Below are 72,089 nucleotides of genomic sequence, written 5' to 3'. Positions count from 1 at the left end.
CATTTTTATCCATAAAACGACACAGGATATGATAGATAACTACTTTCACATCAATATGGTCCATATGATCACAGATTGTTGAGAATCTGTGATATGATCCGGGGATATGATGAAGATTTTGATTCTATAGATCTGTTATCAACATGATATCACACTGTTCAGTGGTCAAGGAGTAAGGACCCCCGGTCAAGGACACTGATATGACATCATAGGTGATGTCAGATTTTCTTCTGCTGACCATATGATGCTATATATATTAACTATTATTGTTACATTTAGGCCTTTAAACTTTTAAAGTCATAATTAATTAGTTCAAACATAACTTTGGTAATACTCACTCGTTTTCGTTCGTTGAAACGGCAAAACATACTTACTTTTCCTAACAAATCGAATTAAAATATTTTTAAAAAATTTAACCACAAAAGTATTTAAAAAAAATCATTCCAATACCACTAAAATATAATCTCTTGAGTAAACTGACCCCAAACCTGAAACAGGTACCAGCCCCGAATGGGCTGGCGAAAACACAGATATATGCCCCGATATATGCACATTACTTGTTGTCTCGTTATCTAAGTCTATTAAGTTTCCATGGCCATGAACCTCCTTTCTTGTGCTCATGATTGTTTTATTTTATTGTTTGTTTGTGTACAGAAGATCATGATTTGCAAACGCAACAAATCTAAGCCTTTTAACCGGGTAGATTTTTTCTTTGTCATAATGTGTGTCCTCTCATCATAGAACCATTTTGTAGAGAACAATTTTTAAGAACCATTTGTGCAAGGGAATCCTGATTTTTTTTTTATAGGAGTGCGCCACTAAACGACAAGTTCTTGAAAAATTTAAAAATTGCAGAATTGTCAATATTCGTGACCATATTTGGAATCAGCACGAAGAATGATATAAAATTGGATCAGTTGAGCCCATATTTATTGGTCGAGCTATGAGTACGTCTCGTCCAATATTTTAAAACTCATAGCGAGACCAATAAATATTGGGCATAAAGCATCCAATTTTATCATTATTATGTGTTGGATCCAATATTTTCACACACTTGGATCCATTAAAATGAGTACAAAGAAGCATAGTATTGGTTCAGTGGTTCTTGAGATAGCTCTTGATATATAAATATAAACTTGGGACTTTTTATGTTGAAGCATATTGCTAGCATGCGGAGCACTAAGATATGTCCTTAGTAATTTGCCTGAGAGCAAATGTCTGTGTTTATTTAGAAATGAACGTAGTGTTTGTTTGTGTGGGCTTCATCCAGGCGTGTTTATCTTGCTCTCGGTTTTCTTAAATCGCTCCATTCGAATGTAACAGAAGCAAAGGGTCTATAGGTGTCCAGGCTATAATGTAATTCAATACGGGACATGGTCTACTATGTCAGCAACTGAGCCTCAGACATATCACACTTGTGTTTTAAAGTTTTTAGTTTGTCGTAACGAATCGGTTTTATTTTGAAGACAATAAACTCATGTCTAATTGAAAAGATTTTAAACATCATTAGGTTTGAACTTGTATTGGGATAGGTCCTGGACTCTTTTCGTGTAGTTTTCATGAATATGCACTAGTCAATGGGGTCTCGGTCCGAAACACCGCCAATCCGAACCCGCGTCAGTCCGAAATTCTAATTGAAGTTAGGGTTATAGTTAGGGTTATATTAGGGTTTAAGGTTAGGGTTAGGGCTAGGGTTAGGGTTAGGGTTGACGTCTTTTTCAATTAGATTTTCGGAATGACGGGGGTTCGGATTAACGGTGTTTCGGACTGACGGGTATCCCCATCAAATCAATGGGGTCGCCCCGTGAGTCCGAAACACCGTCAATCCGAACCCCCGTCAGTCCGAAAATCTAATTGAAGTTGGGGTCAGGGTTATAGGGTTTCGGGTTAGGGTTAGGATTAGGGCTAGGGTTGACGTCTTTTTCAATTAGATTTTCGGACTGACGGGAGTTGGGATTGACGGTGTTTCGGACTGACGGGGTGTCCCCGAAATCAATAAGGCAAACATGGCTAAGTGAAAATTTTCAATTTGCAGAATTAAGGCATAATGCTCCAAGTATACGTCGTATACTATTTAGTAATGGTAACTGTGGTAACAACCATTTTCATTAAATATACCATCGCAAAAACGAAGAAAATATAATTATACCGGTTTTCATTTTAAAATCTTCATTTTGTGTGTATATATTTTTTTCAAAAACAGCTGATGTTTGGTTTACGATCTTCAGCTTCACAACATCCCCTTCATCGATAGTCTCTCCTCATCTCATTTCTGCCTCATTAGCTCACCATTTTAAGAAACTGTTTTTATTCCTCGTCACCTTCCGTTCATATCAGCTCTCCAAACACCATGGGTTTCCTGCTTAATTTGTTGCCACCGTACCCCTTCAATTATTGATTTTCCCCGGACGCAGATGAAATCCGGGGGATGGTTACTCGTTTGATGCGGGGTAAGCCCTGGGGTGTAAGCCTGAGACCTTTTTTTAGCAAGTGGACATTCAGTGACAATAGCAAGTGAATACTTTGCGCTAGTAGATGTGGCAGGGTAAAAACCACCACAAACAGGGGAGCTATACAAGTATCTCTAATGTCAATATAAACGACATTTTCTGAAAATGTTGGGCTTCATCGAAATTGTGATTTTTTTTGTGAGTTTATCGAATGTGAAAACAGAATGATGTATTATTATCGAATATAGTTTGACCAGTTACGGTTTTGATATCAATTTGAGGCGATATTTTCTGACAGTATTTGTTGTATCGTACAATGGCAAATGCTATATTGCAGAAGGGATTCAGTGGTGTCTTTACCCAGCAAACACAAAACGTTTTCGACATCATTCGCAAAAGGTTATAAAAGGTTGTCAGAAAATGTTTAAATGTCGGGTTATATAAAGGGTATATTAAGAGTATAAAACGTTTTCATAACCTTAAAAACATTTTTGATAATCTACTGCTCAGCAAACAAAAATGTTTTACAGAAAACGTTTAAATGTCGGGTTATATAAAGGGTATAAAAACGTTTTAATAACATTCCAAAAACATTCTTGAACACTTGATACAATACATTCTAAACAGAATGTTATTTTGGGGTTGAAAAAATATTTTGCGAAAAATGTTTGCCCAAAATATTTGCAATAACGTTTTAAAAACGTTTTTATGACCTTTATATAACCCGACATTTAAATGTTATAAAAAGGTTTTGAAAAAAACATTTTAAGAACATTTCTGTGTTTGCTGGGATCAAATATTTTAACATAATGTTATTTAAGTATTGACAAATTATTTGGCAAAAAAGTTTGCAAAAATAGTTTACAATAACATTTTTTGAAAACATTTAAAAATATTGTTGTAGTGTGTTTTCATACAAAACGTTTTAAAACGTTATCATGACCTTTATATAACCCGACATTTTAATGTTATTAAAACGTTTTTACCTAAACCAAAAGCCAAAATATAACTTATTTAAAACGTTTTAAAAACGTTTTTGTGTTTGCTGGGTAGTTAGGTACCAGTTGGTGTAATTGGTGTGTTACACAACCCTACAATATATGAGTGTCTTCCCCTTAAAAACCCGAATCAGAGATATTTTCATGATCACATGTGTGTTTCCCACGCAAAAGGACTGTAAACATTTGACAGTCGAGTCAACCAGAGGCTATTTTGCGGCAGACTCCGTACGTGTTGCGGTCCTTGGACGCTGCACTTGTAACTGGGAGTTTATCTCGGGGCCCGGAAAAAGACACTGCACTGTAACAGACTGCGGACGTGATATTAGCCTCATATTTTGAGCTCTTTTGCATGCTTTTATCTCAGGGTTTTCTCTATTTTGTCAATCAAAAAGTAACGTTTTGCTCCTGTGTCATGATCCCGGCATGTAACTGACGACAGTCACTGTGGGCCACAATGGCCTCATCCCAATGGCATAGTTCAATAACCTCAATGAAACAATCATAGTGCAAAATTTGACCTCAAGTTTCAGAATATGAGTTTCTGTACCCAAATTTTCAAAGGTCATTCAATGAATGTGCAAATGTATTGAGGTTAAAGAACTGTGCCTTGATAGATGAGCATGTTGTGGATCCTAGTGAGTGCCGCGTCCCGGTAAGATATGCGTTGCCATTTTTCGGCACAGAAGGTAACAGCTATTATTTGTTTAAACTTGAAGTGGGGCTTATGAACGGTTACACAACGAAATACCTCTATCATGTCTATAGAAGTTGTCTGAAGTGACTGAATTATATATCATTTAAAAGAAAATATCGAAATAGCAGGACAAACACCTCTTTAATACGTTACTATAGGCCTACTTTGTCCAGGTGAGGTCTACAAAATGTTCTATACGTCACGTGCACGTTCTGTCAAAATACGTACATTATGCTCCACTAAATATAAGCTTTGTCGAACCAAAACAAAGCGTGGTGCCGATTTCGGCATTTTCGGCATAATTTCGTTTTGCACGGACGCATTTGCATGATTCGGCATCAGCTTCGTCATATATCCAGCCCAGTCGTGTTTATTTACTTTTTGGTTTGTTCTAACAGAGCACAAACTTCATTTGGTTAAGAACAAGACAAAAACAAAAGAATGATGATTTTATGTAATGGCTGCAAAAAAACCCAAAAAAGCCAATTTTCGGCACACATCACTGGTCCAGTTTCAAAAGACGCTATGATGTTCATAATTCTCCTCAGAATAATATAAGACTTGCGTTTTACATTTCTGGTAACATTAGCATTTATGACTATCTTCTATGGTGCAAGGTACCATGGTTTTCAAAATATTTTCTCTTCGACAGCCAAAATGCCGAATTTAGGCATGAATTATTTTTGTGTGTCATTATCCCTCACCTACACAATACATTTCAATATGCGTGTTGTTGACGTTTGCTTTTAAGCTTCCTTCGATTTTTTTTTATATTAACACAACACCTTCCAAGCTGAAGAAACACAAATTGTCTTCTTTTTCTTTCTTACATGCTTAATTCAAGATCGTTTTGACGCCATTAGCTGCCCATGACACGAGGCAACAAGGTAACACAGGCTCTACGCTCGCCCCAGGCTCTGAAAAATAACACGTCGCAAATGAGCAAATGGCCGTGCCTTATTACTGCTAATCGTCGCCCATTACTAATTGCTGGGCTGGACGTGATGTTTTAGGCTTTACCACAATCTGGAAAAACGATCTGGAATAAACGATATTGAAATTAAGTCTGTGATCAAAACTAGCGACAATTTAGAAGAAGAAAAAAGTTTAAAGAAGGGCGCAATCCCCGTGAACTTAAAGTTGATATTTATATCACCATTTTCAAAATATAAAATATGTAGTTTAAGCGTGTCGAGAGTTACTGAACCGATACTGGGCAAGTTTGTACTCAAATACACTTTTCATGGATATTTAAATGTTGAAATACACCTGGAAAATTTAAATTCATCAATTTGTTTTTGTTGCATTTTGTCATCATCCGTATAGTGTGGGTTAAACCTAATTACGATCTGCACTTTTGAAATATTTTGGTACTTAGAAGTGTAAATCCTCACGTCACGCCGCGGCCATCACGCGCGTGCTCAATAAAGAAAACATATCAAAGCAAATTTCGACGCTAGTGTCAACAACGATAGAATTTGTTTCTAGTTTATGTTTAGGTTGAAAAATAAACTTCTAAATATAGTTGAAAAATAACTTCTATAAAGTATTGTCACAAAACACAGACTTCGGAAATATGTCTCATATTTTGGACAATTAGACGCTATTTTGGCGCGAACGCGACGAACTATTTGTGTCGTCTGCCTGAGATAAAGACAAACGACAATAATTGTCATAACTGAGCAGTCACCAGTTATGTCATTTTTCTGTTTACCGGATATTTGGTGCTAAATTACTAATTTGGAGTTAGCAGCAATTTATGAAACAATCTTTCAAAGTTGTTGTCTTTATTTTGGCTTTCTTCTCCACAACGCCAAATATGAGCAATTTGAGTTCAAACAAAGTTCAAGTGCTGTAAAATTTACTTTTAATATCAAATTGTATAACTTTTTGTTCAAAATGATCAAATCAGGCATATCTAAGTCAAAAGGCGGGTGGGTACTTACCCCTTAAGTTTGCAATTGACTTGTTATTTCAAGAAATTAAACACACTTTAAAAGCTTGTTTAAACCTTGCTTAGTGCCTGGGTTCGATAGTGATCTCAGTAGGGACTGGCAACGGCCACGGGTGTTAGCCTGATTGTAATCAAACCAATAAGTAAAGGGACCGCAGTAAACACTCAACTTATTCCGTTACTTCTAGAAGGTGATATCTCAAGGCCCGTTTTGGTTTGAAGACGCGCGAGCGTGCGGCTTTTATTTTATACCAAAAGGTTATCTAATGTTGCCCGCCTATTTCTTATTGCTCAGATTGGACATGAAATTTGACTGACGTGAAAAGACATGATTTGACTGACCATATTGCATTACTTTGACCTCGCGCACAAAACACTATCCTTATCATGAGTGTCAACGTTGAATGATTAAGTTTCGAAACAGTTGTATGTTAAAATGTTCATGTATTTACGCGGTACATGTACGTGTGGCGTATGTTTTGACGTCATCGTGTAGTGCATGATGGTCGGTCGAATTCAAAGTGTTAATCTTCTTTTTCTTGGCGTTTGAACCAGCGGCGGACCAAAGATGGCACCCCCCTGTTTACCTTCCCATCACAGACTATTTATGGCGGTATCCATTTATACACCTGGGTGGAGAGAGACAGTAGAGGTGAAGGTATTGTCTAGGCAACACGCTGGTACTGCCGGGGCTCGAACCCGCAATCTTGCGATCATGAGTTGGAAGCCCGTACCGCCGCGCCACCGTGCCCGCACCACAAAACATGATACATCAAATGGACAACATGCGTAAAGGTTCCTCGCAAACGCATGTCAATCGTCTTCATCAACCCTGGGACCCTGAAAACCGGTTAAAGCTTCAGATTTCCGCATTTGTTTTATTCTGCCAGTTATGAATGGAAAATATTTTTTTTAATAATGAAAATGGAAAACAAGAGTTTTTTCATTCAACAACAGACCTTCAACGAACAATTATTGTCAAGTGAAGTCAAACGTGAAATAGGCATTTCAATAATTGGTAAAACTACTTAGTTCATGTCGTTATTGACTGAATGGCAAAACTTTGACATTGTTATCACAAAACTGTAATTTCTCTAACAACAAATAGTCTCACATTTTAACAAAATGTTTTATTAGGGTGATCTTATCAGGCTTTTGAGTTGTTTCATACACATAATCATCCTTTTCTTGTCTTTGCAAGAATGTAAAGTTGACTAGACTATAAAGGCGTTGCAAGAATCGGTAAAACTACATTGTGCTTTTCTTTGTGTATTATGTAAACTTGATGGTTGATAGCGTAAACAAAGTATGACGAGTTCAAACTTGGATGGTTACTTATGGCTAATTAGATGTTGCAACAGGAATTAGAGCTAAAAAGGAATTAGTTTGAGAAATATCATGAACAGAATATATAGCTCTAACTTTGCTGATTATGTAAAATATAATTTCCACGTAGTTGGCTAATGGGTGACTCGAGAGGGTTATCACACTTAGCAAAGACAAAACGTTTTCGACATTATTCGCCAAAGGTTACAGTATTGTCAGAAAACGTTTAAATGTCGGGTTATATAAAGGATATATAAAGGGCATAAAACGTTTTTGATAACCAACTGCAAATATTTTAACATAATGGTATTTATTTTAACATGATGTTATTTATTTTAACATAATGTTATTTATTTTAACATAATGTTATTTATTTTAACATAATGTTATTTATTTTAACATAATGTTATTTAAGCGTTAACAAAATATTTGGCAAAAAATAGTTTACAATAACATTTTGAAAACATTTTTAAAATGTTGTTGCAGTGTGTTTTCATACAAAAAGTTTTAAAACGTTTTCATGACCTTTATATAACCTGACATTTAATGTTATTAAAACGTTATTACCTAAACCAAAACCCAAAAATATAACTTTTTAAAAACGTTTTTGTGTTTGCTGGCATGGTTTGGAAATAAGTTATTTAGAGTGCGAGAAAGACGTATGAGCAATAGCTGCCGGTTTTATCATTTAAAATTTTGTCATACTGACTGAAAACTTGGTATCAAGTCTTGAGGAAGATCAGTAGTGGGTTTTTTCTTTTCATAATGCATGATTGCATTCCGAAATGAGCAGTAGTGCAGCCGGGATTTTAGTGTGAGGGGCAAGTCAAATTTTCGTCCCCAGCATTTGTCATTTTTTTTGTCTCATTTTTAGTCATTTTAAGCACACTTTACTCTTTGCCGTCCCCATTTTCTCCCTGAAAAATTTCTGTGGGTGAGGGCCAGTTTGCCCCCTCCCCTGACTACGCCCCTGAAAATGAGTCACTTGTCGGTAAATCATGTATTGGTACCCTTAGTTTAAAATTGTAGTCTTTTAGTCTAAACACGTCATTGGCGTGCCATATTTGGAAGAAAACATACTCGGTATACATATTAATTTATGTTACAACATGTCAAAAATTCACAGTAAGTGTAATGCTATCAACTTTCGATAGAACTTCACCAGTATACACTTCAAGAAAGTATGTATGTATACAGTTTAACCATTAATAAGAGGGCACTTGAAAAAAATCAAAATAGTGCAAACAAAAATAGTCCCCTATGGCAATGTTTATATTTCTTGTCCGTTTTATCCTATAAAATACTCGCCGCTTGTTGGTTGCTCCAAACCTATGCGCCTATGGTGGAAGCGCGTGCCTCATGACAATGGATACCAGCCCGATACCATAGTGTTCGTAAAAAATCGCCTTACGGGCACAAAGTTAAGGGAAAGTTCTCAATGGTAATAGTCGGAATCTATTTTGCACTATTGTGACAAAACAAGTTCAAGTTGCTAATCCGGAGACATTCTGTCTTGAGCGGGCGTGGCGTGGTGAGATAGGAGGGTGTGATATGGGTTAAGCCGCGTAAAACTTTTGCCTTTTAACATGTTTTAAGTTGTTTTTAATTTACACTGATCAGTTTATCATGCTTAAAGAAGCTTAAAGTGTATGGTCTAGTGAGTTATGATAAATATATATCTTGACACTTTCACTTATTTCTTTTATATTGAAGTAACTTCGGAGGTTGCTGACTCTTTTGCTAGTAAAGTACGCCCTCACTCACGGGAGGGGTGAGTGAGACCTACTCCCCCACCTACTCGCTCCCCCACCTACTCACTCACTCACTACCCCCTCCACACTCACTTAATGGCGGCGTCAGGAATTTTTTCGGGGGCATGGGGTGACTTTCGGGGGGGTCACCAATTTTGCGCAAATTTGCTGCAAAATGAATATTTTTGTCATTTTGAGTTTACTGAGGGAAATTGGGAGGAAAGGGTTATGACTTGGGCGCCGCCACTGCACTTGCTCACCCACCCACCATCGCTCTTCATATAGGTCCAAAAGTCATACTGACTGTCGTTATGCAAGACGAGACTTCATAGGTGTCGTATGAAAACTTTCAGTAATCTTAAAAGGAACGAAGCTGGACAAAGGCATAAACAACCCATTTAAAATTCTCAGCCGAACAAAATAGTTCAGCATAGTATATATAAATAAATATGGCTGATAAAAGCAGCACATCAACAGTCAAAATCACAAATAGATGCATTTATGATGAAATTGAAAGGTTTCATATACTAAAAAATTGTTGCGAACGCTTTCGATGCCTAAACTGACATCTTCTTCAGTGCTTCAATAATAAGTATAAATAAATAAATACCCGATTGTGATTTTGACATAACAATATAACTGCTTTTATCAGTCATAATACGTTTAAAAAACTTGTAGATAAATCAGGAAAAATGAACTCAAAGCGTGTTCTTTTAGAAAACATTTTTGAATAGTTTTCAAGGTCCAAAACACACAACTATTTTTGCTCCTGGCGCTTACCCGAGTCACGGTCAGTGTTGCTGCATACCGTACCGCGCTTGGGCTCCGCGCGGCATTTTACTCTTGATATTTCAATTATAATGATTAGCATAACATTTTCTAAGCTGATCAAAGAAGATTCTGTGATGTTTATGCCGATCACCATGATCACAGATTTGACAGGGATCTTGCAAGTGATGTTTAAATCGTCTTAGATTTGGCAGGGACGGATCACTGTAAATCCATGTTATAAAAATGTATATCTATTTGAATATGTTGAATAAATCACATTACAGCATGCATTAAGGCATAATATAAACAAAGGATGCGCAGAATCTTCATCAACAGTAGTTGCTATCTACTGAAGATAGTGATTAGTTGTGGTTAGTTGTGATGTTCTGGACCTGTCTGTGGCGGCTCTCGGATACTTTGATCTTTAAGCTGAAACAAAACAAATATTCTCAAAACTGTAACATGATACCTATATCTATTGATATCAACATGAATAAATTAGGAAATAATTATTCAACAAAGAAAGTTAAATAATAGTACGGGAAAAGGGCTACAAAGTTCTAACATCAGGCTGTCTCAAAACTTACTCGGTCAAAGCTTACATTAGCCCAGTTTTACTGACCAATGTTTATCAGTAGGAGCTGGTAGAATAATGGATAGAGCGTCCGTCTAGAGATCGAAAGGTCGTGGGTTCGAATCACATGCCGCCACATTCCCTTGGTTTTGTTTCATGTTGGGTTGTGTGCCGGTCGGGATTTGTGTTTATTTGTTGTCTTGTTATTATTGCAACACTTTGGGTTGGTAAACTGCTCTTCAGGCTTTCTTTCTTTCTTTATCAATAATATACAGTTTCCTCTTGTATCTATTTTAATCGTTGCCCATTTGTTCTTGTGCAGGATGTGTATCCCCATTTACCTACTTTACTCTCAATTCATGCACAAATCGTTATTAAGTTCTATTTTGGCCGATTCTTCCAAACTAATTTGCACAAGTTTACTCATTATGCTCATGAAACTTATTACAATGTGGAAGGAAATATTAGCAAATAAACTTAAAATTAAGACCTAGGCCAAATCGCTCATGTTACAATCTTAGACCGTGATCTGAGCTTCTCATACCACATTCAGCGCATACCCGTACAAGCTATCTTCAGTAGATAGCAAAGGTGTCTTCATCGATCGGCACTTATAAAAGCGCCCTCAGATGATCTTTAAGACATTCTTTATCAATATTATCTGAGACTGTTGCTTGTTGCCAAAACGTAGGATTCCGTCCGAGTCGCTTTCTTTTCCTCTCTTAACTTTGTACACTGTCCGGTCCAATATTTCCCCTACAGGCCTATTCGAATTATGCAAGCCGCGCCTTCATTAAAAAAAACATACAAAAATGCAAATTTTAATTAGAGGTCTACAACAAATTGGGTCATAGAGTTAAACATGGCTTCCCTTTGTCAGTTAAAATGATAAAAAAACTGATGATGTAAATCGGCTATTTCCCATAAATATTTTTCTCCTGCTTGGTATTGTTAATTTTAACAATACTTATGATAGGCCTGCACGGATATCATTTGAAATTGAGACCTTTTCACACGCTCGACGGTCATTATAATTATATGTATAAGATTTTATGTGTAATTACTAATTATGCTAACTTACGCAACACAGACTCGCTAAAGCGCAACTCTTTGAACATTTTAACGCGTTCAACAAACCCGCACGATGGGAATTTGAAAACTAGCCAGCTCGAGTATTGGATAAATTCACGATAGATAAAATGCCACGCGACCTATAATTATGGGCAATTATTACTATAATCATCTCAGTTTAATATGATGAGATCCTAAATCAGAAATTATACTGTATGTAGGCCTAAAAAGATGTTGCATTATTACGCGAAATGATTCAATAGTATCATTTTGTTATCTCAACAATAGCTTAATTTGCATTCATCAAGATTTTGATTGCGAAAACGTATAAACAATAACCTAAAAAATATCTATGATATTTTCATTGATAAACAGCGGCGGCGGCGGTTGAGCTGGTACTATCAATTTCTTTTCCACGTCGTTCAATTATTAGGCCTAAAAATGTGTTTGAGTGGCGTAACATGAAAAAAAATAGGGTGGGTCCGTCGGCAATATTTGATTATTATTACTATTATTATTATTTTACACACATTTATAAGCTTTGGAACTTCTTTTTTTTTTTTTAATTTAATTTTTTTTAATTTCTTTGCAAAAAATAAGAAAAAAGGTCTAGTCCAGCCTATTTTTAGGGTCGGTCAAACATTTTTTAGGCCTTAACATGATATTCTAAGCAAGCAAACAAACAAAATTAACGAAACGAACAAACAAATGCAAAACAAAATAAAAATGTTTCCATTTATAATTATTGGCACTTGATTTCATAAATATTAAACATTTATTGGAAAGTTTTGATAATTCTTTTTTGCTAAATTCTTCTAATCCTCTCCATATCTTTCCACGGCCATCACTTCCGTCTCACATGTCTCTGGAGACCATTCTAGTCCAATTTACTTCCCTTGTTCTAGGCCATTTTTGTTAACTTATATCCCCTCCTACCAATAGAAACTTTTAGACAGATAAAGGCCAGTGTCTTCTTTAACCCCCACAGTATTTACCCATACAAAAGATTCTTAAGTAGGCCTTTTTTGAGCTGTCAAAGTTGGGTTCGCCACACATCAAAATTCATAATCCTTATCCATCCAAAAGTCCTCGCCAAAAAAATCGGTAAAAATAACACCTTTACAAAACAGAAGGCGGTGTGCAACTTTGTAGTCTTTCAATGAGTTTGAATAGAATAGGTTTCTATACATTGAAATCCTGCGTCTTTTCGTATCATGTGTTTTGAAGAGAAGACCTGGTCAACGATCCTAACGGGGCTAAAAAGATCGGCTTTTATTGGGTATCGATATAATAGGTCTATTCAATAGTGCTTAGCAATGAATAGCTATTATGGATAAAAGGTGTGTGGTGAAAAAACGGCGTGAAATGAGCTTTTAGAATCGGCTTATGACCCTCCTCTTCGCTCAAGGTCCTCTTGTCATGTCATCTTCGCATTATTTGATTTCTCTGTGTGCTTTGAAGGTTTTCTGTCACTGAAATTTCGATCTGGAATTCTTTTCTTCGATATTACATGTGGCTTTTGATAATATTTATTTAAAATGGCACAAACAAGTCAAGAACTATCATCGATGAAATATCATTTGAATGTTGAATTGATATAACAAATACTGCGGTCTACAGACATGACAGATACGGGTTTGAAAAGAACGGGCAATTTTGCCGCAATAAAAAATCTTAAAAACAGTCCGTCATTGTGATGTATTTATGATGCTTCGTTCATTTATAACACGATAGATAGTTTTAAGTTAAACCATTTAGCTTCAAATAATTGGGTACAAGTCGTAAGTTTCCGTGATTATTTAGCACTAGGCCTACAATTACATCTCAGTATTTTGGTACACGCAGCTCGCACAGCAATCACCAATGATCACGGCAATTAGCATTTGCTATCTACCGAAGATAGCTAGTCCTAGATTACTGTTCAAATCCATGAAGCATATCACATATCATTGATGAAAGTTTTTTTCTCATCACGCGCCACCGTCATCATCATCATCAGCAGCAGCAGCAGAAGCAACACTGCAAATAAAAATGTTTAGGTTTCTGTAACACTTTTTAAACACATGAAGTGTTTATCAAGAACTTAAAATAGTTAGTATCCATGTACATTTTCTAGAAATTACTGGTATTTTCAGAAACCTCTACTCCTGAGGTTACAAATACAAAATAAAACCTAACTCTTTCATTCTCGTTTCAAATAACCACACTCTATAAAGCTTATACTTAACTTAAACACACCAAAGTGTTATAAACGGTCAACACTAACGATATAAAAACTCTAAATTTTAAACATTTCAGTGCTTAACACTTAATGTAAACACTTTTAGATTAACTAAAAACTTAAACATTGTATTTCAGGAAGCGTTTATATCATTTGCAGATAATTATCCTTCCCCACAGGGTGTATCAAAATTATTGTACCCATCGATTTCAAGTGATTATAGACAAGACTGCCACATCAAAATGCAACATATATAGGCCTAGGAGCATGATAGGAGCTACCTTATTTATAAATAAATGTTATATTGTCTTAAAACTATCAACAATGATCAATCCTGGTCATTGCAAGAGGATCCAATGTTGTATAATTATTAAAGAAGCAGGATTGTCGATGTCAAACACCAAACACTGACGGGTACAAAATTGTTTTGATACAGCCTGTATCCCCTCACCTTGCTATGGTGCTGAGTCGTTGTCATTTCGATCCCGAGGTTTCGATTCGACATGCACATGTTGCACGCAGCCTGTATCTGTCCGATCAACAATTGTTGCGTAAATTTTTAGCCATCAACTTTGTCAACCAAAAATACCGATAAATACCCCACTTTCCTGATGAGCATCACTTAAGGGGGTACTACACCCTGCCCAATTTTGTGCCTATTTTTGCATTTTTCTCAAAAATTATAGTGCATTGCTGACAAGTAAGATATGTACATTATATAGGGGCAAGTACTACAACTACTGCACTGGAAATTCAGCAACTCATGGCAAGTAGTTATTGATTTATTGATCAAAAATTGGTTTTCCCTCATTTTTGACTGTAACTCCACAACTGTTGCCTGTGCTGAAATAAAATTTCCAGTGCAGTATAGTTATAGTCCTTGCCCCTATAATATACATATTTTACTTGTCACCAATACGCTATAATTTTTGAGAAAATGCAAAAATAGGCACACAATTTGACAGGGGTGTAGTACCACCTTAACGATTAAAATGAGCTGCTGGACAAACAAACTTAAGAAACATACAATAAAGCAGTATACAGACTTTTTATTGTACGTACAATATTGTATGTACAATATGTACGTTATTTAATCTATTGCCATTCTATTTCCAGTAATGTTTAAGTTCTAACGAATGTTTGATGACGTAAAATCGATAATATATTTCTGCTAGATATTGTATGTAACATATTATCGATTTTTCGTCATCAAACATTCGTTAGAACTTAAACATTACTGGAAATAGAATGGCAATAGATTAAATAACGTACATATTGTACATACAATATTGTACGTACAATACTCGGAGTCTGAAGCGCGCTTAATGCTCTTCATCTATAATCAAATTAGAATAATTGTGGTTATAGTTTACAGTAATCATTGTTGACCATTAGATCGGTTTGGGCTGATCAAGTACATCTTGTTCGTGTTAACAATGGCCTAATTGTCATTGAACAAAAGGAAGATCCGCACGTGCCTTTAATCTTGTCAGTTGGATGACACAGTTAACGTCTCCTATAAGATGTTTCTTTGTCAGACCAGTCAATTGAGTTATGTAAGCACTAAGCATGTAAGTCATGTAAATATGTGGATGATAATGGTGGTTAATGCCCTATTTTCTTTTGGCTAAACTGGCACGAGTATTATACTATACATAATAATTGTCACCCATCTGTTATTTCTAGAGAAGATCGGAAATAATTTCCTCTGTTTATTTCATCATTTTAATATAATCATCTTCGTCTCATCATTATGCCTATTTAGACCATTTTCGCATAGTCCACTGCAGAAAGCGTAAAAAGTTAAGGTATAAATCATCCAAGTGGGCTTTTCCAGAAAACAAGTGCACATCTATAGAGGAGTAAATTTTCAATAAAAGAAATGTCAGGATATCCAGATTTGCTTCATGAAAACGGCATGGAATTGCAGTTGCCAATATTACTGGAGCAATAAAATGTATAAAAAATCCTGGAAATGTCTGAAATGATTCTCTCAAATTTAGAATATTCGATTGTGAACTATTTTTGTGGGATTTTGTTCGTATTCAGACACTTGGAAAGTAGGGATTTCAAGTGTTATATTATACTTATTATTTATAGACCAGAATCAGAATCGCGTCTTCCTCACGCATTGGCACAATTGCACCTCCTTGGATTCTCAAAATAACACAGCAAACACAAAACGTTTTATTTATATATTATATTACAGAAAACATTTAAATGTTATAATAAAGGGTATAACGTTTCAATATTATTCATATAACATTTTTGTTATCTTAATTAATACAAAACATTCTAACATAATGTTAATATTTTGCAATAACATTATTTTGTCAACATTTTAAACTGTCGTTGTGGTATTTTTTCATAAAACGTTTTAAAATGATTTCATGACCATATAACCCATTAATATGTTATAATGTTATTAAAACGTTTTAACCAAAACCGAAATGCGCCTGTAACACGTTCATAACGTTTGAAAACATTTTGTGTTTTATGCTGGGATAGTGCTCATTCTACTTATATAATATTTCCCCAAAATGTCTTAATTTCAATTTTTTTCACTAAAAAGTGCACCTTTTAATTATCATGTTTATTGTACTGTCCTTCATATATGAAACCATAGATTATCTATGATAGAACAGTGCTGAATTTTATCACTGAGGCTGAATTCTGAAACGTCCATCTGTCGCTCCTCGATATAGCTCCTCATCATGGAGAACCAAACACCGCCACCACACGCGCTGCTGATGAAAATGAGAAACAGTAGCATCTCTTGTAAAATGTATCACAAATCGAGTCAGTGATAACTTGCAAAGTATTAACCTGTAATTATATGCAACATATATGTTATACTAGTACTATACCAAGTTACTAATATACATAATAATTTTAGATATTGAAATATTGAAACCAACTATTATTATAAAAATATGTAAAAATATGATATCCTAAACTATACCATTGAAACTGCAGGTAAGTAAAATGGTTAAGTGATATGAAGCTACAAAAAAGAAATGTGTGTTTATTGGCCAACTCTGCATGCATATCCAACCTTAAGCAAACTACCTAACTTTAAGATCAAAAGTTGACAAAATATTTATCTATCGAATTTCAAATGACAAGCTACGCTAGCCATATCATCTTTCCAAATCGCTATAACGATCGAATTTAATATGATCAATGCAATGTCTTTGTGTATTAACACAATTGCTTTACGAGCCAATTCGAAGTCAAAAATAAGATTATCTTTAAAAAGGGTATAAAGAATGGTCTAAGTTCCTGATGGGATTACAGCATCGATCTAAAAGCTGTTGTTGTAAACGCGAGAAAAACTAAGTGTCAGTTTTTGTCTGTCACTTTTTTGGATTCAATAATTCGATAACAGCAAAGTTGTATTAGCTAAAGAAATGTATACAGTTTATTTGTAAGCTTGTCTATCGATGGCCTTTTTTATCCCATTAAATTTAGCCTCTAAAAGCGGCTTATTTACAAATTCGGTATCATGTATTACTTCCATGTTGACACCACCCTTAACAACTCATTGATCCTCCTCCTTCGAACCACCATGTTAACCCTTTCCATGCAGGACTGATACTTAAGTTAAGTCAAGCTGTCCTTTGGTCCAGTTGCTGTGGGTCACAACTGGCCCGTCAGACATTAACATTTTAACTTGCCCGAAAATATTTTAACTTGCCCGAATATATTTTGGTATATGTGCTATAAGTACAAAAATATCTGTTTGTTTTTCGACACCAGAGAAGATGAAAGCTCAACTTTAATACAACTAACTTACAACTAGACAATCGGGCAAGTTGTACCAATCTTACAACTTGACAATATAACATAGGCTAGGCGTCATTGTCCAGCATGCAGTGTTTGTTGAAACTTATATTTTGTATACTGATAAATCATGAAAATGGTCAACCATAATAATAGGTGTTCGCTAAGTGTTTAAAGTTTTCATAAGAAGCGAGGTCGTAAGCATGTTAAGGGTCTTGTACAAACATATCAGTTAAAGCGCTTTTGATGAAACATGGTCCAAACCATGCAGACATCCTCAAAGTAAAACACTCGACCATTGAGAGATATTCTTTACAAAGGACTTTACATGTTTAAAGTTGTCGGACTTAAAAAAGAGAGGAGAGTAAAAACAGCTTCAGGGGTTTCTTGTAGAACTTGTAGCCGATCATCTCAACTGATGATCCCCGTGTTAAGTTAAGAGAGGGCGGAGTTAAGTGCGTGCTGAAACTGTATTTGATTGGTTAAAGATAGCTACTCCTCGCTGTGCATGTCACACACGGCACAATAGACACAAAGCTACACCGCTGCTGAGGCGTGACGTTGATTCGCCGTTCACCGCCTGTGACGTGTACGCCTGTGTTTATGTGTAGTATAGTAGTCGCCCCGTAGAAGTGTCATTCAGTGAATAAAAATCTCTCGCGAATATCTATGGCTTCACCGTCGCAGAGTATCTAATATCTACACACATGTCCAGTTGTAAGGCGTTCATATCTTCATCTCGCTTCGGCCAATGAGGACAGACTTAGGTTATTATACCAATTTCAAAGCTGTTACGTTGATATTGCAAGGGGATATATTACCGTCTCAAATCTCTGTGTCTTGCATCCGCTTTTAGAGCTTCGTGGTGTCAACATCATTATCTTCAGCTGGACTTGTAATATCTTCATCTGACTTAATTGTATTTAAGGCATCTTTTCTTTCAGTATGGGACATCATCAGTTTATAGGCAACTTTTTACGCTAAAGTGGCGACTAGCGAGGAAGCATATAATACGACTTTCTTCGTTGTGTCTTATTGATGAAATACTTTTTGGGCATCTTCTAAAATCTTAATATTTTTACTTGATCACTATAGGCTACGCAGGGAAGGCTGGCAACTGTTTTCTGCTGTGCAAATCTGAATGGATTTAACTCTTATGTTTTGTAATAACTTGACAATATTTAATGTTTTGAACTAAGGTCAGAAGTAACTTGGAAAATCCTCGATGATAACTTACACTCGCACATAACAAGTGCATCAAGTTTCTCCGGGTTCCTGTATCTAACGGCGGTCAGCTGTTCAACGGCGTCGCGCTACCTACGGCGGCGCTCTGCACGATAGATAGCTATCTTCAACACAGCAATTTCTGGGGTGAAAACTTGGCTGGCGAATGAGCTAAACTTAGCTTTTTTTTTTTTTCGTCGTAAGATTAAAATCGGTGCGTAACAACGGCACCGAAAATATTTCAATTCGTGATTCCGGTAAGGTGTGGGACCATTTCTCTTTTGAGAAATATGGTGCAGATGTGTGCTGGCTGCGAACGGCCGATTGTGGACCGATTTCTGTTAAATGTATTGGACAGACCGTGGCATGTGAAATGTGTACAATGCTGTGAATGCAAGGCTAGGTTGGCGGAAAGATGCTTTTCACGAGAGGGGAAACTGTTCTGCAAAACTGACTTCTTTAGGTAGGTTTACCGGATGTGAGTGTGCAAGACTCGTACGCAGTGATTTCACGTAACATTTTTGGTAAAAATAAGTTAATTCTGTGTAAAAAGTGTACATTTTACTAACCCCGTTTTGCAGTCAACGGTATCAATACATGCATGCATAATTGATTAAAAAAAGTAACCCAATTCTCAATCATCAATCGGATCGTTGACCTGAAAATCCCTTAATCCAATACTATCAAAAGTTATTGTCAAAAGTTTAAAATATCTTTAACACATAAAAACGTTTTGCATGTCAACCTGGTTGACCACTAAAAGCCGGTTCCAAGTAAATAGTATTTTATATAGTTTAGGCTGATCGATATCTCGAACCAAAGTGATCAATTCTGGTAGCACATTATAATGATAGAAATTCCTTTATAAAACCCAAATGCACACAAGGTTATACAGTGCAATTTAAATCTATTTATCTTTTATATACTTTTTTCATGATGTATGGGAGTTCTAAACCAGACTGCAAAAAGATTTTCTAAAGAGTTGAGGAATTTTTGTGTATTGAAAAAGTTTTTGTATCTAAAGTTTTGAGATGTCAAATTGAATGAGTCACAGAGAGAGTTTTGTTGTGTGGTTTTACAAAGACCGTGCTTGTCAGATTACCAGTCGAAACTTCGGCTTGTATTGGATACCACATTCATCTATCAACGTGGTGCAGGTAAAAGTTAACACTGATAAAGTATTGTTAACTTTGCAAGAATGGGAACGATAAAGCCACATTCTGCAACCATACATTCGCATGAATGTATTTATTTATATTTTAAGGATCGATATTGTATTTTATTGCATGCACAACTTGAAAACTATAAACTTTGTATAGGCTATACAAATTAGTCCACTATTAAATGAGGCAATATAATGCCTTTGTTGTTCTTTATGAATATATAAATCACGGTAATAAATAAGTCATAGCCTAATTATACTTGCATCTATTCAATAATGAGTAACATGATCAACGTGGAGCCTGTTTTAATGTATATAATTATGCACACCGAATGATGTCTTGTATAGCTGCATAAAACTATGTTTAGGCTATAGCCAGGCACATTAAAAAAAAGTTATCACGCTAAGATCATGCACACTTATTATTATTATAATTTATATTAATACATAGTAAATAAAACTGTAATAAAAAACATTGAAAAGATCGAACTAAACCTTCACATGTATTATCTTGTTTTAAAAAATCAAAGTCTGTTGTGGGTTACTTAATTATTGTTCAACGCGCGTGTGCAATTAAAAATTATGTCAATTAACATTAAACCTATACTACTACTTGTAATGTTAGTCTATAACAACTTTAATATACTACTTAATAGTACTTACATCTAAGTTAAATTCACAGTCATACATTTTTGTATACCCTATATTACATATTAATTTGATCAAACATGTGTACTATATGAGTGCACTTTTATAAGATCATGCATGACATTATTACTTAACCCTTCAGACCAACTAAACTTCTATCTTTTACAAAATCAAAGTCATGTACAATATAATATTTCATAGTTAATCGAACATATAGGGTGTCGCCGTCCGGCCGGCCGAACCACCAGAGTGATGGCCTAGTTCATACCCCAAGCGTCGCTACAGGAAAATATCCATTGCTACCCCGCGACCAACAGCTTCCGTGCCCCTATCACTCCAGGCAATCATCTTTCCCCTAACATATCCTAATGATATTTACCAATTATAAAATATGGAATCCCACTGGATGCTTAACTTATAACTTGCCATGCTTATAGACAAAAATATGTAATTCTCACTTTCTTAAAGGCTGTCGGTTTATAGGAACTATCTTCTTGCGTGTGTTTGAAGACGTTTAGGCCTGGAGGGCAATTGCCTATCTATATGGCTGCATGTATGCCCACTTGAATTTCCTTATAAGCTTGCTGACAACTTAAAGACGTGTACACAAATCAAGTTCATTTCATATCAAATATTAAATACCTGTATTGTCAAGTATTTTGTGATAAATTGTTAATTTGATAAGATTAGCAATAATTCAATAAAAAATGAACAAATTCTTGCATTAACATAACAAGATATTTCAAATCCAATATCAATCACTATCATTATGTCAACCAATATTAAATCATATTAAAATTGGGCTATACACGCACTCACAAACACAGATCCTGCCTCTCAAGAGACAATTTAACAGATTAGCAGATATTAGATTAACAAGTTGTTGGGAAAACGCCTTAGCAGTATAAGTTGGTATAAAATCATCCCTGGTAAAAATATGCATGGACTAAATGTGCAGGTGCACACATCGTGCATATTTCAAAGAGGGTCAACATTATTTTAATAGTATGATAGTACATATATTTGTGTGTTTATTTGTATATACGAGGCATACATCATGTTTCTTTACAGTATAGCGTGTGTTACCACAATACACAACAATTTCACCATTCGTCACCTTATGTATATAAAACACAATACAATCTAACATTGATTTATTTATTGTGAGTGCATAGCAATTTAACACGATGCTCCAATAATTGTCGTGAATAAAACCAGTCCTATATAGATATTTATATAAATGTATATGAATAGTATAGTTTCAGCCTGCATGCACATATCACCCTGAAAAGTGCATAAACATCATCAATCTTTTGGTCGTGCTAAATCAAAATCTATGCAATATAAAATATAAAATACATGCAATATAAACACACTGCACTTTATCATTAGCCTATTTTCGACCATGGCCTAACACAGAAAATAACTTGACAGTAGAGAAATGATACACGACAAATACAAAGTTATTTTGCTTTGATGTTTATAAACAATTTAGGAACAGGAGATATCAATTATATCTTAGCCTCTTTATAATAGGCCTACTAATAGTGGTATTAAATGGTATATAATTATGTTTGTTTGTATAAATTGTTTTCTCCAATGTTGAAAGTAAAACTCGTTTGTTAACAGCAATAAATTTAACATCTTTTTAGGCCTAATAAAATCATAAAATACATGCACATAATAAAATAACCACGACACATTTAACCACAACAGTAGAATATATTATCACCATTATTAAAGATTATTGTGTTTATAATTTATTGATAAATGATTATTAAAATATCGCGAACACCGGCTGCATGCGGCGAAAAAGGGTGACGAAGCGACATGACTATAAAAGCCGAGTGCTTTGACAGTAAATGAGCATTCTGAATCTAAATCACACAGTGGCTATGGCAAACGAGAAGCCAATGGGTTTGATTACCATTGAATCAAAACATCGGAATCTTCTTGATCCATCATCTCCCAGCTTTGGTGTCATATTTCATCAAGAGATGAACTAATCATATTTTTGTCATGATCGTATATTTTGGACAATCACATATCATTTACATTGCTGTATCATATTTTTGTGATGGTGTGAAAAGGGGTTGATTTAATAATCATACCCGCGTGTATATCAAGCGTTGATTACAGAATCGTTATTAAAATCACAAGTTATTTGCTTTTGATCATGGTGATATTTATTTGCATAAATGCATGAGGGGGTAATTTCATATCGATTTATACGCAAAGCGCGAGAGTGTGGTTTATATTTATTTTTGCTGAAAATTTACTCATACGTGAGGGTGTTGCTATTTATTTATTATGAAATAAAGATCTTAGTTGATATAAAATATATTTGTAATCTTAAAATTTAAATTAAAACTATAATTTGCGCTATATAAATTGCACGATCATTGCACGGTTAAAAAAAGTGTATTTATTTTTATAGGGATTATGTACTTTTTTGTCAATAGAATTTGATAAATTTGTGGTGTGAATATGATATAGATTTTACAACTTTGCATCTTAAATGAATTCACCATTCATAGGTCTATAACCAATGCCTGGATATTTGAATTGTATGCAATATCTGCAGTGGCGTACCGTGGCCGCCCCAACCCCGGGGGGCTGAAGAAGAAACAATTCTGCCGCCCCTTCCTTAACAGCCCGAAAAGGTTGACCCAATTTTTTTCAGGGTCGTTTGAAACAGTGAAGAGCAAAAAAAAAAAAAAAAAAAGAAAAGAAAAAAAAAAGGATTTTAGGCGCTAGCGTCCCAAAAGCAACCTTTTTCAAATTTTTTATGCTTTTTCAATTTTGGCGCCCTTTTTCTTTGCTAATTCGTTTTTGCCGCCCCTACTTTGACCACGGGGGCTGGCGCCCCAAAGCCCCCCAAAAAATACTCGCATGATCTGCAGTAATTTATAGTCAACGGTTCTTTTGGATTTTATTTAAATGAAATTTTGCTCAAAAATAATATTGCATAAATTTGTTTTGTAATGCACCTGTCCCGCCGCGCAAAAATTGATTGATGTCTATCAAAATATGTAAATACGACTGGTTTATAAGTCTACGTCATTTAGACTTAACTTACTTTATTAGGCGTTATTTATATATTTATTGTTGTTTTACACGACTCAAATCAGAATATGTTTTTAAATACAGTGCTTTATTAAATAGGCTTACATCATACATAGTAAAAGATCCAAGTATATTTCTTTCTTTGTATTTCAAATGTATACGTATTTTAAATTAAATTTCAAAAGTATTTCAAATTTAAAAGTATTTCAAATTAAATTTGAAAAGTATTTAAAAATTGAAAAATTTATTTAAAATAAGAATACAATTTGACTTATGACGGTTGATAAAACGAGAGACCGCAAATGATTTAGACTAGTATTTTATTTCTACAGACACGTGCATATGTAAATTGAATTTACAAATGCATATTATGTGAGGGTCATTAGCATATTAATTGATTTTTTTTAAAATGTTTCAGGTTATATAATTTAAGTGATTTGAACTTACCACACGAAGTCCACTGGATGCTATTTTGTGTCTATACAAAAATAAAAGCAACTTGTAAAACATACACATATTATTAACACACAATCACAATCTTGATTTATACGTAAAATTATGAATGAAAATCTGAGATAATAATATTGTTGATGTCCATAAAAGACTGCATGTCATGATTTGTTTCGTGTGTAAAATATCAAACTATATAAGTGACTTATGAAATTTGTAAAAAGATCAGTCGGGTCAAAAATCGCCCCCGTGCAGTGTGTACACGGTGTACGGCATTCTTTTATAGCAAGCAACCTGACATGTCTGGTTTTCTATATAGGCCTACCTACCGATATGGTGACCCAAATTGGGAACAAAATATTTTTCTATGTTCACCTATATAAGAAAGTTCATGACCAATAAGCTCGGTGTGTTGTGTGAAATACTCTCTATAGATGTAAGCAACCGTGTTAAATGGATGAAGTCAAGAATTTGAACGTAGAATAATGATTATTATTCAGTTTATTCTTTACACCAAGTTGCAAAATAAATAAACACTTCTTGTTGTTCTCTGGTCTTTTAAAACACCTCTATTTACTGTATACACGTGGGAGCTTAAAGAGTTGCACAGCAGGGTAAAGCTAAGAAGCTTTTTTTTTTTTTTTTTGGTCTTTTAAAGCTTATTAAAGTGCAGTTTATATTTTCTGAATTTCTGATTTTATACGCCTGATCCACTAATTTCATCAAGCACCAGCGATTTCAAGTACAAGCAGTGCGAACTATAGGGAACTAAAATTAAGCAGGCTAAGGTCACCATTTTTTTCAGGAATCTTATTATTTTGAAGGGGGGGGGGGGGCACGAAATTAACTAAAAAGAAATAACGATGAAATCAGTGAAGGGGACCTTTTACCTGGAGTTAGGGTAGGGGCGTGGAACTTTTGAGCTGAAAATAATTTGCCCTCTCTCCTTGCAAATTTTGAATTGTCCCCTTCCAAAGATGTAGTGTGGGTGTCTACCATGCACTTATAACAATACAGATTTTGAAATCGCCGCTGACTCCAAATTCACAACAACATCTGAAAAATATTTTGCAAAATAAATTATCGAATCATCAGTATGAAAATTAACATGCCTAAAGTTCTCATTATCTTCTAGGGTCTATGCCTTATCCATATCATCATTAATCTGATTACAGTATAGGTCTATGTAAATTTGTTGGTTTATAATAACTTTATTTTCTCGCGACATCATGCACAAGACAAGTCGCCTGACGACCAAAACCAATAACGCACGCGACAGAAACAATTAAAACATAGAATTAAATTGATAAACTTGGGCACAATTGATTGTTTTTGGTCAAAACAGCTGATTGAAGAACTTTGGCATACACTGCTTATGCCACCTCGTACGTATCATCGATATAACAAACAAAATAATACACGATTCTTAGTTTACCTATAGGTAATTAACACACGATGATCTATTTGATTTGGAAATGATATGTGTGAGACTGGGTTTCTTAAAAAGTTGCTTTTAGGGAATTTCCCGAAAGCACGTGGCGACTTGAAGTAAACAATCAGGTCTCCAGGATCCGAAAACCAAACAAGTTTAAAGCAGCAACAATGATAGAAGACTCAAATGAAAAACAACGTAATTAATAATAGATGAAGGATTATTGTTATCAAGATTCAAGATGAAATCGCAAGGTGCTCGTAACTTTGTTTGATTTTAGATTTCATTCATAGGATAACAAATCTGTACATCATTGTTTTACGATTTTGAAAGAAAGTCGCCAACAAGGCCATGTGCAAACAATCTTATAATTATTTATGTCTATGAATCTTAACCAGGTTAGTGATGGGCAATTTGATACTCTAGCTGTTTACCCACTACGCACCGTACCGGTCTCCTCTGATTTTGCCCATAGATCATGCATCCAACAAAAATTATATCATACATACAGGTATGCAACAAAGGAGGTATTTATACCAAAAACAAATAATTCTACTTCAATATAATTGATCGTGTTTGTTGCACATTAATTTTTTTAGTTTTTAAAAACAATACTGTTTTTCAATAACAATAATCATAATATTAAACTCTCTTTTACTTATAGGAGGTACGGAACAAAGTGTGCGGGTTGTTCATCGGGAATAATGCCCAGCGACCTGGTTAGAAGAGCCAGGAACAAAGTGTTTCATCTCAACTGTTTCACGTGTATGATCTGCAGAAAACAACTCTCAACAGGCGAAGAACTCTATGTGGTCGACGAAAACCAATTCATCTGCAAAGACGACTACTTGAACAAACCACATTGTGAGTATAAAATAAGATACATTAAAAAAAAAAGTTCCAAAGTGGTTCTTCAGGCCTCTCGTCATAACCCTTAGTGGTTCTTAAAATTCTATGGAACCATGTAAATCGATTTCTGTGCAGTGCATTTTGAATATAGCCTAATTGAGCAACCTTTTAGTGGTTTCTGGACAGTATGCACTCTCATGAACCTTTTTTTGGTTCTCTATATAAAGCCTTCAGAACCTGTATGGTTCTCCAAAGGGTTCTTAAATATGCAGAAATCCCTTCGAAGGTTCAGGTATGAGGGAGGCACTTAATATCCATTCGCAATTTTGTTTTAAGAAGAGTGTAAAGATGGTGTGATGATTTGTGCATGGGTTCGATTCCTGGCAAAACTTAACAAATTTACGTCAACGTCCAACCTTTCAGATTCATATCAGAAGACATAATGTAACACTAACATTATGAAAAAAAAACCCATGATATGAACATTGGTGCTTCGTCATGTAAACAAAGAAACTTTCGCACACTCAAAAAAACAATACATTGCCTAACATCACAACCACCATGAGGTCTTCCGTTCGTCCCCGAAACCAACCCAGAGAACGTGATATCTCCTCAAAATTGATGCAGAAATAATGCTCACATGATGAGGTGAAACGTTTCTTGAATATGGTTGTTTTATGTTCTACTGGGTGCTACTGTAACGTGTCTAAATGTGGAGTAGGGTTTGAGTGTTTTCCTTAGGGCGACGGGCTGTGTACACAGGTGGAATTCATACATGCAAGGTTAGTAGGGGGTGGTGTTAGGAAAAGGGCAGCTTAAGTTTTTTTCATGTCTTTTAAAACCATAATAGTCCTGTTATAGAACTATAAAATATCGTCGACCAAACACGAGCTACTATTTTTGAGCAACATTTAGCTAACCATGCTCATGATGTTGGTGTTGTCATTAATTGGTTATAGCTCATTATGTTAACTTGATGAATTGGGTTATATCATGTATATGGTCTGGTGATGTTGGTGGAAGGGAGACAAATAAAGGAGGCAAACACATGTGGGAACCACAAGAAACAGTTAATATCCCTTGAGCTATACTGATATAGACGCTATACGTGCCTTTTAAAATCGAATATCGCCCAACACTATTTCATAAAATTTGCCCAAAATGAGCCACGAATTCACAGTGATATTCGGAAGTATTGGAGTAGCTATATCCCCAACATGCTCATCTATCAGTGCACATTTCTTTAACCCCGATACATTTGCACATTCATTGAAAGACCTTAGAAAATTTGGGTACAAAAACTCATAATCTGCAACTTGAGGTCAAATTTTGCATTATGATTGTTTAATTGAGGTTATTGGACTATGCCATTGGGTTGAGGCCATTGTGGCCCATAGTGTACCTAGGTGCGAATCCTGTCATACAGAAATCTTGACATATACCTTTTGTGTGCTGAAAATATACTTCAACAAAATTATATAAAAATGTACTAACATAAGCATGCATTCCTTTTTAAAGACGATGCTTGTACGTCACCTTAAAATATGCCAACTGCAACAAAAATATGTAATCAAATTATGTATAGAGTTTGTATACATGTCAGGACGCAGGCCCCTACCATGTATACATGTACCATGCATGGATACCAAGCCGCAGGGAATGTTGCGAACTTCCGACCCTAATAAACTGAATTTGATTATCCTTAATATCCCCAATATCACGATTAAGTTCAAATTTGTACTTGTTGGTCACAATTAATTTCCTTAAATGATGTTTGTAATGATGATGGTTGTTAACGTAATGTAAATGAACGAGGGACATTGTCACGAAATGAAAGTATAAATGAGTGCTATATCATGTATATTTGTCGAAAAATTAGGTGATACTGGGTAGGGTGCCTGCAAGCCCGGGGGTGCAGAACTTTTTGTTGAAATTGTTTCATGGCACAATTAAACTTAGAAAGTTGATTGCTTTTCTTCTTATTGTGATTATGATCTTTGTGCAATCACTAGAAATTGTGTTTTTGTTTGACCGAAATTGAACCATTTTGAAACTTGCAATTATATAAATGATAATGATGTCCAATCTGTGACCCACGTGGCCATGTGCGCGTGCGCGATGCGCTCTGGTGATAAAATTAATTAAAGATTTGAATAGTTTACACTTAAAAAGTGCAAGCAGGGATTAATTGGTGCAAGAGTATATCGGAATCATTGTTATAACTTCAACCATACCGTGTTTGGCTATAATGATAATTACTATCATCACAATACCGAATGTCGTTAAAATGACAACTCACAATGCCGACACGATGATCATGATGTGATGATGATGATGATCATTCATAATGGGACTGGATTTCAATTGCCATACCACAGAATGCGTAATTCAGGTAGCGCGTTCAATGATCATTTATGATATCCATATGTGTGATATTGTTATGCCACATGTCACTGCGAGGATGAACTTGAATCTATCAACGTCCATCCGTATAGTACTTTCAGGACAACCATAGTTGCGACCGTGAATCTTGTGGCGATCTTTCTCAGGTCGGGTGTCACTGGGTTTAGGTTTTCACGAGATATTTTGACATATTGGATGATGTCCGGTCATAAATCTTGTAAACCAAATGAGAGGCGGTAAAGGGGTTACAAGGCCACAGATGTTGGTGTAATTTGCGACAGATTACTATCAATTTGTCCTAATAAGGTGAATTCCAAAAGGTCAAATGAGGACATGACGGTAGGCTGGTCGAGTAGTTGACTGGACCATCATGCTGCTGGTCAAGTTGGATTGTTTTGGTGCTAGAACATAGGTTGACGATTTGTCAGTTCATGTTTAATGTGAAAGAAAGTTCAGAGTTCACGTAATGTGTCTAATTATTTGTAGGGGTCTATTTGTTTAGTAACGCCTATAGCTTTAGCCTAAAGTCACCACAATGTAAGATATTGACACTTGATAAATGATACGATTTTGATATACATTATAATATGCGGTTTTGCTAAAGTGACGAAAACACCGGAACATGAAAAAAACATACCACATTTTATCATATATTTTGGTCTTTGGCATATGTTTTGTCAAACTTATGAGAATTGTTTTCTAAATTTACTTGTGAGGTCCTGGTGATAATGCTCCAAGAATGGTATATTTTGAAAAATATATATTCATGATATTTAACATCAGTGGCGCCATGATGCCAAATGTTGCCATAATAAGACGTGAAAGTCACAACTTCTTGAAACTTTTGAAAGTGTTTTCTTCGTATACCAGTCAAAATTGTTTATCATTCTTATCCCACTCAGTCAGAACTGATGCGATGATCTGACAATACAAATGGCACACCGTGGTTGCCAAAACGGAATTTGAGATCCTTTGATACGGGACTCTGAAATAATCTTTGAAGCTCTTTTGAAATAATCTTGCACCATGAACTTCTTTTGAATTCCATTATCTTTCAACACATCCTCAAATCCTTGACTTTGAGGGGATGTTTGGTGCCGCTCTCGTTTGAGATCCGATCAGGAGTGACCAGTGGCCCTGAGTTGAGCCCTTCTCCCAACGGTCTTATAGGCAAGGGAATTGGTGTAAAATCCTTCACAAAAACACACGGCTGGTACGCTCATCATTTTCCAGTAGCAAGGGATTTTGCCTTTTCTTCACCAAAACAAGCTCATGACCTAGCGGGGACACTACTTTTAAGTAACAGAAAGAGTGTCTCCTCCTCGGCTTAAACGTGCGGTGAAAAAACTTGCCAAGGGAACAATATGTTACAGGACTTGATCTTAGTGATCTACCGCAGAATTTGCCCCGTGTTCAACTCGGCTGGTAGCCCTATTAGGCCTAGATCATGTATGCTTGTGTGACAGATAGGGGGGACGGGGGTCGATTCCTTCAGGGTGGTGATCCATCTTGCATGAGTATCTGGGGACGTTAGTGCATGGTGTGTTTGTTGTTCGATACATTATTGTCTTGTTGTGCAGTCATTCAGTTAGGCCCACTGGAGCAGTTCGGACAGGTGCAATTGTTCTGATGGTTTGTGAGAAATCTAAGCATGATATGAGGTGTACCCTTCACTATGGACCACAATAGCCTCATCCCAATGACATAGTCCAATAACCTCAATTACATAATCATAGTGCAAAATTTGACCGTTAGTTGCAGGGTATGAGTTTTTGTACCCAAATTTCAAAGGTCATTCAATGAATGTACAAATGTATTGGGGTTTAAGAACTGTGCCCCTGATAGATGCGCATGTTGGCAAAGTATAAAAATAACGTCCATTTCTTACAGATTGACAAAAATCCCTCCTTAAAAATAGCAAATATTCTTCGCAACGAGCTTTTTGAACTTGAAGTTCCTGTATAACAATTCATCTCAAATGCTGTTTATTTACCCCCAATATATGCATATGGCCCTACATTTTGTATTGGCCTATTTTTGGTACAAAAACTTCTGTGAGACCATTTTGGCTCTGAACATCTGAACTATTGCGTGACACACAACGGTTTTTAGTTGCAAACCGTTTGAACTATTACTATTGCGTGACAGAGACAGCGGTTTTAGTTGCAAGCCGTGAGTTTGTGACAGGTTCCATCTGAGATAGATGATAATGAGAGCAAGATTGATGACCCTTGGACACATCTGCATGTTTTATGAAAGTAAAACAATGCTTATACACCGGCCCAGAAAGTACACAAAGTCGCGTGCTGTTAAACTTTATGACAGAAATGATGGACATTTGTGCCGTCTCTGTGTACCGACAGACCATCATGCAATGCGCGCGGTGTAGTCTCGGGCCAGTCGCAAGGTGCCGCGTTTAGGAAGGCCAAAAACTGGCAGTGAATGAGACTAGGTGTGCCTGATGATTCTGTTTTCTGTTGTTCAGATTTTGATAAACAAAGAAACGAAATAGACAAATAAATCATCTATACTTTTCACAACTTCGCCATGTATTTGTATGCTGTTGCATATTTCACATACAGCATGCAGCAATTAAATGCACGATGATGTACTATCTTATGGTGCATGCATGTACAATTTCATTCGTAGCACACTCTTATGTGTATCTTTTCCCAGACATCCATCTCACAACATCATTCTTTATACATAAATAATATTTTATCAATATTTAACAAAGCCAGTTATGATTTTCTATTGCGCGTTCACGGTCACCATCGTCAAATATAAGCTCTGTCCGTCATGCCCATCTTTAGACTTTCTGCATCAGACACCCCCTGAGGCAACTATACCGTAATGAAGCAAAAGGTGCGAAACAAAAACGGCATGAGCAACACCGAGAGGCTAGGCTTTCCACATCTAGTGACAAATTTAATGTATTCTTTAAGTCAATATGACCCACTTTGATGCAAGTGCGAGGTAGATGTGCATCTTTTTTATTAGTGTACATATCATTTGCTTTGCCGTGCATCTTTTCCTTATATCTTGCTTGCAAAACACGACGTAGTTTATTCGGAAGCATAAAGCAGATGTTTTGTCGTTAGCCATGCATGTAACTCGCGTGCTCCGATCGAATTTTGAACAGGACCAAAAGGCAATACACAGTATGAATATTACTCTTCATTTGCTCATTATGAGCATAAAAATACGAAAAGAGAAAGAAGTCATCGTCCCAAAATCGACCCATTTTTATTGCGGCTGCAGTATAGCCCAAAAATGGTCTTCCCTGGTTTTAAAAACGGATGAGGGATGAAGGAGGGGCAGGTGGTTTTGATGGGCAAAATGTCGTCCGGGCGTGATTCCGCTTTGAAGAAACGCTTGAAGATAGAGAGCGATGGAGATAGATGGAAAGAAAGAAGTATATCATAAACATTTTGAAATCCTAAGGGGATGTAGCCTGTGTGTGCTTGTATATAGTTGAAAATGTTGATGCCCGATTTAGAAATGTCACATATATTCGCGCAATTAGGTGCATGTTTGATAGGATAGGGCGGTAGTTGAGCAGTATGTTGAGGTGAATTTGTGTTCAAGATCAATTTTTATCATTTATCAACATCATAGAAAGCTAAATATTTGAAAATACTCAACATCTGATGATCTGAGCATATACATTCTCTGTGTATTAGTATTGACGAACATGAACTTCACTCATGCAGTCTGTGCGCCACTCAACGAATAAAGCCATTCGAACATGCTGAAGTTCAACATTGCATAATTCATGCACCTTTTCTATTCTGAAATGTGAAAGAACATTATAATTATTGGGATGAAGTGCATACACTTAAAAAAACAAGATTCTCCAAGTTCGAACAAGTACAAACTCGAAGTGATAAAAAAATGCTCGTTTGACACATCGACGGAAGTTGAGTTTGGATATTTCAGCTGTTTGCATCAAATTATCTTTAAAAATCGATAAGTCGCAGCCAGAATTCACCAATTACCATGGTTACCGATGATCAACACAGGTCTCCCCTTTTCGTCTTTTTCGTTTGAATCTCTCTCGTGGTTTGGGATCTATTTATGTAATGATTCTGTGACGGTGTTGATTTAACGAATATAGTTCTCAATGACATTGCAAGAAATGGTAAAACTACATTGCTAAACCATGCTATTTTAAACGTGTCATGCATGAAAAATAAATGTATTTTCAATGAATATGTGGGGTGGGTGAAACTGAGTGTGCACGGGTGTGAGGGGTGTCTGTTGGGGGTGAGTGTATGTTGGGGTGGGGTGGGTTGGGGTGTGTAATCTATGAGAGATGCACGTACACAACTTAAGAATTTTCACACAAAGGTCAAAATACATAATGAAGAGACAATAATGATAATACTAATAGCCTTGTATCATATAGAGCCCAGCCTTGTATCATATAGAGCCCAGCCCTAGATATAAAAGAGGAGCTACTTATTTATAATATAAGTTACACTTTTGTCCTTGGTAGATTTTTAGCGTCTTTGGTTTTTGTGTTCTCGTATTATACGGAGCTTTGCTTGTCATTCAGACTTAAATTCTCCTTTTAGCATTAAATGATTGCGGCAACTGGCTTTCTAAAACCTCCGATAATTTGACTTCTATAATAAAGTATTGTGCGATTTTAAGGTCTATAAATGGTATCGAGGGACAAGGGGAAAATTAATCCTGATCTTGTTAAAACGATGACAAGAACATGTCAAACAGAATAATGTCTTTCTAGTTTCTAAGGTCACCAAATTTGTAACAGTATTTTGAATCTATTTTAATGATAGTGTGCAAATTTGTACGCTTGAAATCAACTAAATAACGCCCTTTAAAGAAGTCAAAGGTGAGAGGTCAGGTCAGGGTCGGGTCCATGTCAATTTCGCTCCGGTACTTTTTATAAACTTACAATGGGAAATCTCTGACTATACCTGTCTGTGTGTGTTTGTCTGTCTGGCTGTCCATGTTCTATGAGTGTAGTAAAATTCATAGAATGATCCTCACTGATATTCCGAAAAACGGAAAAACTACTTTGCTACTGTGTGAATGTTAAACGACTGAATTTTAAGACTAAGTATTTACACAGATTCAGTCTGGTATTATCCACTTTAATAAAAATAGCTGCTGTAATTGAATTCACTGCAATATATTTTCCGGGAGTGATATTAAATGTTTCAGAAATGTATCAAAGTATCGCACAAAGTATAACAATGGTAATCGTTTGAAAACAGGCACCTTTACAGTGCTTATTATTACAATATTACACAGGCCATGCATGTAAATAAACCGTAGAGAAAGCGAGAAGTGTACGGTATCCACGAACAAATACGACTGACAGTACTCGACTGTCGACTATATTATTGGCACTTAAATCACCAATGGGTTTATTAAATGAATTTAATATCCGTTTAGAACTCATTATAACTTCCTCTATACCTAGTCTGTGTATTAACTGATCAATGTCGTCATGTATGATGGTGGATGGCACTGTATTGCGTCCAGCCCGACCGATATGGCAAGAGGCTTGTCGACATCGCCTCCTCGCACCAATATAAAAATGTTTAACATCAACTTATTATAAACCATGCATATAGCCATCAGCGAGTTAATTAATTAGGAAAGTGTGATGTGTCAATTGTATTATTTGGTAATCAGGAGGTTAAATGCTCATTTAATATCGGCTTGGTGCTTTGTAGTGACAGTTTTAATTAATCGCAGACCGGTTATGAATGTTGCAATAATAGTTTACAAGCAGGGAAACTGTTTCGCGTGTATAAAAGAATTACTACAGATGAAAATTGTATATGCAAATAATAGGCAAAGAAAGAAATATGTTTGGTTACAAATAATTGATTTTATTCAATGTGTGCAATCCTAATGTGAACGAGGCATTGCATGATAAAATTCAAGTTAGACACCAGCCATGTCGAAGGTTCGAAAATAATGTTCGCATATGAATAGTTTAAGGGTTATGGCTAAATTTGACTTTCAATTCAAGTTAAAGTTAAGTTATTGTCATATTGGACAGTCATAAAGAACCTTGGATTTATAACGGCAGTGACTAGAGCAAATCAACTGCTCAGTATCAAAAGTGGGTAAGTGCAATAGCTGCCATGTGTAGACGAGTACTTATACTGTGTGTAAATTGCCAAATGTTCACAGGGCAGCTATTGCACTTACCCACTTCTTGCACTGAGCAGTCGAAATTTTGATACAAACCGTATACACTTAATTGTATATTCAAATTATCTGTGCCTGTACTAAAACTATACTTCATTTCTAATTTGCATTTTGTTTTCTTTTTTGATTATTTTCAGTCAAAAAATCACCAGATTCATTAGAAAATAACAACAATTGCATCGGTCTCAACGGCTCATTACACGGTTGTGATACAGCTAGCAATCCGGACACGAGTGCGGCGGATAACTCCGAGAGTGAGGATCTCATGGACGGTGATTTCAAAGAAGAGACATCGCCCACCCCTAGCAACTCAGCCACTGATGATATGGAGAGAACAAAAGAAGATGTTGTGGACACTGATAGTAAGAACAATAATGCAACAACAGGTGCAAAAAGAAGGGGTCCTAGGACAACAATAAAGGCTAAACAATTGGAGACATTAAAAGCAGCCTTCAATGCTACCCCTAAACCTACTAGACACATACGGGAACAATTAGCACAGGATACAGGACTTAATATGAGAGTTATTCAGGTGAGTTATAAGTGTAAACAAACAAACACCTCATCCCACCCACCCCACACACAAATCTGTCAAAACGGTGTGGCTTTTATGTTTGTCTTGGTCTTGATGTTGACGTGATAGTGTCTTCTTGCATCTGAATGATCTGATAGATCAATCCCAGGAGTGCAACCAATGCTGTGAGCTACTGCATCGTTGGTGCTCTTAAAATTGTGATATGGATGTACCGCATCGTGGCATGGCATCAGATTGGATGAAGAAGAAAATATGCCTGTTTAAAAAAACACTCCAGTTTAAACAGGATTATTTTAATAGTTGAATTCAGCTATCAATTTTCTGATTTTTCATAAAATTTTTGTTATGAAGCATCTTCTTATTGTGTTATGAAGAATATTGTGGTTTCAATATTATTGGCACAAAATTTGACATTTTTTCTGATGTTAATATTTCCCTCGCATTTTCTCCCATATTTAGTTCAGCTTCTCTGGCACAAATCAATTTTTACCCATCTCTTTCACTGATTCGACAAACTTCAAACTTGATTTCAATAATATTGATGAGTTGCCAAGTTGAAGAAAATATTTGAATTTATGCATCATTAAACCGATTGAAATAATCTGCCAACCAACCACTTTCTAAGACCATTATTAATTGCGGTATATCACACATTTGAAAGCGAAAAGCTATCCAAAGCTCGTGACTTTTCAGGAGGGATTATTTGGGTGAAAATAACGATAATTTTTCTGTTTCAATCAAATTAAATAAATAGTGATAATAGTCTCAAATTATTTGGCAAGGGCAGTTGTTCTGAATGACTAATTGATCATAATTACGCCGGCATTTTTGTGGTGTCTGTGCAGTGTAATTCGTGGGTTAATGACCCCAGTTTACAAAATTAAAAGGTGGATAATGCTAATTTTCAGTGTTGGTTTTCTTAACTGTAATTGAGCAATCAATTCCAAGGTTTAATAGATTTAAGATTTTTCCACCATGGACCATGTCATGACATAGCATTGGTCATGCAGACCAAGCCATGTCATGCAATATCGGGGACGAAGCCTCCATGCTCCATCTATAAAACCGACAAACGTAAAAAAAAAAGCTTCAACATTTACACATTAATAACATGAATTGAAGCTCGAAGCTGTGAAATTTCAATATTTGCTCAAAGAAGATCTAAATTCTGATCATAACACAAGCAAGGATATATGTAAACTTGCAAGTTTCGAGTAACCAAACAAGACGTCAGTGATCAATGATCAATGCATGCTCCTTTTATTATTATAAGTATCGAATTTACATGTATACATACATTTTGTGTACTCTGTTATCGGACACTATTTAAAGAGTTGACATACCGATTCTGAAGCTATACATTGAAATGTGTTGGTGCAAAAAACCCTGAAACTGTTATGTTGAGGGGGTGGTGCAAATGGGTTCTATCTTCAATAGCTGCCGGATGATATATATGTAGATGTGTATACAATATAGAATGCCGAAATTGCCAAATGTATATAGGGCAGCTATTGGATTTTGGACCTTTTTGCTGCACTAACCCTCGATATGTTTTGAAAACTGTTGTTTGTTTCCGTATTTTCTTGCGACCAGACAATAAATAGTATGGCCTTTTTTGTGTGTGCCCTAGCTTTCCTTTCTCTGTCTGTCCTATTTTTATGCTAAACGGGCCAAAAAAGGTATCGTTTGATCGGCGACTAAACAAACCCTATTGTTATTGACATGACACCCACTTGAATTGGTATAATGCCCTTCAGACATTTTAAACCACTTTGGTATGTTTTTATTTTGATTTCTTCTCGACAATTTTTTCAAAAGAACATACATGTTGGTTTTCTGAGCATGAAAGCGTTGCCGAAAAAATGGCGTGAGCGATGATCATCCTAAAATTACTTCTCGAAATCTTTATATACAAAAGAACTGCAGCATGCATACGAAATAACGAATTATGGAATTATGGAGTCCCAAAGGAACGGAGATGCTAGGGATAACACGCGCCGTTTTCAGATGATCCTATTTAATCCATTTAGGTGATCAATAACATGGGCGTTGCTTATCGATAATCTCATATAGATTAACGGATCATATTTGACTGATCAGCAGTTTTCTGCTTTGCCTCAAAAATCATCTTCAACTATCACGGGGCGTGTATTTTTTTTGACCATCGAGAGTTGAGGCTGTGAACATGATGAAGCTTTGTATCAGCGTATTACACAATATGAGATTTATCGGGATTTACCGCTTCTGTCATATTGCCCATCCCTATAAGATGATAGTTAAGAGGCAAAAAGATAAACATATTAATTCGGCTTATCATTCCTAAATATATCGCTCAGTTTGGCGTGTAATTATCAATAATATAATGATTATGATGAGTCGATTATAATGATACGACCTCTTAGCTGATTAGCTCATTCAAGCAATTTTTATGATACCTTGCATATCCCGAATGCTGTTGCGTGCAGTTGGTCTGACTCGTTGTCGGGCTCGTTGTCTTTGTCCAAATACAGCTGTATGAATTCTCTGTTTTGAAGGTACTATACAAAATTACAAATTCGTATGACAATTTGAGATCTGCTCCCCTCCCTCATAGGCCTATCTAAATTAAATATGATAATTATTATGGATACAACTGTTTGCGACCCTAAACACATTATGATTATGTGTAGGGTATTTAAAATGGTACCGGTATGCATGAATGCATACACCAGCAAAATAATGATAAAGACAATGACGATTAAAAACGACCTCTTAGTTCATGCGTGACGACGATGATAATGATGACGATGATGATGATGATGATGATGATAATGATGATGACGATGATAATGATGACGATGATAATGATGACGATGATAATGATGACGATGACGACGATGACGATGACGATGATGATGATGATGACGACGATGATGATGATGATGATGATGATGATGATGATGATGACGACGATGACGATGACAGTGATGATGATACCATACTGTATTGGCCATTGGTCCGGTTTGACCATTGACTGGTTTGACACTTCGTAAGGCCTTTCTGTCGATGGTGGTCTGGTCATGATGACCAACCGTCAAATTCGTCGCTTCTGTTTAGATCGATAACCGACGATCAACAAATAAATATGATAAAAGATATCAAATTATTTATATTACAATACATGAATGCTCTTTTTATCATCGTCAATTTTTCTACAAGTGTAGAATAGGACAGTGTTGTGCGCCGCTTTAAAGCTCACACCGTGAATTCAGCATCGAAGTGGTTACGTAATTCTCTTGGTTACCGGATCACGCTACTTTGGTATGCCTTCGAGTGCCATATACTTTATGTGGTGATCATTTCGATCGTGGTTCATTACTCTAGCGCGTGATCCCGTTGACATAGTAACATTACGTAACTTCGATACTGAATTATTGATGATGCGGACTATGAGATTAGTTACCCATAATGCATTGTGGAATTACGTATCATTATTTTGTGCAACAGTGAATTAATTTTATTTCTGCAATTCAGAGATGCCAGTTTTCAGGTATAATTACCTGATTTCCTACTTTTTGTTATTACTCCAAATTTCCGCAGTTTTATTTATTTTTAGCCCGTTTTGAGGCTTTATAATCCAAATTCGCGAACCTTTTTCTGCGAAGTCACTTCAGGCCACTGGCATCCCTGACCGGTTATGTATCATAAAAGTAGGACCCGCGATGAGCAGATCTTCTGGGGTGAACCAAACCTGTCTGGTTATTAAATTAATCAGTGATAAAAGTTATCTCTGCTAATTGATGCAATAACATTAAAACACTAATTAGTACCTGTAAAATTCAGAGATAATTAACCTTGTCATTGATTATGATTTGATAACCAGTCAGGTTTGGTTCACCCCAAAAGAACTGCTCAGGCAGGGCTTCCGCTTTTAGCCCTAAAATTACTATAGGAATATTGCTTCATAATGATAATGATATGATATGCATGATACGATATGATATGATATGATATGATAGTGATATGATATGATATGATATGATATGATATGATATAGTATGATATGATATGATCTGATTATGATGTAGGCCCTAGTATAGTACCGGTAATTGTTTAGGCTATAGCGCGGGTGAATGGTTGGCGCAGTGCATCTTGGGATAGCCCCCTATGATAGATATCGCCCAATGATACTCGTCGTATTCATATCGTTAGGTCATTAAATGCAGACGATATATAGCGTAAAGACCCGCCAATTAAGTTCCTAAACGGCGATGAATACGTCTAGTCGTTTATGTCACACATTAAAATGACTTGCCTATATAGATGGTGATGATTTATTGACTTGATAAATATCCACCAATTCGAGGAAAAGGAATTACGTAATATCGTCTCGAAATTGGAAAGTTGAGTTTGAAAGGAGCGAAAGTGGATAATAAAAGAATATAATTTTATTATGTTTTATTTTTGCCACCTTCCTCGGTATTTTTCTGCTATGAATATGGCTACTCCATTAAACATGAGGACGGCAACTTTGTATTCAGGGGTGTGTGTACAGTAACTTCTCATATCATTTTGGACACAAGAGACTTGACTGATGCATATGGTGTAGTGTTTCTGGTCACAAACTGACTTTTCAAATGTTTATTTAAAACCTTTGATTTTTGATAAAAATCACAGAAAACTGTTTATTTTCTCAATATGACTTGTCAGTACACGTCGTCTGCTCGAGTCGTCTGCTAAAACCACTTTTTATTCACGCACATTGACTTGTGGACAAAAATCGATGTCATGATTGCTCACCGCGGGCAATATCGCGCTCTTGAATTCATATGAAAACTAACAATGATCTGTTTATCTTCGCACTTGTTGGTACAAAACGAAGAATTAACGATCCGTGCTTTGGGCAGAACCAAATAGATTTGCCAGGCGATTTATAGTATTCACCAATGGGACGGGGATATCTCCCTCCTGGTGTTCCCGCTCCTTATATGGAACAGGGAACTATTTAGTGTTTCACTTTATTTTGGAGGCTGTCTTGAGGTAAATAGCTTATAAATGTTACCATCAAGACCATTTACATGTATGGGGAAAATAAAATAAAATAATCTTATACGGGACCATTTTTGCTCTATATTATGTGTAGCCTATTTGGAGAATTTTGGTTGATTTCTCCGCTACTTTCAGCTATTTTTGTCAGTGAAACCTATACGCTATGCAGCTAATCCAGAGTTTTACGTTTTACGTCGTTGAATTGCCAATAGTTGTAATAGTAATATTGGCTAAATAGTATCACGGTATTCTAGCCAAGAACCGTTCAAATGCTATATGATGCTATACACACGCGTCGATTTATGATGTGTCTGATTAATTTCATTTGTAGCAAATGCTCCAGGTTGTCTACAGTTTCTAGTTGTCCTCTGCGTTACTCAACAGGAGTTTGAACGGATTGGTTTACACCCATGAGCAAGTATCAGCGCGCCAACATCACCTTTCTTTTTTACAACTTCAATACCCCAAGCTTCACCCATGTTCTACATGTGCAGAATAACATAATAGTTATCTATTACGACAGTATTTAATATCATGTCAAACACCTTATCACATACATGTTGATAAAATATGTACGCCTCTAAAATTAGCACCTTGAGCGAGACATGGTCCTTTGTCCGAAGATTCTTTTCTTCAACAATGTTACTGCACTTTAAAAATGCCTTAGGCTCGCACAGGAGCATTTCATAGTTTGATCTTTCTTCATCGTGTTTCACTATATGCTGGAAGTTGTCTATAACAGTATAAGTACAGTGCAACATGTCATATTTTGACAGTGGCGATTAAGTTCAAAAGTTCATGACACTGGTATTTTAAAAGTATGTCGTTTACGCAACCTATGTTCCCGATATCAAATTACTGTTTGTTACACTACCCCTTCCGTCATACAAATGCCGTCCCTAATAAGTTAACCACTCAGTGTTTACCCATCTGTTGATGTTTATGCAGTTAATGTTATCAACAATATGTTACTATAATTTCATCTGGCAAAACTGTAACAGCAAATCATCATGTGCAAAACTATTTCAGAAATGGATATACCATTTACTTGCCCACAAATTTGTTCAAAGTGATCTGCAGAGGGTTCAATGTTAGCCGATTAGTGCCGCTTGATTGAAGTCAAGATAAGTGATATTTAAGTGGCTAACTTTCTTCCATCCCTTGAACTGACAAAATGAGATACATTATGTCTGGAGGCGAAACTCGTACTGAGACGACAAATTATCGTTTACATACTACCCTCCAGATAACTAAACATTATTGTTTGTATGCTCTATTTGAAATTCAAACTTCTCTACACCAGAGGCCTTTTGTGTCTTACTTATGTTCTTACCCTGTGATTTCAAAAGGTTAATTATACAAACTGCTTTGTTAAAGAAGGTGATGTATAAATTTTCATCCCCGTCTTTGTTTTCCACCAAAATTTATTCTTTGTGATGAATAAAATATTTACATGTGCTCCAAAACGGCACCACTATAAAATTAGCATAGCTATGTTATGGATGATTAGAATTGGTTAGAGTAGGGGTCAGCTTGCGAAAGGAAAGTACACCGGGACTTCCTTCCAAGCAGCATGCCCTGCTGCACGCGGTGTCCTAAAACCTGATCGTGCTACTCACAAGACTCAATACTAAATCGAATTCGACTCCTCTCTCTCTTATATGTGTTGTATAGTTGTGGGCTTTTTTTGCTCTTTTAAAATAGTCGGCGAGACTTCACTGACAAGGCGAGGACCCTTGTGTTCATTTCTATATTGAATTTTCTCGCCCCAGCTGAGCCCAGCTTGTTGCTGCCTGGACCTTTGTCACTCGTAGACCCGTTTACGAGATGAGCAGAAGAAGGCACAAATGGCTGCGTTATTTTAAGAAAGTCAATGAAAGTGCACAATATTTTGAGATATTATCCTTTTATAGCGACTGGTCACAAGAACCACTGGTCCAATGTTAGACAGTGTTTCTATTTTGTATTTTGGGAGCATTTCGTAAATGAAGATGTCAAAATTTGGCAAAATTTATTAAGTTTTTTGGCTTGAGTAGCAGCAGACGAGAGGTTAACCTTAAGAGACATATCGAGTATCATAACATACTTGGATTCAAGTTCATTCTTTAGGCATGTTGATAACTCACAACTTAACTCGGCATGGCCCTTACGTTTGGTACAAGCAGTAGCAAGTGAGCATCCAATGTCAGCGCATCCAGCCAGGGGGTGCGGGACTCTCATTGCTCTATCGCGTGAGTTGCCAGTCTTCACTCCAGGGTCGCCAATGAATTTGGAAGTGACCTTCAGCCGAACTCTCTCCCCTACCTGTGACTCCCCTGTAACTGGTTAGTTAGTGGGGTGCATGCTTTGGGGTCTTTACCCACTTCTGTCAGTTGTAATACAAAGAGAGTGACAACACATGTGATGTATGGGCCATCAAAAACGGTTTCATTTCATATGGATATAGGCCTAAAGGAAAGAAGACAAAGAGGTTAAGCTTAATCGTTAAGCTTAGGGGTCTATATCAAATATTTTGTCATTGTGACAATCGTAATTTGAGAATTTAAGTTGCACGTTTATAGCCATGATACTAGAATATTGCTGGTCCAAACATCTACGTTATTATGGTCTAAACTAACATTAACAAGTGCAGACTGCGCCCTCTATCACTTGCATCTGACAACTCGTCCAACATGTCCAAACTTTTTTACGTCAAATAATCAGAATTCCCTGCCCTGATCACTTATATACTTGTTTAAACATGAATGTTTTCAGTTATGCATTTTCTAACTGGCAAAGTTCTTAGCAAGTACAGGCAAAGTATCGTCATAAACAGGTATAGCGGTCATGAATAGCGCCTTGAGGTTGGGCATTCCAGACTCGAAACCGCCGGAGGTAAAACGCACGTTGTTTCTTCTGCTTGGTTACATTTTGTACATGGGAAAATCGCTTTTACTTTTCCTTTTTCTTTCCACTTCGTCAAGACATTCAAACCTGTTATCAAACCCCGTCTTCTTGGCCAGCACACATGTGTTTATAGTGTAGCACTGGCGATTTTTGATGGAGGTGTGAAGCCTAAATAAGCTAACGACACTCGTCGTGAGCCCTCAACCGTAAACATTGATGTTGCTCTGGGCTATTCGTGATTTGCAGAAAACAGGGTTTGTTCACAGAGGAATCATGAAAAAGCGTATCATGAAATGTCGAATTCATGTGGCATTTAACATCTTTAGAGAGATGAAAATACATTCAAGCCTAAATCATCATAGGATGTATTTTTGATTTATAGAAGAAAGATCATGTTCTGAACGTGTTCCAACTTCTATGTGCATCGTGTATATAATGTGAGGTGCCTTTTATTATTTAGATATACCGTACATTGTAAATTAAAGATTATAAGCATGAAATCATTTTACTACAGCCACGAAATTTATCAAAATTCTGCAAGGATACCAACGTTATATCTTAATGTCTTTTGATCTATACATTGAGCTCATAGCATATTGTGGTTTATATATTAACTACCACCACCACCATCACTACCGCCACTACCAACACCACCACCACCACCAACACCACCACCACCACCCACTCACAACACCGCCATCACAGCCCGCCGCCACTACCACTACCACGACCCCATCCCCACCACCGCACCACAATTGCGAAATAAAAGCGGAAATTCGGATTTCCAAAGCCAAGAAGCACATATCCATGAGCACTTTCTTCCAGACTGGAGAGACAACACATATAGCTACTGTCCTGACATGACCTGATATGAGGACACGTCAAATCTTACCCGATAAGGACACATCAAAACTTGTCTCAGGGGTACCCCACTACTAATATTTTGTGGGTGGAATAGTCATAAACCCATAAAATTCTAGACGATTTGTAGGTACACGTGTTCACAATTACCCATACCGTGGGCAGGTGGGCATCGTGAATTATGGTGCGGAGAGATGATGGCTCGTAAAATACTAAAACAAAGGTGTAGCCTATGTGTGTTCATGATGTTTGACAACAAGAATGTCACCCAGTGATGCTGGAGACACTACCACAAAAGAGCAGAAGCTCAGGGGCGTACTAGCCAAGGGGGGGGGGGGAGGGGCAACTTCCCCTGTGAGAAGTCTGCCCCTACCCCCACAGTTGGATGCTGGCCGCCCTGATATGCAAGATTCTTAACCTACTTTTTAGCCCATTTTTGACCATTTTCGTCAAAGTTTGCCCCCTTTAAAGTTGGCTTGCCCCTCTTTGCCCACCCTCTGAAAAAGTGCTGGCTACGCCACTGCAGGAGCTATACCAGTGAACTTGATAAGTGACTCCAACAACAAGACAATATCGAAGACGACAAAGACATCAACGTCAACAACAAAAAAGTAAAAATCTTTCCATAAAGAAGTTGTCAATCTGCGTGGCCTACATTTGATGATTTATCCTCGTCGATGGTATGATAGCCTATATTTTGAATGGTTTAGCGTGTTAACCCTGAAATGACCAAAATACGTGATTCAGATTGTGAATAATAATATATTCTCTTTATAAAAAGCAAGAAATTGGAATCTAATAGCGGTATTGGTGGGCATGCAGATGACTTGAATTATTACTAGACGAATTGCTACTAATTTCAAACATGTTTGGAACAAGTAATTCTACATTGTATGCCATAAATTTACAATGTAGAGAACCACAGTCCTGGCAGTCGGAACATATAGAAAACTGTCAGGAACGTTAATGTCTAGAATTATGATTTAATTTCTATACAAATTTGACTTTTCAAAAGAAACCGAAAAATGTCAGTTACCCTATGAAGGGTTCAGAGGGCACGAAAACTACACAAACAGTACAGGTGATCTTTGAACTGACTCAAGTTTTATGTTTTCATGTTTCTAATTTCTCCCGTGCTTTTGATGGAGATTTACGAGCTTCTTGAAACGCGGTGAAAGAACAAATGAAGTGCTAATATCTCCCGACGGTGTAATAATTCTTGGGTGGAATGACACGGGACGAGGGTGACCTTTTAAGGTCACGACTTCAGGAAGGCTAGCTACCGCGTATCATGATTGTCAATTTATATATTTTACTTGTTTGTAAGAAAATTTACTTTTAAAACAACCATAAACCATTGTTTACTGTCAAAATAAGGATTATAATGAAAACATTACACGTAGGCAGAAATAGGATGTATACGTCCTAAACAGGCATGCCAAACGGTTTTCTTTGAGAAATACTGATACCTTGTATCCGGGGCCTTGCATTCAACCCAAAGATGACTAAGATAAGACAATATTTAAGCCATACTATTTTTTAATGTCTGAACTATGCAAGGAATACTGCTATCAGTATGATAGCGCTGATGGGTTGGCGCCAAGATAGTTGTTAACCTCCCGCTTGAAGCTCAGCCCATTCTGGTTAGAGTTAATTGGACCAAGTAAAACATAGTACCTTCATGGTTGTTCTAAATAATATTTTTAAAGAAATTTTGCTCCTTTGAGTCTCACTCAACCCACCTTTACATTCATTGTCCAATGTTATCACGATCATCATGATTATGAATTCATATTTTCAATTACCTGTGATAGTATCCATTTTATCGCCGTATCGTTTTTGCTTTTATATCTTTAGGTGATTCAATCTCAATGTTCCGGTTCGTTATTTCAAAGTCAAAAGCATCAATATTGTTCTATTGTTGATAATTGATGATCACTTCGAAGGTGATTTTCCACGTTGAGGCTGTATGATAGCTTTAAACCATCTGCCGCACGGAGGATGGTGATTTCTTTGTTTCTGATAAAGCTTGATAAGACCATCCTCATCCTTACTTGTCAGATGCAGATGGCAAATGAACACAATTTCTGCTCATCACTATCACTGACTATGGACCATAATGGCCTCATCCCAATGGCATAGTTCAATAACCTCAATTAAACACTCATAGTTCAAAATTTGACCTCAAGGTGCAGAGTGAGTTTTTGTACCCACATTTTCAAAGGTCATTCAATGAATGTAAATATGTATTGGGGTTAAAGAACTGTGCCCTGATAGATGAGCATGTTGTGGATCCTAATGATAGTCGCATTTTCAGTCTTAGTTCAATGACCTCTATCCAACTACCATTATTCAAAAGTTGACCTCAGGTTGTGGAGTATGCGTTTTTTTATACCCAATACATTCAATATCATTTTTGGGTGTACAAGCAATAAGAAACAGTGCAGGGAGAAGATGTTGCAGATCCTTCACGTGTAGGTGAATTTACATGCAGCATTTGTACGACCATGGACCTCATCTTGACGCGTTTACTATTTAACCGTGGACATTAATAGGCATATAGGAAAACGTGGACGTCCACGCTTTTTTAGAATGTGCTTAAGGGGTGTACCCAATGTTCTAGGTCAGTTCCAATGTGGAAAGTAAGAACACGTCTCTGGTTTTATTAATATACTGGAATCTAAATTTGAAAAAAGTCCCTCCATTCTTTAACTGCATGTTTCTTGTAAATTATTTATGTTTCGGTCCAGCAGTCCAAGATACGTGTGGGGCATATTATTTTCATGCAATAGAAAAGATGAAAGATCACAAATTGTGTAATACTGCCATTGCTTGTATATACCAAAGTAAATGTAAAAAATATCCACTGCATTTTTATGTAAATATTAACCATTAATAACAACTTAGAGCTATCAAATGCCCCAATTATAATTAATTTTCGTACAAATCAGGAGTGGTAACCAGCTTTTTCTTTCTCGCTTAAACTGTTACAAATTCCACCAGAAGTGTTCTGTAACTGTCATACCACATCCATCACTTGGGTCCCGTTGCCACGGCAACCAAACTCCTTATTTAAAAACACGGACCTCTGTACTCGTTTTGAATACATTAATAAATTTTTTTTGTTGCTTGCGCGGGCAACAATGTCGAAACAGCATTTCGTAGTGTTTCTTGTCATGTTAAAGTGTGAAATAGGACATGTTCTAGTCAGTTAGTAAGCCTGAAGCCTTCTCAGGTCGGAACGTTGTCATTTCACACGACGCGATTCCGTTTACGTGATGCCAGCACCTCCGTAGTGCAGTCCTCGTCTGTCTTGTATTTTTGCGGACAGAAAAAGTCTAGCCGCGAATATTTATGGTAAGCGCAACTGTGTTAGAATGCGATGAATGCGCATTTTGAGCCCTACGCATTATAATATTAAAGTACAGTTGGATAACATTATATAAAACTATAAAATACACGATTTTGGATGTTTTTGATCAATATTTGAAATCAAACTTAGAGGATTTTGTATGGATTTGTGACATACGGATGATACGCAGTTACACACTTGCTCATGGCTTCAGATATCTTGCATTAGAATCCACGAGTCTGTTCCGTATATATGGTGACTGTTTCAACTCTCTTCAATTCTCTGCAATAAACCGCTAGGAAAACAAGTTCAAGGCACTTTTTATGTATGAATGTTTAGACCATCGTATGTAAATTTTATGGTTAAGAACGAGTTTCGATATCTCAAATTTTGTTCGTCTCTGTGACAGGTCATGTAATACAGCCCTAATACACTAATACCACTTCTCAATAATGCCTATGGGCATGGCTCTGTTTGGGGTCCCTGAAGAGAGACGGTATTGGGTATGAGGCTACGAAGCCCTCTGTCGGTCTGGTTGCCATCGTGACACGTTAAGCTTATATGGTTGGATATCTGCCGGCGATACTTTCACCATCTTGAGAAAAAAATGTAGTGAAAAAGTGTAGAAAATGAGGAGAGAAGAGAATGTAACTGGCTGTCAAAATGAAAACGAGCTTGAATGCATGGGTACTGAAGCTCAATGGCCCAATCCGAACTCCGCAAATCGAGCGACGCGTAGCACCTCCGCAGGGCTAGTTTAGGACGTACACGAGAAAAATGGTATAGTAAAATGATAAATGCAGTAGTACAACAAGTTATAATGATCCCCTGTAGCATAAGATCTAGTGTTGGAAAGCGAGATCTCCCGTCATGATCCGAGCCCGGGCGGGACTTCGTGGAGTCCTCACCTCTTGATGAACCGTGTTAAAAACCCACGGGCCTTTTTCGGCACTCTGCAACGAGCGAGTGATGGGGAAGAATGGAAAGAGTCTCGAAGAGGCAGGATTGGGTTCTTGTAAATGTGTGCCTAGTAGGATTTAATAGGTGGTAGGGACGGGTTTCGATAACAGAGAACCTCGCACCTCCGTCCTGTTGTGCTATTAGAAAACAATTTGTCGGGACAAGTTCGTCACTACGGCGCCGGCCAATTTTTGTCTGCGGGGCGTTTCACCTTCAGCATTATATGATAAATTTTGTTACAAGATTGTATCTGTCATTAAAAGCAAGTGTGGCCGGCTACCTGGCTTCGCAAGTTCACAACTCAAGATTGGATGGCGAGGGTAGCACATAGAACTTGTTCAGTTCCCTCGGATTGCGATGTCCAACAGTAGAACTCAAGAGTCAGATTGCTTGTACATGTCAGACCTCATAATTACTTGTGCTATTATTGGGCAGTGGCAGAGGCTCTATACTAGAGATAGGTAGCACACTGCTAGAATTGATATAGCATGTATGAAAAACAAAATAAAAACTCTCAAAAGCTGCGAATCATCGGTGAAGATGAAAAAAAAATGCATAAAATTAAACATAAAATTTATCTGATAGACAACAATGTGTGAACGGGTCACTTTCCTCTGACGACTTATCAGCCATATTACCGCAACCCTAGAGACCTCTTTTACACATTTATATTGCAACTTTCAAAGTTATTACCAACTTATTAAGACCAAAGACTTCGGACCGACCATAGCTCATCATGCCAACATCAGGTCTTTGTACTGTGCCGTATGTACTTTATCCATTTTTGTTGAACTGAGGGCTGACATTCCTCTGCATTTCTCAACTCGCGAAGATGGGTGTCGAGGGAACTATTGAAATACCAGAATGTCAACTTTTTGACAATGAGAATAACACTTGCATGAATGGGCATTTAGCTATATCAGAAGAAGTGCAACTGACCTTATATTAATATTAAATTTTTTTGAATGAGATGGAGACTGGGCTTTGGATGTGTATGTGGGTGTGGGTGTTTGTGTGTATGGGTTGGGCTGGATGGGGTTCACTGTTGAGGTATAGTTTGTGTGTGACGTGCGTGTGTGTCTTCTTACATCAATCAGCCTCGTGCATGAGACAACTCCCTAACATCCACTAAGTTACCATAGAAGCGATTCTGCAGAAGCATGATCTTGATTTGGTATAGTATATTTTCCAAAGGATCAATTTTAAATATCTAATGTACTGTTCAGCTAGGTTCGGTCCCCGTGTTCAGCAGAGACATTGTGCCTTTCGTTATTTCCCCTATGAAACTTCAGCTGAACTTTGCCATTTTTGTGTCCCGTAAGGCTAACCATTTCAGGGGATTTATACTTCCCAATTCAATTCAAGTGCAACTTCGGACGTGACATTGCAAGTTCATCACGCAAGGTGCGTTGTCCCAACATCCAAATACTAACAATCTTTGATGTATCCGAACCATCAGTCATCATTGCTACCACCCTGCAGGCAACATGGACTGCAGCACACCCCCGGGGCTCATGCCCAGACTTTCCCTTACGCCCTCTAGAGGCAACTGTAACTCCCTGGACGCAGATTCATGTATCTTCGCCAGATGTTTTAACAGTTAACTGTGGTCGGTTGTAAAAAAATATAAATAAATAAGTTAAGTTTGGCTTTGTTATGTTGTACTTTCACTTTTTATTCTCTTTGATACAAAATTGCCCTGAATTGACCGATCGACCGATCAACTGTGAGGTCAGAATTTGGCCGTGAATGCTATTGCTAGTTTGACACTTAATCTGTCATCATTTTAGTTTTCTGGTAGCTCTTTTTAGGGTCAAAATCCAGACCATTAATAACAGAAAATCAACAAAAGAAAATAAAGATCTTGTTGCAACTTTCGAAAATTGTTTATTTGTTATGTTTAATTGTGAAAATATTACCATATATCATGCAGTTATATACATGTACTTTTCAATCATTTAGTGCAAAAAAAGAATTATTTGGACCACCGTGTTTTTTTTAAAGCTTTGATAAGAAGGTTATGTCTTATGCGCATGAGCAGGAGTTTGAAAGTAATAGACCTCACAAATGCGGGGAAACTGATCAGACCTTTAGGTTGAACATAATATTTTGAAGGTATTTTGAGATTAAACTCGCGCCAACGTACCGCAACCCACGCACGCGTCCTCTGCCTCCTAAAAAAGAAAAAAAAAATCATCCCATAGACCGGTAGTGAAACAGAGATGTTATAATAAACATAAGGAGCGGTTTGATTCCTGATCTTGATTTTTATCAGGAGCACCGTGTGCCTATCAAGGCGGTATTATGCTGGTGTCAATATTCCAAACAAACGCTCAAGTTGATAGCAAATCTTTATCGTGTGCATGAAAATAAACCATGTGCGTGATACCACTCAATGCTTATTTTCTCTTCGCGTACGTCCAGCTTTGGATGACGCAGCTGTCACCCTTTCCCCTTCCCAAAAGTGTCAAAGAACGGGTTTTATACAAGTGCTGATCCTGATCTTCTGATGTCCTAATGGATGGAATACAAGAGTTCCGAGTCTGTCCCCTTTCTGACTCTTCCAGAACCGTTTCAGGTCCAATTTGGTTCTTTCTATAGCCTTTCCAGAATCTTGATCAGTTCTTTGCACAACCATTGTAACTTCTATACATACAGGGCAGCTCAAGAACCTCTGAGGTTTCACTTATACATCTTTTTTCCCTTAGTGTAGATGAGTGACGATGCTCAAACCTCTCCCCTTCCTAATGTTAACACTGGTTAAAGAGGGGAATCATATTAGTTGACATGGCGACTTGTTAACTTTGTTCAAATTGTGGGATATATAGGCTATATAGGCTTTTTTCTGTTGACAAGGGGCAGTCTTTAGTGAACGGCTCGTTTCAGAGCCACCAAACCTTTAAATTTAGCAGATAGGTGAGGTCTGCTTGTTTTCTGTAGACAAGGGGCAGTCTTCAGTGACTACGGCTCTTTTCAGAGCCACCCTTCAAGTGTAGCAGATAGGCGAGATCTGATTGTTCTCTGTTGATAAGGGGCAGTGTTCAGTGAACTGCTCTTTTCAGAGCCATCAGTAGACAAGGGGCGGCCTACATGTCTCATTCTTGGCTTTGTCCTGAAGAAGCCAGAGCTACTCGTAGCGAAAGCTTGACAGTTCTAAACTTTTCCGACGGCGAACCCACTAAAAACCCACTAATTATTAACTTTGTTCAGTGGCTGATGAGGATGAAGATGATGATCGGAGGGAGGAGGAGGAAGAGGAATCTCATATATTTACATGTGTTTTGTATTTTATTCTCTCTACTTACAGGTCTGGTTTCAAAATAGGAGATCGAAAGAAAGGAGAATGAAGCAACTTAGTGCATTAGGGGCTCGTCGCCATCATTTCTTCCGCAATCCACGGCGCATGCGCCCAATGAGGGGGCCGTATGACATAGAGAATAGTCCAGATATGATGGGCAGTCCACCATTCAACTATGATCACGGTAGGTTTCTGCGCTAATTAAAATGATACACTAATTAATATGATATACGCTAATTAAAATTATATATAATGCGGAAGTCTTTTGTACCAATTCAAAGAGAAATTAGTAATCATGTGCATACGTAAATGTGGGGGAAGGTGAAAGAAAGTAAACAACAGTAGTAAAGGACAAAAAAACAACACATCGGGTTTCTTTTTCTTGCCTGATGTTTTACAGCGTCGTCATGAAAATACAAAAGTTTGTCATAATTAGACGAAATGACGAAGGATGTCATCATTATCCGTGTGATGTCATCAATGTAAAATCATTAAAAAGTATTATGTTTAAAAGGTTTCACATCCTCCGAAATGCTTCAGGCCTTTACTCAGACAAGGATCCGTGAGAGACATTTGATCGACAGCAAACACTTAATCTGACGTTTTGATCGCGAATTTTGAACTTGGTGTTTACAAATAATGGGGAAAGTGATCTTGTAGTGAAGTAAATTTTGCGCAATTTCAGTGTCGTAGTGCAACTTTGTTTGGCCAACTCGAATTATATTTCACTGCACTGCGTTCCCTTTCTGCCCTTTAATAATGGTCTTGTTGAAAATCGTGTTTTTGTCAGAAATTATTTTACGAATATATTGGGGGGGGGTACTACACAGATTGTTTTTTTTTCATTTCCACTGACACGGTAGCTCGCGTGAAATACACTTGACTTGTGAGTTATAAGTATATCCCGAGTCATTTTGACTTTGCACCCCACTGTATTAACCTCAGTGCTTCTGGACATGATATCATCATGTATACTGCTGTCAAAACCAGTGCACCCTTTGATGAAAACCCCTGGGTAAAAACAAAAGGCACACGCCGACCTCAACAAGTTAATCAGGAACTCGTTACGGAAATTACCAACACAAATTTGTTGACTTTAAACAGCTCAATCGACCAACGTCGTCGTCATTCCACCAAAGTTGATTATGAAATGGCTACACCATATCTGCCCCGAAAAGCTTGTCCGACAACACCTCCTCGTGTGGCTCGATTAAACTCAAATTGAACCACCAAAACCAAGCGATAGAAATATGAGAAAAGCCAACATATTTAACAAAACCCTGCAGCTTATTTCATACTAATAGCCATCCTAAATATACCCGACTATTTCCTCCCAGTTTCGCTAAAGGGTATAATTCAACAAATATCAGAATAGCTATGTTAAAAAAACATGCCGGAGGAGAATGACATTGACAATTATATTTTGTATCTAGTGCACAATACAAAGTTTAAACAACGCAACTTTTTTTTTTCAAAATGGCGGCATTCTCTTAATGATCATCATTTTCTTTAAAGAATAGGGGAGGTCGTTATATCGCTTTAGATTCAGTCCTCAGGGTAAACTGAATGATCCCATGTGGTATAGTGTTTAAACCATCGTGAATATCTTATTAAGGATATATAATAAAGCCCACGTGCCAATCTAAATCTGAATGTTTTTGTTTTGATTTAAAATTATCATGGTGAAACCCCGAATTGTTTCCATAAGCGTGATAAATGTGTTTAATGCGACCTCGGATCCTATTATTGTGTACCCATTTTCACGTTTATCTACCGAACTTTTTTTTTGTAAGGATTTTATATTTTGAGTTTTAGAATGAAAAAAAAATCATTTGTGGTGAAGCGGAATGAAATATAAATAAATAGAATAAAATAGCAATTATTTGCTACATGAATGACTTTGAAATATGTAGTGGTATAAAGCGAGGGATAATGTATTAGCTTTGCATTAAAAATGAATGAACTGTTGTTAAACTTAACTGTGTAGCACCGAGTATTGCTGCCATTCAATGTACCACAACACACGAGGAAAAACATGGTGAACGAAAACAACTATGTGAATGAAAATATTGAGAATGAAAGTTTCTGAATCATTAATGGTTAGTAAACCTGTCAGAGAGCATTAGTGTTTAGCTTAATATGCTCAGTATAAAAGGCATAACACAACGAACTCTGTACTGAACATGGAACTTTTTCATTGCATGTATAGCTGTATAGTATTGTAGGGTAGGCCTATATTCGTTTTACATCACCTCTTAATGAAAAATCCGTTTAACGTTTAGTATATTTGTATTAATCAATATACATGCTAATTACCATGATAAACATTATTGCTATCTTCAGAAGACAGCAAATAATTAGAATGATTTCAAGAAGGCTTTAAAATAATTCATGTTAATTTAGATAATTTGGATAGAGTTAAATCTAGATGAGCACATTTTATGCACATCCATTTTGCGTTTAGTGTGTTTGTATTAATCAATATACAATGTCATGCTAATTACCATGATAAACATTATTGCTATCTTCAGAAGACAGCAAATAATAAAAATGATTTCCAGAAGGCTTTAAAATTCATGTTAATTTAGATAATTTGGATAGAGTTAAATCCAGATGAACACATTTTATGCACATAGCTTCATCAGTAAAAAAAACACACACTTGGTCTAGGACAAACATGCCTTAGTATTTTCTGGTAAAGGAATCACAAGTTCGAGTCTTCACCGCAGAGATGAGTTGTTTTAGCTTTTAAAGCACTGCAGAACTTAACGTCATCGCTATAATACAGTTGCACACGACACAGACATACATTAACCTGCTATAGCCTGCTATCTACCGTAGATAGCATTAACACATACGTATACGTATGTGTTAATGCTATCTACGGTAGATAGCAGGCTATAACAGGTTAATGTCTATGTGTGTAAATGCTACAATAAATGAGCCAAATAGTGCTCCACTTAAAATTCAAATCACCATAAAATGTTTGATCACTCATACGTAATTTAAAATAAAAAGAACCGAAATTAGAACATATCGTTAATTGTTTATTCGTATGTAAGATTTACCGATTTGGAATATTCATATTCAGCATGTTCAACGCATTATGATAACGCGAAAAATCTTTGCTATCAATTATTAAAATCATTTTGTATGCTTGACTACTCTGCTCTGTATGTTAAAGAGGACATTTATAGTGATTCAAAGCATCACCCGTAGGCATCTTATTATATCTTATCACCTATGTCAATGACAGTGTGTGTAAACTGTGCCTTTGTGGGTCGAGACTAAATCACTTGTAATTCAGATCATCTCTCTGCTCGGAGGTAACGAAGTGCTACGGTGACGACGCACACTCTCAGGGGGGTACGGGCGATGAGAAACTAAGCCTACCTGCTCCGAGATCCTAACATCCCGCGTTCATATTTTGTTTACCATGTCGGTGAGTTAGAAACGTTTAAATTTTGTAAAGTATCACCGGGATGCGTTGTGTTGGTTTAGAAATTGAGTAACGTGATATACTACATGGTGGATATAATATAAAGGTATATATTAAACTATATCATGGGTCTAGTAGCGCAGAGAGAAAGCTAGCGGGGTCATGGATCAACGAGGTGCAGTGCCATAAATGCTTACATAAACAGCCATTGTCTTGTCTATTTTTAGTGTCGCTGTTTCATTCGTAAAAATAATCGTCCTTAACTATAACAAAACAGAATTTATGAATCTGTTTATGGAACGGCTAGAGAGAGATGTGGATATAGTTATTTATAGCTTAATATTTCAAGATATGCTCCTGTCAATATCATTGTTGTAGTCCTAGTCGTCGCGAAAAATATACAAAACATCAATAGTAATGATGAATCAACATTTGAATTCAAAATCTGAAATTCTAAACCATTCATCGTCTGCACGGTTGAACTGTGCCAACATACGTGCATTTCCCATCAGGCCTTTGACTTCCGGTGTATATATAATAAGACCAAAAGCAATGAAAATAGAGTTTATGCTCACTGTTCGGATTTAGCGTGTAGATATAAATATCCATTTCTATAAATAGTAACGGAGCCTTTTAAGTTTTTTAAAACAAAATGGCGATTATCATAGTAAATATTTAAATAGCGTCGGCAAATTTGTAAAATCCACGTTATATATTCATTATACTTATTGTGGGCTATATGCTTGAATCGGCTTCACGATAAGTTACTGAAACCATGCTGAATGAATAGTAGGTTGTCGGTAATGCTGCTAATGACTGGGATGATCAGTTTAAACACGAATTCTAATTTGGCAATTTTGCTCGAATGTTCATCAACATGAAAGTGTATGCAAATAATAAAGGGTATGAAAACATATAAGCCATGGCTAATTTTCGCGTAATTTACCCAAATAAATGTTACAGTGTAAACACAAAATGACAAATAGACATGAGTCTTTGAAATCACCAGTAAAAGAGATTCTTTTAGATGTGGACAAAAATAGATTGCTTTCGTGATTTTTGATGGAACAAGTGCAGGCAGTCAATGCAGCGTACACAATGAGCAGCTGCTACATGTAGCCGAGTCGAGATGAGGCCGAGTTGTCACAGTAGCACCCAGTCGTTCCGTCATGAATATTCCGATGATCGACACGGCAGTCCATGTGGACTTTGCTCCCGGCCAAATTCGGCTCATTCAACCCGGTCCAAATGGACATGCACCGGCAATCACGCATAAATAACTTGGGCAAGTTAGTAAAAGGAAAAACCTGAAGAAACTTGAATGCCGATTTTTTTTCCTTCTTCTCTTTCTCAAGACAAGGTTGAAATCTCTCTTTTTTAGCACAGAAGACATTTCGTTGCTCCTGGGAATGAGTACATCTGAAAAGAAGACGAAAAAGAGAGAAAAAATGGCAATTCTAGCTATAAAATCGTAACAATCCATGCAAGCATGCGAGTCGCGGTCATAGAGTTTTTGCTGAATGTAGCCTCATCCATCATGTTTATTTCCTGTCACCTGTAAGCTTTTTTTTCACAATCTTAACTCTCTCCCGGAGATGTTAAAAGGATGGCTACATTGAGCGAGTCCCAAATAATTTTCCAAATAATTTTACAAAAATTACGGAAAAGTTTTTCTAGTTTCATGATGACACTGGAAAATGCTTTTATATGAGTACCAATATGCTTAGTATTGGTTCAGTTGTTCTTGTGGACATGTAATTATACGATAAATCGAATATAGCATCTTACCACTGCACTGCACTATATTGTCCTATCGAATAGCGAAACCTGTAGCGCATGTCTATGATATTTTACACCTTAGGAAAGTAAATGGCTCAAGGTTGACATTACATAGCTATACATGATATAGCAGAAATTAAAATCCTCCGAATTGCTCGGAGTATAACTAGACCTTTTACACTTCTTTTTTGTGTGCTTTTCTCAAAATGTCAATGCTAAGTAGAAGATAAATTACAGCTTTTCAGTGCCACAAATGCAGGAGGTTTTATATAAATAGTAGCGACAGAACAGGTTGCATAACTTGAGGGATTTGTCAAAACCTGGTGGTTTAACTTCTAGGTTAGAATCTGAGGATGACTGGCCGTATAGAGGGTCTCTTCAGGTCTTCATATTCAAACCAAAATGGTCAAATAGAGTAGTTCTGTTTGTTTGCTTGTTTGCTTGCTTGCTTGCTTGCTTGCTTGCTTGCTTGCTTGCTTGCTTGCTTGCTTGCTTGCTTGCTATTTTGTGTCATCAAATTCAAACCAAAATGACCAAAAAGAGTAGTTATGCTTGCTTGCTTGCTTGCTTCATGATCATGATGATGTTGGTGTAAGCCAGAAATATTGGGAGTGCATTTACTCGTTTGTCAGTGTTGTTCACTACCAAGATATATAGTGTTTCAAACCATATCATCGTTGACGATGACCATGCACGCGGTCAGTCGTTTACGATAATATTGTGACTTGTCGGACGATGATGCCTAGAAGTCGTAAGTCGCGTGTTGCAAAAACACTAAATTGCATAAAATTACCATGTAGTTAGACAAAGACAAGTTGATAGAGACCTACATATGCACAATTTGGAAACTACTGTCGTAGACAACCACTTTTTGTCTTCATATATCGAGCAGTCAACAAGCACGAATCTCGGTCAATCACTCGCTACCATGATAATCTCTCCGATGTTCTGACACGGGTTCAAATCCCAGTGGGGCCGACCCTCAAGTCAGGCTATCTGCCCCCTCTCCCCGGAGTAGACAAGCTAACTAACCCCGCATAGTAGCATGCCCGACCGGGCTGCTCCTCTCGTCGTGCCGCCGACAAAGCGGGTCCGCTCACTGACGACAGATATACTTGTAGAGTTTGTTTCGTGGCAATGACCGTATCCATTCGATGAGAAATTACGGAACTTACAACAAAGCGAACGACTTTGTGTTTGGCTATAAAAATATCATTTCCAAAGTACATGTTGCTGTCCATGTTGTATATTATTTGAAACAAGATACCAGGCACTTATATCCAGGAAATTGTATGCTATTTGGTTTATTTAATATGAAATCATTGGGAACCGTTTTGAGGTAAGTTTAAACTGGTCACACAACTTAAGAAAAAATTTGACTTACTCAAATTTTCGTCCGTCATCCGACGAGACTTTTTCAAGAGTGGTTGACTGGAGCGGGATTTTGGTCATGTGACTTAGATATGACGTCAGAGTCACATGACAGGATGACAGGTTGGTAGACGGCTGGTAGGTGGTGGCGGCCTCTGTCCTTATTGAGATCCGGGTTGTGAGCAGCAATGTATATGGATTCTTTCACCCCCCGCTGGAACCATCTAGAGTCTGTATTTAAGATGTCCACTTCTTCAGGCTTGAATTGATGACTATGAGTTTTCATGTGGGACCCAACCGGTGAGCTCTCGCGATTATGTTCTTTCAACCGTTTGCAAAGGGGTCTTTCTGTCTCTCCAATATACCGAGAGTCACAATCTTCACATTGAATGTCGTAGACAACACATGTACGGTCGGATTTGCTAACTTTGTCTTTAGGACTGACAAGCATATTGCGGATAGTGTTAATAGGTCGGACATGAACCGTTACCCCTGCTTTCCTGATCTTCCTGCTGAGGGCTTCCGTAACCCCTTGGATGTAAGGCAGGCTTATGTGACCCACCGTGGGCGTATCACGTTGAGCAAGAGGCTTAGGAGTGATCTTATTACTGCCAGTTAAGTTCCAGGCCCATTTAGTGTAGCCACAAACAGACAATGCTTGTTGAACATGGTGAAGTTCTTGTTCCAGACTCTCATGGTCAGAAGAGATGACATTGGCACGGTGTTTAAGTGTTCTTATAACACCCAGTTTGTGCTCGAGAGGTTGATGGCTATTGAAATTTAAGTACTGATCAGTGTGAGTAGCTTTTCTGTACACGCTGAATGAGAGTGATCCGTCCAAATCCTTCGGATAAGAGCATCTAACATAGCTATACACTGATTGTCCTCTCGCTCAACCGTAAACTTAATTGCGGGATGCACAGAGTTGAGATGGATAGTGAAGTTGTCAATGTCACACGTTTTGAGGACTATCATGGTGTCGTCGACGTAGCGTCCCCAGAACCGTGGTGGGGAATGGAAGGAGGAGAGCGCTTTGTCCTCGAAGTCCTCCATGAACAAGTCCGCGACAATGGGACTCACGGGGGAGCCCATAGCGGCGCCCTCTATTTGGGTATAGAAGGTTCCATTGTGGGTGAAGTATGTGGTCTTCAGACAGACTCTCAGGAGATCAATAACCTGCTTGGGACTCAAGGTGGTTCTGGTGGAAAGTGTATCATCGTTGGTGAGACGCTTATGGATAATGTCCAAACTTTCATCCACAGGAACGCTGGTAAATAAAGCGCTCACATCATACGAGACCAGACTTTCATTGTCCGCGAGTTTGATAGCAGATAATTTGGTTACCAAGTCCTCACTGTTCTTGAGATGTCTGGGTGTACTGCCAACTAATGGTGCAAGTATCTTAGAAATAAATTTGGCAGTATTGTAGGTAATAGATCCACAACTTGACACAATGGGTCTGAGAGGGCACGCGTCCTTATGCACTTTAGGTAGTCCGTAGAACTTTGGAGTGTCCGATGAAGTGGGGTATAATTGACGATAAGTGATTACATTAATAACACCCTCATCACGAAGTGATTGAAGAACTTCAATAAGCTGATTGCGATACATCGATGTTGGGTCACGCTTAAGCGGCTTATAAGTATTAGTGTCATTGAGAAGATCGTTTGCTTTATCTTGATAATCGGTCTTATTCAAAATCACCGTTGCACGCCCTTTATCAGCGGGTAAGATCGTTATGTCCTTGTCCTCTTTAAGTTCACGTAGGGCAGCTCTTTCCTCTTTACTGATGTTACTAGGAGGAGGCTCATTGGGAACCATTTGATGTAACCAAAGAAGGTGCAACTTTATTTGTCACTTGCATCGTTTCTTAAAAGTGTGTATGTGCATCAAGAACATGTGCGTCTAAAATGACTGCAGTTCACATCAGTATTAGCTTATCATCAGTATACCGATTTCAAATTCAACATACCGTACGGCAACAAAAATGTTGTTACCCGTATTAAAAACTTTGAAAGACATCACTACCTCAAAACTGATTAATATGATTATCATGATTATGAAGCTGAGTTTACACTAACGTCTATGAGCAACTGATTTTCGACTGATCAGTCTAAAAAGCAGCAAAAAACGCTCTTCCTCATTAGTAAAACCAGGGTCAAAAATCAATCGACTTTTTCCTCGGCGACTGAGTGTGAATTCATCTTCAGGTCCATCCATCCATCTGCTCATCCTTGAATAGCACTATGATCCACAATAGCCTCATCCCAATGGCATCTGTCAATAACCTCAATTAAACAATCATGGTGCAAAATTTGACCTCAAGTTGCAGGGTATGAGTTTTTGTACCCAAATCTTCAAAGGTCATTCAATGAATATACAAATGTATTGGTGTTAAAGAACTGTGCCCTGATAGATGAGCATGTTGTGGATCCTAGTGTGAGTAGGTTCTTTCCCCGGTTTCTTTCTCATCATAATGTAACGGGCACATGGCTAATACGAACCTTTAAGACATTATAGAATACTGCCGATGTCTACGGTACTCCATTATTTATCCACTCGTCTATCATGGGATGAGCACATCGTGTTAGATTCTCCCTAAGGCTGTGCCATCTTCGCCATCCCTCCACACCAATGGATCCCCACCTTCGATGATGTCATCTTTTCAGTTTTGTCCCTCTTTTTGCTCTATACGAATGTCAGAGGTATGGCTTCATGGACATGAACTTGGGTTGGGGTATGGGGTATTAATATTATTGTTTATGCCAACATGGGGGCCAGAACTGACTTTAATTTAGAAGTCGGGATGTTAGACGGCACATGGCATAAGACGTTTCGCATGGTGTCTATTTTGCTAGAGGACGCTACATATTAGGTTTATTAATTATTCATCTATTTGATTTGCATCATGCATTATGTTCCATACAAATATCGACTAAAAAGTGAAATATATAGAATTGGTAGTGTCTTTAATTTAGTGGAATTCCGCCGTATCCGTATAGACCAGAGGTTCCCTATCTTTTCGGAACACGACACAAGTTTCTTGATTAAAATTCAGACTACTAACTTGTAAATGAGTTTGTGACCCCAAATGACACAATGGTTGGAAACCTAAATACATATGGTCCCGGATCCCGGATGATGATCAACATAACTTACGATTAACATAACCACGTCTTATTTAGGTTTTGTTGAAACGTCCCAAATATGAATGATATTAGGGTTGGGCGGTGGATAGAGCACGAACAATTACGGCAAATTCGACATTTACTGTATGATTAAGGAGATATCATGGATCGTCATAGATTCATACACATGATCACTTTCATGGTAACGGTTTCTGATTTATATCCCTTAAAAACCGACAGTGTACCTTAAGTGTAAAAGGTATATAGGCTAATATATCAGGCCGCATCTCACTGTCCGTGTCGTGAGCTCGGATGAAAAATGACGACACATCTGGTGAAGTATCTGCACCGTGACACATTAAGCATACAGAACGTGCCTAACGATTTAGTTGGGTATAAACATACGGGGATAGACAGACAGACCATAACGACAGAACACTCTGCTCTTAAAGGACCCGTGTAGAGAGCTGGCTATAGCTAGATGAGACAAGACTCATAGTTTATTCTTTCCCTAGTCGGGCAAATTATGCAGCTTCACGCGTTTATCGCTAACAAAACTTGATCTTGGCGTGTATCACTTTCGCGTCTGCATCATTTTTCATCGGTTTCGTCGTAACGCTCCGTCGCGTTTGCTGTATTTATATACTGCTGTGGCATGCCTTATCGCGAATATCGAAAGGCTGCTAGCTTGAGTTACCGCTATAAGATATTATAAGTAACCCCATAATAGCAGGGTGAGGAATTATTAGAGATCTCCTGATGTCGCCGATTTCCACGATAAATGATGTGTTTTTATAAATGATCTCACGTCAAAATGATACAGATAAATTTCTATCACATATACCGGTTTGGTGGTGGATTTATGCAATTCAGAGGTGTAGTTGAATATATTAAGAATTAAAGGAGTTAAAGGGAGGCGAGTTTGTATCTGGAACTTTGAATTCATTAAGGGAAACCCTGTCTTATACTGCTATTTTTTATAAACAAGATTTTATCATAGGAATAGCAAAGAAAGGGACAAATTATATTAATAATAATATTAATAATGATATTATTTGATACTGAGACGTTTGACTCCATTTTGTGTGTCTTTTTGTGCCATGTTGCTGTTGAGTTGTGTGTCAAAGCCACGTTTTGTGAAAAATGCAGGACTGAATTATTTATAACTCGCGTTAACAAACAGACACACTTATAACTCGCCATTGGTTTACTCATAAATGCAATGTATGTTGACTCTAATGACTAAATGACCACTTTGAATTGCAAAGATATACGTACAAGTGAAACACAGCATTTTAGTTGTCAGAAGTGGGACTTGAACAATCTTGACGTAGTGAGAAGCCCTCCTCGCACACATCAAGAGTATACGTTGCAAATCTCATTTCTTGTTTAAAGTTTTGTGGGATCTTTTCCAACAATTTGTCACACGCTTGAAGTAAACTTTCAAGTCTTGATACCAAAAGCCTGGTGTCACCCAAGGCATTCCAGCAATGTTATAGGTACACGAATGAGACCACCCTACAATGTCTCACCGCGACAAAAATCTCTTCGGCCGGCCACGGTGAAGCCGGCCGCAGGGAACTTGATGCCAAAACCGCTTAAATGATCCATAGTTTCTCCTGTAATATTCAATAGCGTTTTTGGTCGAATCTCTCTGTGCCCATTGTATTTTGTTTGATGTATTTTGTTTGAAGTGAGAATTTGCTCATTGAACTTTAACGAGATATCCCGTTAGTGACATCCAAGATTAGGAAATGTAGGGTGACGCTAACCGCGCACCGTAGCAAACTTGATAAGCATTTTCAAACTGCGGATTTTGAGGAAAAATACGGAAAACTTGGCCAAACAACCTATCAACGTGATCAAAATGTCAACGCCACCTTACAAACCTTCCGGTTTGGCATTTTCCAATGAAACCTAAGAAATTGCTCTGAATATTTTAGAATCGTCACTGGTTCAATGAACTGTCAGTGTTTGCTAACATGCATGTACAAGAAGAAGAGTCCGGTTTGGATGGATACTCAACGGGGCTATAAAGCTACGACCAACGAGAAATTTGAGATAAATTTTGCAGATGAACCGTGAAGAGTTCGAGCAGAAGATTTTCACAAGAAACCACATGTCGGCTGACTCGTTTGTAAAAACGAAACACGGAGATATAACGGCTGTGTTGTGTTGGGTAGTAGATACATCCTTGAAGAGCACTGACCATGCATGATGTGGTTCACAGTCCTGTATCATGCGGGTTACGCAATCTGGGGTCAAAAGAAGAGGTCGCGGAAGATGCATCAAGTTATCACACATCGAGATACAAAGTTTCTTTGAAGAATTTTAGCAACATATAGCTTTAAAAATAAACACACTCTGTTGATTTTAAAAACCAATAATGTTTCAAGTCGCAGGCCACCAAAAAGATCCAAACGGGTCTTCTTTTTGGCTGCCAAATGGCACCATCATAAAGCAACCATTTAAGAATCGTCTGCTGTATGAGAACCTTTCACTATGGACCACAATGGCCTCATCCCAATGGCATAGTTCAATAACCTCAATTAAACAGTGGTAGTACAAAATTGGACCTCAAGTTGCAGAGTACCGTAAACGTTCGCCTAATGGCGCTTTTGGATTCTTAGAAATGTGAGAGCGCCATCCTTGTAAAATCTCAACAGCATTAAGGATACGTGTATGTTAAATTGAGCAACCTGGACATAATGCCTCAGAAAAAATATCGTGACATGACCCAATACTTTAGGTCACTAGGTTAGTTGCTAGAGCAGCAAATGTCTTGGGGTTTCTTCAGGTATTCTTTCTCAAAGTGCCATTGGACTTAATTTGTAAAACTCATTTTGGCAAATCTTTTTAAAACATTGTAATTTCTTCATATTTTTTTAATATTCTTCAGTTCAAAATTTCATCCTTCTATTGTCTGACCCGTTAGCTCAGTCGGTAGAGGGTGCGCCTTGAATGGTGAATGGTACTTGTTCGAATCTTGATTTCTGCCCCCACTTTTATGTGAAGAAGGGTCAAGATTTTGGGATTTTGTCCCCATTTTACGAACGAATATTGTGATTTTTTTAAAATTTAATTTTAATTTTCTTATTTTTTTAGATAAATATGCACTGCGAACAAACGGCAACAAAAACCGCTGACAAAATTTGCTCCACCTGCTACCTATCAATGCGTGATATATTCCACTACATTTAACAGTTAAATGACCTTTGAAAAATAGAACGGCTTCAATGTTTCAAATTGTGTAACTACATTACTTTATTCATTTATGCATTATAAATGATCAGTTATTTTTTCTTTTCTTAAAAGGATCGAACCCAAGTAGATCAGGCCATTGATCATATAACTATCAGACCACGAAGTAGTTACGTAACTCCGTGATGGTATCGTAACTAAGCACTGTTTGTATGGCGATCATTACGATCACGCTATTTTGGTATGCCTTTTTGTGTACTGATTGTTTCGATCGTGGTTCATTACTTAAGCGCGTGATCCCGTTGACATAGTAACATTACGTAACTTCGATACCGGGCTTCGATACTGAATAGTTGTTGAGTGCACATAATATGGAACGCCATTGGGGTATTGTGTGCCTTCCAAAGCGCCTTATAACATGTTCTCATTGTGTTGTGGAATCCTAACCAGTATTCAATGATAGCTATAGAGGCCTTGCGTTTATCGATTGGCTCCAAACAAAGGATTTGAACCGGTTTCTTCCCCGTAATCATGGCGCAGTGCAGTCCATTCAATCAAATGTTGTCATCAACCTATTTGATCGTGGTGCAATTTGTTATGTGTGTGAGACGAACTGTCGCGGTAGATGCAATCATGCTTTTGTTGAATGCATTTGAGTAGTCCGCCATATTTACGGGATGATACGTCATATGCACAGCCTCTATTCAGTTGGTCGTTGTATGATTTTGTTCGTTCACTCATTCAAATTTTATTTATATCATTTGAGGACTGAGCCTATTATGATACATCCTACGTGGAACAGTTTCAAACAAATATAGCTAGGGATTATGGGGCACAGGTTATCTTTTGAATCCTCTTAGAGGGCTATCATTTTTTTTTTCGGAAGGGGGGTCCCAAATCTATAAAAAGTCTGCGTCAATAAAATTTTATGAACCCAAACCCCAAAATTGTATTGAAATCAGTCTTTGTGAATAAAATAACACACTTTCTGGGGTCATCGTGTGACTCCCTACATTTTGGTCATAAAACATTTTCTGACCCCCTCCTATTATTCTTTCCAAGACTTTATGACCCCCGTATATTTGGGACCCCCTTCGAATAAAATGATATACCTCTTATGACCACTGATGCATAGGCAAGGACACTCGCGCGAATTGAAAGACATATCGCACGGGACAGTTCGTCTCACACACATAACAAATGCCTATACAATCAAATAGGTTCATTACAACATTTGATTGAATGGATTGAGTTACTCTAAAATGAAACGATAAAAACAAAGAATCATGAAAAAAGACACATACAAGATAAAATAATAAAATTTTATAAACAATGTTAAAGATAAAATCAAGAAAATAGAGAATAAAATTTCCTCAAATCAGAAAAAAAAACATTGACAGACATCATAATCTGTCAGATATTACTGCATGAGATTCGAACCATCAATCTTCTCTACAAGTTCTCTTTATCCTCGCACTATAGTCTAATGCTCTGCTCACTGGGCCACAACGTATCAGGTGAATGATTACCGCATTATCATGAACAAGTTTGTTCGATCTTGTTCATAATTGTGTGTGTCGATATGTTTCACCCTTTAACTACACGTACCCTTAATGATCAGTGATAATAATCGGCTTTTACAGGGATGGCGCTCTCTCATTTCCATGGGCTCTATAGCGCCATTAGGCGAACGTTTACGGTATGAGTTTAGGTACCCAAATTGTCACAGGTCATTCAATGAATGTACAAATGTATTGGGGTTAACTAAAGAACTGTGCCCTGATAGATGAGCATGTTGTGGATCCTAGTGTTTCGTGATTTCTTTGAGGGTTGAGAGTTCTATCAGGTGCTCTTTTTCATACCTTTTCCAATAAACGTGGGTGAAATGCAACTTAGTACATCATGTATATAAATTTGCATTATCATCTTCAGTTATACTAATAATAACCTTGTATTGAATTTTCAGGAATATTGTTATGAATTTTCATCATAATTTAATCTATTTCTATCTGTCTTCTTTTGTTCATTTCAGATGGCCATCCAGACTACTATGGACCACACGGGTATTACGATTTCTTTCCCGGCGGACAACCCCCACCGGAGATGCAAGGAGAACTCGGTTATCTTACTCCAGTATCACAAGCTGGTGGACCATTAACAAGTCTTGAACCACCTATTCCACATCATTTAGGCGGACTACCCCCGGAAGGTGCCCAGTTCCTTCCTCACAAAGACATGACACCGAGTCCCGAACCCGTTCCCATGTCGGGTGATTTTCGTCCAAGTGACAGATTTATTCCGTCTAGAGCGCACACACCGGGTGGACCACATAATGGATTCGGTAGAACTCTTACACACGAAGTAGCGGAGGGTGTGTGGTGACATCGTTGATATAAATTGTGTGTGTATATTTTGTGAGGACAAAACGTGAACTTGTTTCATATATTGTAACATGGTGGTCACTATTATTATATTATCGTCACACAAAAACGGCTTTTTATGTTGTTTATTGTGACTTTTGAGTTGTGCTAACTTCGCATTTGAACAAGGCTGACATATAACTGGAGCGGTCTGAACTGAATACACGTTTCTGAAGTCATTTGGAGCTTTTTGGATAAAGTCAGCCTGCTGTTTGAGCTGATTTGAGCCAGAAGTCTTTTCCATCGAAATACATCGAAATACGGTACCAGACCAGAAAAGGATTCCGCAATTAGAGTGCTGTGTGCTGCAGTTGAGTCCGGGAGTTGAGTTGTCCAGATCGTGAAATGTGGATTGTTTTTAGTGATTATTTATTTAATCACTATAGTGACATTATGGATGATTATAGATACCAAGTAAATGATTGGTATAAATGAACATTGTAACATCATAAAACCTGCATTTATGTTGATATTTCATCGACAAGTATTTAGTATTATGTCAGATTTCTTCACTTGCTATTTGGAAGAGTTTCCACCGATTATTTTGTTGTGCAAAAACAGTAACTTGTCATATAGTTATTTATTGTAAGTTGTAGAATTGTTTGCCATAATTTACTGAAAATAGCCAAAGTTGTTTTATTTGGTTTTTAAAATTGTCAGTGGCAATGCCACATTTTACATTACTGTAGAGTATATAGCCCGAAAGAGTTGTTTCTTTTTATCAGCAGTCGAGCGTCAAAAACTTTATATCTGATAATCGTCGAAAGATGGCGACATTCACTTCAAACCGTCAGAGACAGGGTATAAAGGGATGCATTTTTACGCATTAGAAGTAACTTGATTTATTTTGCTGCAATTTGGTAGATAACGACACTTTTTGTGATCATCACAAACTCTTAAAGCTCTGGTGATGTTCTATGCTTTATAACATTATTCTACTGGTTTTATTATTTTTTTATTGGATAAAAATACTATGCTTATCAATGAAAGAATTTAAAATCAAGTGGACTTTTGTATTAGAACTTTGTTTTCACAGTGAAATGTTTTGAGTTGTTATGATTAATAACAACAATCATAATGAATTACGGGTGCACGCATGGTGTGGGGAGGAAAATTGTTTCGACTTTATTTTCACTGTATCTTAGGTAACTATATGAAAGTATATTGTTTTGAAAAGGAAATTATGAAAATAATTCAATCGTATGACTATATTCGGAATATGGGATTTTTAAAATCTAAAATCTAGAGTTACCACCCAAAATATTGGTAATTATTAACAAATTAAAGTCGTGATCTTTGCAATAATTCCTTCCCATAATATTATTTTCTTTTCTATAGGCCTATCAGACGTCTTTGTTAAAGATACGATGCAGGAAAACCTAATCTACAAATATTCCCACCAAACACAATCCTAAGTACACCCTAAACGTTTGTACCTTCCAAAATGTTTCACTGAAAACCAGTTTTATTGTTTTTTAAATATTTTTTATGAAACAACCTACTGTGAAGTGTCTATATACATTGGATACGTTGGTGTCGTCCAGGGGTGTCCAAGTTGTCCAAAATTGTATGTACTTTTGAACCACAGTTAACTTAATGCAAAATACAAGGTATTCGAACTTCTACAGCATGTCCGAGATATTATCCGGGGATATTATCAGCAATGGCAGCTTTCAATTAGCCTTTTCGAAGTATGGCGTACACAAAAGGAGGGCAGTCTTCAATCTGGGTAAAACCCGGCAAATTCAAAAGACTTAACCCACTTCGTGCAGCGCCATCATATTGTGTCCGCCATATCTCGAAAAGGCTAATTGGGGTTTTAATTACATACTCACTCCCATTTGGGGGGTTCGCATGTACTATCATATTTTTTCGCGCTTTCATCCAGATATTATGGCGCCCTGTATTTTTGGCTTTTTCCAACTTCACTGCGCTCTCGCCAGAAGCCCTCTTATTTTTTCGTAAACCGTGACAGAGCATTTTCTTAAATAAAAAAAGTTCATCAAAAAGTAGGGTGTGTGATTAAGATTTTAAATAAAAATTGGCCCTATAGTTTATGATCCAAGTAGGCCTATGAGGTTGTTGAAAATATCTCCGACATTGAGTTTATACAATCAAAAACAAATCATTTTGTAGAATAGATTCATATTTTATTGAAAGTGTCGGTCATGAGCTCATAACTTCATGATAATTATAAGGCCAGTAAAATACAAGTATTATGTCGCAATATTAAATTAAAGGACCCGGCACATTGTTGTACCATTAATGATCGGGAGTTCTAAAAAAGAACTGGCTTGTGATTGCTCATTTTCAAAAGCTACCTACTATCTCTATTCATAATTATACTATTCGCCAAAATAAGGCAAATTAATGTACCAAAAATATCAAAATGATACCCTAACCAAGTAACCATAGATTGTTAATTTATTGAGAGAAAATATAAATGTCATAAAAGTCAATTGCTAGAACCTGTTGGGTGATCTCCTCAAGTAAATCTTTACTTGGCTAACCAATCATTGCAATTTTAAAATTTCACTTTTTTATCAATTTAAACCGGGTTTCATAAAAGGAGCTATTTTATGTTATAATGTTTTACTGACTGACACAAATCGAGGGTTGAGAGTCCAGAAAGCCTTAACTCACTCCTTTGTGAGTTACAGCTTTCTGGTTCTCAGCCCTCGAAATGTCCGACCGTAAAACTGTATCAGAATCATGTACGTACATTGTAATTGTACATAATTATGAACACACTGTGTCAACAAACAAATCAATGACAGCATTATTGTTTTTAAATTTGTACGATTTGAAAATAAAAAATGCAAGCGACTTTTACACTGTTTTATAAATTAAAACGAACAGTCGAAGCAGACTGCTTTTTATTAATGTTAAAAACAAGTTTTTTTACGCAAAGATTTTTGGTCCTGTTTAAAACCACATTTTCTACCATTATTTTACGCATATCACTGTAGTCCAATACATCTTAAAGAGGACGCCCCGCCAGAGCAGTTCTTCTGAGGTGAACCAAACCTGCATGGTTATCAAATTAACCAGTGACAAGGTTATCTCTGAATTTGTCAGGTGCTAATTGATGCAATAACATTAAAACATCAATTAGCACCTGTCAAATTCAGAGATAACCTTGTCACTGATTAATTTGATAACCAGGCAGGTTTGGTTCACCCCAGAAGAACTACTCTGATGGGGCTTCCTCTTTAAGATCCGTGAATTAATTCGTCAACTGTTTATACAGAATATTAGAGCTGACGTCACTGCAAAAAATATTTTAAACAGCTGTTTAAAAATTAATTTTAACAACTCGGGTTGTTTACATGACATGTTTAAACAACTTGTTAGGTTGTTTACAGGTACTTAAACAACCCGAGTTGTTTAAAATATTTTTTGCTATGTGCACATTATAGTAGGCCGATATAGACGTAATAGAAAATATTGCGTAGCACATCAAACAGTATAGTAATTGTAGTGTCTATAAAAAGCAAAACACAGTATACATACATTTTTATAAACAAACATCATGAAAAGAAGTATTATAAAATCGTGTTAGTGTCTAGTTCTTAATCGTAGTGAAGATAATTTGTGTACTATTTTCTGTGAATATTTTTCACAGATGAAAATTATTATGATGACATATTGTTGATTGATGAAGATTTACTATTGTATATTTGTGACAATTGGTGCAAATAAAGGAATCATTATTTATGTGGAAATTGAACTATCTGATGTCGTTACTTTGTTTCATTTTTACCTATTGTTTTTATCGTATTTTATAAAAAGAATTGCTCTCGTGGCAAATAATTGCTATCTACTGAAGATAGCATGATCAATAAATTTATTAATGCTGTCTACTGAAGATAGCATTTGACCATTCTATTGAACGTGGATCAATCAATATACAAATACAACATGTTTTGAGGGGAAGTAGTCAAAATTACTGGTCCCGAGGTGTTGGATGATTTACCTACTTTCCGACAAATCATTCAATTTGTGCTATCTACTACTGAACGTGGATTAATCAATTTATGCTATCTACTGAAGATAGCATTTAACCATTCTATACTTGGACGGGGATCATTCAATTCATGCTATCTACTGAAGATAGCATTTGACCATTTATTTGAACGGGGATCAATCAATTCATCCTGTCTACTGAAGATAGCAATTGACCATTCTATAGTTGAACGGGGATCACTCAGTTCATGTTATCTATAATGAAGATAGCATTTGACCATTCTATTGAACGCGAATCAAGAAATTCATGCTATCTACTGCATACTGAAGATAGCATTTGACCATTCTATATTTGAAAGGGATCAATCAATTCCTGCTATCACACTGCAGATATCATTTGACCATTCTATAGTTGAAAGACAAATCATTCAGTTTATGTTATCTACTGAAGATAGCATGATCAATGAATTTATTAATGCTGTCTACTGAAGATAGCATTTGACCATTCTATTGAACGTGGATCAATCAATATACAAATACAACATGTTTTGAGGGGAAGTAGTCAAAACTACTGGTCCCGAGGTGTTGGATGATTTAACTACTTTCCGACAAATCATTCAATTTGTGCTATCTACTACTGAACGTGGATTAATCAATTTATGCTATCTACTGAAGATAGCATTTGACCATTCTATATTTGAAAGGGATCAATCACTTCCTGCTATCTCACTGAAGATATCATTTGACCATTCTATAGTTGAAAGACAAATCATTCAGTTCATGTTATTTACTGAAGATAGCATTTGACCATTCGATTGAACGTGAATCAAGAAATTCATGCTA

General features: G+C 36.9%; 1 protein-coding gene across 1 annotated transcript; it reads left to right on the top strand.

Annotated features, from left to right (window-relative positions):
- Positions 1 to 18,170: 18,170 nt before the first annotated feature.
- LOC140164549 (LIM/homeobox protein Lhx5-like) lies at positions 18,171 to 71,010 on the top strand. The gene is made up of 5 exons (XM_072187854.1): positions 18,171 to 19,283; positions 26,243 to 26,442; positions 35,160 to 35,554; positions 51,952 to 52,126; positions 66,893 to 71,010. The coding sequence occupies exons 1-5, from the start codon at positions 19,111 to 19,113 to the stop codon at positions 67,240 to 67,242; spliced, it is 1,293 nt and encodes a 430-aa protein (XP_072043955.1). The 5' UTR covers positions 18,171 to 19,110; the 3' UTR covers positions 67,243 to 71,010.
- The last annotated feature ends 1,079 nt before the right edge of the window (positions 71,011 to 72,089 follow it).

The sequence above is a fragment of the Amphiura filiformis genome, chromosome 11 (genome assembly GCF_039555335.1).
Source record: "Amphiura filiformis chromosome 11, Afil_fr2py, whole genome shotgun sequence".
Taxonomy (NCBI): Eukaryota; Metazoa; Echinodermata; class Ophiuroidea; order Amphilepidida; family Amphiuridae; genus Amphiura; species Amphiura filiformis.
The sequence above is the reverse complement of the archived record's forward strand: the minus strand, read 5'-3'. Positions and strand labels throughout refer to the sequence as shown.

Excerpts from the sequence above, each read along its gene's own strand:
- LOC140164549 (XM_072187854.1), top strand. The coding sequence starts at position 19,111 with ATGGTGCAGATGTGTGCTGGCTGCGAACGGCCGATTGTGGACCGATTT. Across the intron at positions 26,443-35,159 it reads CTACTTGAACAAACCACATT|TCAAAAAATCACCAGATTCA; the intron begins GTGAGTATAAAA and ends GATTATTTTCAG. Across the intron at positions 52,127-66,892 it reads ACCATTCAACTATGATCACG|ATGGCCATCCAGACTACTAT; the intron begins GTAGGTTTCTGC and ends TGTTCATTTCAG.